Here is a 72,005-nt window from a genome sequence, read left to right as displayed (position 1 = left end):
CAATATTCCTTCTACCATCTCTCTCTGAGGAAGGTTGAATGAGCTCTACTCCAATTTCCTGCTTCTCCTCCTGGTAGGAATCAAAGCCTCCTTTAGAGAAGGGTTGGGGGGAGAAGAGGCCAGGGATGTATATCCTGCTTTCCTTTCAGTCCCACAAGGACAAGCCCTTGCCGTATGTGGGCCACCCACTACATGTGGGGGCCTTTAACTTTCCCTACAAAGATAAGATAAAGTCTTTAAAAATATTTAAACATGAACCAACCCCTCCCCCAAGAAATCCTGAAACAAGGAGCTCCTTTATGCACTTTCTATACAGAAATGTCATTTAACAGATCGAGAAATTGAGGATGAAAAATATTAACCTTATTCAGACAGCTCCAGTCAGAGCCAGGATTTGAAGCCACTTCTCGAGTCTGAATTCTTTTTTTCTACTCTCCTCTCTCCGTTATCTCTGCTTCTGCCCAGGGGTTCTCACAGTCATAATTGGGGTTCATCATACTAGTACCTCAAAATTGTACTTCGAGGCAATGAGCACTTCCCTCAGGCTTACATAAGCCAAGTCCTAAGTCCCTCCAGGACTTGGCCAGCACCTAAAACAAGCCTAAAATTCAACAGATCCTTAGTGGCTGCTGCCTGCCCTTAAGGAACTTTGAGCAATCTGGTGCTTTGTCCTAGTTCAGGCTCCGGAGGAATACATTAAAATGGGCCCCCAAGTCCTAGAACTGGTAGAGATGCCTCCCCTCCCCCTGCTTCCAGGCCCCAAAAAACATTCATGCAAAGATATAGTCACTGGTGTTTGCTGGAGCCAGCTCAAACTCAAGAGGGAAATCCAAGACCATGGCCAAATACCAAGTCAACACAACCCTAAAGGAAGGCCATTGTCATATGTGTTCTAGAGATAAAACAGTTAAAGGATCTTGATTATGTCATCCTTTGGTTGTTTTTTCAGTCATGATCCCGTTTAGGGTTTTCTTGGGAAGATATCGAAGGGGTTTGCCATTTCCTTCTCCAGCTCATTGGACAGACGAGGAAACTGAGGCACACAGGGTGAAGTGACTTGCCCAAGGTCACACAGCTGGGAAACATCTGAAGCCAAAATGGAATTTAGGAAGAGGAATCTTCCTGACTACGTGCCCAGCAGTCTACCCACTGGATTGACTGGAACTAACCTGTGGAAAGGCACTCGATTTAAAATGAGATTGCCCCTTGCTATCTGTGTACCCTCAGTCAAGTCACTACTATCTGGTTCTTGTGGTCTCCAATTGTCCTGAGCATCCCTCGTGTAGTGTAGAGAGATGAGGGCCCACTAGAGGGCACTCTTCCATCATGTTATCATTGCCCCAGCAAGGCAGGAGCAAGTTCAGGATTCAGGGTCAGACTGCTAGAGTTGAAGGTTAGAGCTGAATCAACATGAATTTAGCAGACAACCTTCCAAAGGAATCCTTTCATTTTTCAGGGAAGAGAGCTGGGACCCAGAAAGTGATTTTGCCAAGTTCCTTGGATAAAACTGACTTCCGTGGATCCGGGGAAGGACGTTTACTTTTTTTCTTTTTTAATGCAATCTGTCTGCATTTTACAGGCTATGCATAAAGAGCTTTCACGTGATTTTCTGCTGACAAAAAATCCTGGGAAGTAAGCACTGTTGCTCCTGTTTTAGAGATGAACCACACTAAGGCTCAAAGATATTTTGCTGACATTCAAATTTACCCAACAAGGAAGCAACAGGCTTAGGTTTGGTACCATGGAAAAAACATTAACTCTAGAATGAGAAGATCTAGATTCAAATCCTGCTTCTGAACCTTACCATCCGTGTGACTGACCAAATGACTTAACCATCTTGGGCCCCAGGCTCTTTTTCTGTAAAATGAGGGGACTGGACAAGATAGCTGTTTTTCTCTAGCTTTTCCTGACAATTCAATTCACCTGCTATTTACTGAACACCTACTAGGTACAGAGCACAGTGCTAGGCAACTTGGGAGAATTAAAGATAATAAGACAAGGTCCCTGTCCTTTAGGAGCTGATAGTCCAGCAAGGGAAAGCAAGACTTGAGTTCAAAAACCTGGAATACAAAGTAGAATGTTAAAGTATGCAACCATTAGGAAAGCCTTCTGGAAAGAGGGAACAGTCTTATTTGTAGAGTCTCTGGTATAGACCTCCTCCCCCCACATCTCCCTGCCCTAGCCACTCCCCCTTACCCTGTCAATGCAGAACTTTTAAAGGACTGATGGAAGAATATAGACAAGAATCACATAAGATTAAAAAGTATGAATAAGTCATAAAATTGTCTATTAGTGTTTTTGCTGTAGGGAATATACTGAATTTGTAATCAGAAGATCTGGTTTTAAATTTGGGCTCTTCTACTTATTGTATGATCTTGGGCAAGTTAATTTACTTGTCTGGGCCTCAGTTTCCTCATCTGAAAATGAAGGAGTTAGATTTTTTTTTTTAAACCCTTACCTTCCGTCTTGGAGTCAATACTTTGTATTGGCTCCAAGGCAGAAGAGTGGTAAGGGCTAGGCAATGGGGGTCAAGTGACTTGCCCAGGGTCACACAGCTGGAAAGTGTCTGAGGCTAGATTTGAATCTAGGACCTCCCATCTCTAGGCCTAGCTCTCAATCCACTGAGCTACCCAGCTGCCCCCAGGAGTTAGATTTAATGGCTTCTAAATCCCTTTCAGGGCTAGATTTATAATCCCATACCCATGATCCTACAATTTCTAGTCCAGAGCACAAAATCACCCCATACTTCCACACTCAACTATGAATTTACAAAACATGTTGCTTAATTTTGCAGAACTTCTTTTTCTTTCTTCCACTTAAAAAATCCTTTATTATAAGAGACGTGTATCTGGGAAGAGGAAGAGGAAGGACAGTGGAAAATATGAGTAATGCAAAACCAAAAAAAATATATTAAAGATGGTATTTTTAAAATTAATGCTGTGCTTTGAAGTCTGCAGAATTTTTAGGGCTGGCTAGAACCCATGTTGGTTCCTAGCCTAAAGTAGGTGGGTATATTTTCTGAGAAGATAAAGTACAGAGCTTTGAAATCAACAGGGATTTCCCCTAGGAGGAAAGATGTAAACCCCAAGCTGGTATTTGTATTGCCCAATGACACCTTGAAGAGAGATGCAAACCAGGAAGTCTTACAGTACAATCTGCATTAAGAAAATATTTCAGAAAATTGTCACCCACTTACCAACCAAAATGTTTGCAAACATCATCCCAAATTTCCAATAAGAAACATTTAGGCTGAGGGAATATAATAAATATTTACGCTATTCTTGGACCACAAATACTGTAGGTTAGAGAATCATCTTAGCCAGGCTGGACTCTCCTTTGGGCTCTGGAATGCTATGGAAGAGCAATGATCTGGCAGATCCAGCCAAGTTGGAAAGGTTCACAAAGCTGGATAGCCTTCACTATGTACTGCATATTTGTTGTCTCAAAGGAAATCTAGATAAGAATGGGAAGGTTCTTCACCAGAAGGCTGGCGGTTAGGCTAATGGGTTTATGGCCATAGTGACCAAGGAAGTGAACAAGAATACCAAATGGCCCTCAGCCATTAGCTGGGGAAACACCACGTTCTTACACCTTCCAAAGACAATCCATCAACTTGTACTTATTAAGCTCTTACGTATCAGGCACTGTGTTAGGTTCTGGGGATACAAAGTCCAAATCAAAGCAATATATAAGTAAATAACTTTATACAGAATATGTGCAGAATAAACACAAGGTAGTTTTGGAAGGAGTGATGACACTCAGAGCTGTGGAGGTAGAAGGTGAGGTTTGAAATTTGTCTTAAAAAGCAAGAGATCTGGAGCTCAGTGGATGGAGAGCCAGGCCCAGAGATGGGAGGGCCTGGGTTCATCTCTGACCTCAGACACTTCCTAGCTGTGTGACCCTGGGCAAGTCACTTAACCCCCATTACCTAGCCCTTACCACTCTTCTGTCTTGGAACTGGTAATTAGTATTGACTCTAAGAGAGAAGGTAAAGATTTTTTAAAAAGCAAAGAATTCTAAGAAGCCAAGGTGAAGAGGAAGCACATTCCAGGGAAAGGGAGATAGCCAGAAACTGAGTTGGAAAGGCTGTTCTGTTTAAGGTTGGTGTGGCTCAGCTCTACAGGCAGGAAGAGGAGTAATGCAATACGTTATACATAATTGATTAAACATGAATTTAGGGGTTGCCAGTAAACATTTTTGAGTATCTGCTAGGTAGGTAGGCAGGCACTGTGCTAATCTCTAGGGATACAAAGGAAGGTAAAAGTCCCTTCTCTCAAGGAACTCACAATCTAAGAAGGGAATCAACATGCATGTAATTATATATGAACGAATAAGCTATATACAGGAAAAATTGGGAATAATCAAGGTAGTAGAATTAAGGAGGGTCCGAAAAGGGTTCCTAGAGAAGGTAGCATTTTAGCTGGGACTTGAAGGAAGTCAGGAGGCAGAGATGAGGGGGGAATAGCATTACAGGCATGAGGGACAGCCAGTGAAAATGCCTAGAATCTGGAGGTGGAGTTTCCTGTTCCAGGAACTGTAATCATACTGGGGTGTCAGTGTAAGCAAGCTGGAAAGGGGGAGGACAAGTCACAAGTATGAAGTCTTTGTCAAATGGCCACAATCATTGACATGCTACCCCACTGAACTTCTAGTGTTACATTCACTACATAAATGAAGATGGAGCTAAAAGTCATTCATGGAGCACATGTGGGATGGGAAAAGGGCAGTTAGACAGTCCAAGTGATGTACTGCCACTTTTGTGATGGGAGAAGAACCACAGGAAAGCCTACAGGAAGGGGCTTCTTAACCTATTTTGTTATGTCCTAGACATGACCTGTAATGGATCCTTTGGGCAATCTGGAGAAACCTATTGCTTCCTTCTTAAGATAAGGACTTTAAATGTATAAGATAAAATACATAGGATTCAGTTAGGTGGCTCAAGGGCCTGAGAGCCAGCCCCAGAGTTGGGGAGGTCCTGGGTTCAAATATGACCTCAGACACTTCTTAGCTGTGTGGCCCTAGCAAATCACTTTGCCTAGTCCTTACTGGTCTTCTGCCAAGGAACCAATACACAATATTGATTCTAAGATGGAAGATAGGGGTTTAAAAATACATAGGATTAAAAAGGAAAATAAACATTTGGGGGGGGGTTAAAGAATAATTTCACAGACCCCCAGATTAAAAACTTCTGATCTAAGTAAAGAAGAAGAGAATAAGTAAGGGAAGGAAGCTTTGGAGAATAGCAATTTGAAGGCCTTTTAAGTAGGAATTTAACTTTCTGGTGAGGAATGGGGAGCCACTGGATGTGAGACTTTTAGCATGTGTTGAGACCCTGCCATGCTTGGCTGAAGATGCAACTAAAAGCCCTGTCTACGTGAGCTACTGAGGCAGAAAGTTGCAAAGGAAATAGAAAGGAACTGAGAGGAAACAAGCTTGATAAAACCCAGGGGGGTAGTAGGTGGACTTGCTTCCTGACTTCATTTAAGTGCTGCTCTTTGTCATCTTCACCCATCTTTTCTTCTTTGCAAAGAGCAAGTGGGATTAAGCTTCTTAACGCTCAGTATTTCAGGGCCTTGTGCACAAAGCCTGGAAGTACGGTGGAGAGATAGCCTTAACTCGGGAAAAAATCTCCTAAAGCGATGATAAATGCCAAAGGGCGCTTCCGGAGCCAGTGACCAAAGAGGGACGCCAAGTTACAGCTGAAAGGAATCTTAAAGGCCACCTTGTCCAAACCTCTTCATTTGAGCCTGGCATAAACCGAGAATCCGAGACTGAAAAGTGATGCGTTGCTCGGTAGCACCCAGGACCAGTAGCCAGGGGCCGGAATACATCCCTTCGGAGCTCTCCACTGGCTCCCTTCACCGCTTCCATTCTCCTCTTCTTTCATTTCCCCGCACGCCAGATTTACTTTCTAGGGCCCGAGACCCCACTCAGGGGAATTTGTCCTCAGCCTTTTGATTCAAATTCCCAGCCTTTGAATGCTAATTTCTGGGTACTAATTGCTAATGAGAAGCTAACCTGCCGCCAGGAAGTGGGGGGGAGGGGAGTTGGGGGAGGTTGGAAATGGGAATTTCACAAGTGTAGGAGGCCTCCTTTGATGTAGCCACCTAGCCCTTTGAAGTTTCCTCCTCCACAAAGAAGCACATTCCTGTCTTGCAGTTGTTAAACAAATCACGCTGGGATCGTAGCTCCTCGGGTGCTTTTCCCGCTTGGCTAAAGGGGGTGGCCGGACCAAAGGAGGGGATGGGAGCCGAGTGGTGTAAATAGAGCCTTTTCCCCTCTCTTTCCCCCGTCTTCTTCCCATTGTGCTATAGGGGGGAGAGGGCTGGGGAGGATCCCTGCGGGTGGGTCTAGTGTGTCCTTGGACGGAAGTCACTCAGTCTCTTATTTCTCAGTTCCTTATCTGTGACATCAGGCCAATAATACCCGATTTCTTCTAGGAGTAAACTTAGAGGTCATCCAACCACCTCGTTTTATTTTACTGAAGAGGAAATGGACGCAGATAGGAGAAAGTGACTTCTTGGAGATCCCTCAGGTTTCTGGGTTTTATTTCCCTCCGGTAAAAATATAAGCTTCTTGAGGGCAGGCAGCCTGGGCTGTTTCATTTTGTCTATGGGTTTTTAATATCTTCATCAGTCAGCGCAATCAATACCTGACAGTCAATAAGCATGTACAAATGTGTAAAAGCACTACTCTGGCCATTTTTTAAAAAGTCTTCTGTTCTAATGGGGAAAGGCCATTCAAATCATTGAGCATATAAAAGAGATGTGTGGTGTAAATGATAGCTAATCCCAGAGGTTTACAGCACTAGCAGTTCTGGGATGGATGAGGAAGGGGGGAGGATGCAAGGGAAAGGGAAGAAGGAGGTGCCAGTGACTAGCAGAAGGTGACAATTGATTTGAGTCTGGAAGAAAGGGAGGGAAGCCCGAGGTTGAGATGAGGAGGGAGACACATAATGGGTTCTTAATAATGGGTGAAGTCGAATTGAACTAGAATTCAAACCCACATCTTTGATTCCACACAATACTCTTCCCATTATCAAGGGGCATTTTCCTTACCCAGTTATAATGGAAAAGGTATTTATTAAGGTTGTTGTATTATAGAGCATACAAGAGTTGTTATGATTATTTCTACTCTTACTTATATTTAATTCATATCCTGGGAAAGGGCACTTCAGACTCTACACTCATGTGGGTAAACTGAGGCCCAGAGAAATGTTAGCTATAAAATAATCAAACTAAGCTGCTGCTAAGCCAGTTCTAGAACCCACGGTTTCTGACCCCCACGTACACACTGGAAACAAAAGGAGTCTGGCTCAGTAGTGAGTGACTTGGAGAACAGCTTATTCTATGAAGTGGATCTGTTAATAAATACATCTTTTCCAGGCAGGTTGTCCATAAGGCCAAGCCACTTTGCTGTTTCTTAATAATCATTACCTGCCAGGAAAAGCTCCACCAGCAAGAGCAGCAGATGGTCAGTGTGGGATGGAACAGACTGGCTTATTTGGTATTAAAAACAGTGCAGTCTTTCCCAGCTTTGATTAAAGAAGATTTATTCCCTAGACAGCTGGCTAGCACTATCCTCTCAAATTCCCACCCCCTCCTTTTCCTCCGTTTACCCTCAGGGCTTTGGGGCCAAAATTCTGTACTTCTGTGCAGATGGAGACCAGTGTGGTATCCTGAAAGCATTTCTCTCTTCTGGGAATCAAAAATGTTGATTATGAACATTGGCCCTTACTAAATGTTTGATCCTGGACACCTCATTTGATGTATCTGAACCTCAGTTTCCCCATCAATAAAACAACAATAAGAATACTTGCCCTAAATATCTCATTGGGTTGTGATGGAGATAATATTTTGCAGACCTTAGAATGTCCTTATATAGAAAATAATCAAGTTTATTTATTAATTTAATATTGATAATCACATTATTATGTGCCTACTAATCCATAATATTGAGTCACCTATAGAGTGGCAGGCCTCTATAAGTCAGGGAGATCAGAGTTCAAACCCAGGCTCAGACATTTACTACCTATATGACCCTAGGCAAGTCACTTCACCTCTTTGCCTCAGTTTCCTCATCTTTAAAATGAAGATAAGGAATGACACATGTAAAACCCAGTGGAATTGCTCCTTGGCTATAGGAAGGGGGTGGGAAGAGGGGAGGGAAAGAACGTGAATCATGTAACCATGGGAAAATATTCTAAATTAATTAATTAAACAAATAAACTTAAAATGAAGATAAGGGGGAGTTAGGTAGCAGAGTGTTTTGAGAGTCAGGTTCAGTGCCAGGAGGTCCTGGGTTCAAATTTGACCTCAGACACTTCCTAGCTGTGTGACTCTGGGCAAGTCTTAACCCCCATTGCTAAATCCGGTATTGATTCTAAGAAGGAAAGTAAGGGTTTAAAAAATAATAATAAGATAAAATGAAATGAAGGTAATAGTAGTACCTACCTCCCAGGGTTGTTGTAAGGATCAATTTTGAAAATAGTTATAAAGCACTTAGTATAGTGCCTGGCAAAGTGCCTGGTAAGTGGTATTTAAATGTTAGCTGTTATGATTATTATATAAACAAGATAGATTCAAATGTGATAGCTCCTTTAATTTCCCAACCCTCACAAAAAGGGCCCCAAGGAATTTGTTGTCATTTCTTAAATGGACAAGAATAGGAAAAAGTGAAATAGCAGAAAAATGTTGGATTAGGGGCAAAAGACTTGGGTTTAAATCATAGCTCTGCCACTTAAATGACAGTGTGACCTCAAACAAGTTACTTTACCCCCTTTAGACCTCAGTTTCCTCATCTGTAATGTGAGGAAGTCGAATGAACTAGAGGACCTCTGATTTTTCTCAGCCTTGAAATTCTCTGTGAGACCAGACTACCTTGTGACTGGCAGCATGGGACAGTGGGACAATATTTCTCTGGAATTTATTCAAAGATTGAAATATAGAACCTTTATTGTGTCTTGCAGGATAGTGGAATTTAGAGATGGAAGGGATATTTAAATGTAATTTAAGTAATTCCCCTCTTTTACAAATGAGGATAGAGAGTGAAATGACTTTTCCAAGATCACATGAGTTCCATTACAGAGATTGAACCCCAGTCTTCTGACTCTAAAACAGTAATGTTTCCACCTTTCATCAGTTTATCCCCTTAAAAATAAAAAAAAAATTAAAAGCTTTACAATTTTGGGGGTATCTGTTTTAATTCAAACTTCACCTACAAAGTATACATTTTGGTCTAGGTGAACATTTTGAACAGTCCCTCATATTTTAAGAACTTTTTGTAGTGTCTCACCAAATACTTTTGAATGGCAATACTATTATGTTATGTGTTATTTTTCCTCAGAAAATGATTCACTCTATCTTACACAGATGTATGGACTACATTTTACTGTTTCTAAGCAAAGTTATTAGCTAGGCAGTTGCCAAAGAACATATATACAGATAACTTGCCTTGCCAAGCATGAGCACAGAGCAAACCATACAATCACCTATAAACTACATTTGCACATGCAGGTATACACACACACACACATACACACACATGCACAAGTATATGTCTAGACATATCCATATGGGCAGATGGGTGGCACAGTAGATAGAACAACAGACCTGGAGTCAAGATGACTCAAATTCCTGAGTTCAAATTTGACTTAGATACTTATTAGCTGTATGACCTTGGACAACTCACTAAATTCCATTTGCCTCAGTTTCCTCATCTATAAAAATGAGCTGGAAAAGGTAATGGTAAACTGCTCAGTGTCTTTACCAAGAAACCTCTAAATAGGGTCGCAGAGAATTAGCCACAACTGAAAAGTCTATATTGAAAAATATCAATCAATCAAACAATCTATCTACCTGTCTGTCTGTCTGTCTGTCTATCTATCCATCCAAGGATTCATCTATTTTTCTATCACCAGTTAAGGTTCCCTGTGAATCAACAACCAGCAGACTTTAGGGTAATCTACTTTATCTGATTAAATCATTTGCTCTATTGACCTATTTTATCTCTGTATGTCTCTCCAGGTCCAAACTTCCCAGTTTGGGGGTTTATATTAGAGCACCACAAAGCTCAGAGAGTCAGAGACTGGACTGTAAATCCTCCTTTGTGTTTCTTATGCTGGAATCTGGCTGTTCAAACTGGGAGTGGTAGAAAACCAACCCAAAGACTACCTGAGCTCAGTTTTTTCCTGATAACATAGATGCATCAAGGTCCTGAAAGACTTTCCCAAAGAATTCCAAAATGGCAGCCTCTGGGTTTTCTTACTCCCAGGCCCATCAATCATACCCAAGCTGGAAGATGAACTCCTTTTGCTGCCATCACACTGTGATTTTTTCCCCTCTGCTTGTTAGGTAACCATGTGAACTTACAGTACAATAGGGAAGAAAAATGCTGAACATGCATATGTGTGTACAGACACAGGTGCAAACACGTATTGCATTTATTATTCAGCACAAGGTTACAGGAAGGCAGACCCAATGCCTTGTTCAGCTGGGGCTGGGGGGGGGGGGGGTTGGAGGGGGGAAGAAGAGGTCCAGAAACACACCTACACTCTGGAGATGTGGAGACAGGGAATCTGAAGGCCCTTTTCTCTTGAGTTTGCTAATTTGGGGGGAGTGGAAGGTCATTCATTTTTTATTTTTGGTCCAGTAAGAATAATTTAGGAAGTGATACACTGAGTGGAAGCCCAGAGAGAGGAAGAAAATTTCTGCCAGGTGCTCTCAAGTTTTATTTTCCTAGAGCTGGGCTGACTAGATATTTGTATGTGCCAAGGGTTAGGATTGGAAATTGGGGGGGGGGGTGTCCCTTTCGTCTTACCCTCCACTGAGGGCTTTCCTATAAATATCACATTTGACTTATCACAAATTAAGGACTTACAGAAAATGGGAATGAATGGCATTTTTACCTTTATAAATAGGTAGATCGATGATATATGAAATTGTGAAAAAAATCCGCATTTAAAGTATCCTGTCTTTTGCTCTCTACATCCCTTATTGAGATCTAGAGGGTATGGCTCACTTGCCTACTTCTAGATAAATTTATGAGTCCTCCCTTCATTTTGACCAAATGGTCTTTCCTTCTCATTTATGATAAGATATAGTTTTTAAAAATTTAAACCTGAGATTAAGAACTCCTTATTTAGAGGAGTTCTTACACTAATTGGAAACTCAAATTTTAGATACTGAGATGTTAGGGTTCAACAAAAATAGCCATTGAAGATTTTCTCTGGCAGAAGTATTCATTTGGGAATGAATGAGTTAATAGGAGCTAGACGCCTGAGCCATGCAGAAAGGAGAAATCAGAAGAAAAGAAGAAAAATTGGGGGAAGAATCTCTTCTTGGGCTATGGAGCCATGTGGTGAAGGGGGCGGGGGGAGCCCAGTTAGTCGCCCCTGCAGTGCGCAGCCTCTCACTGCTGCCGCTGGAAGGGCCGAGCGCAAAGAGGTTATTTGTGGTTAGCTTTGATCCCAAGGGGGAACCTGAAACTCTCACATTCCTGGCATAGCAGCCGCCTCTTGCACAGTCCATCCAACCTCTGTGGCTCGCGGTACAGCTGGAGCAGCGCAGTCTCTCTTCCAGCAGTCACAGAGGCAGGATCTCTGTGCCGGAGAGCTCTGAGCTGCGTGCGGACTTTTCCTACTTGCGCTCCTGTGATTTTTCTAGTTCTTCTAAAAACATTCTTATTAAAGTTTTGTTTTGGCACTTCGGCTGTGGGGGTAGGAAGGGGACGCCGCCGATAAGCCAGGATACGCACGCATTCTGCATTTTCTCCTTCCCAAAGAGCTCTCTGTACGGCTAGCTCCCCGGCGACTTCTGTGTGGCTGGGTCAGAAGTTCCAAGGACTGAGGCTCTCAGGCTATGGGTTGGTAAGTTTCACCAGGGAAATGAACGCGTTCCATTTGGAAGCTCGGAGCTCTTAGCTCTTAAAGCACAGCCGGGTGAGAGAGGGAGCGAGCACCCCGGCAATGCAGAGAGATCCTAGGGGAGCTGAGAGCTGAGAAAAGGCTCCATTCTGTCGGTTCTCCCTAGCGATCTCAGTGCTTCGGCAAGACTGGCTTTCTCTGTTGAGGTATTCTTTGGTGGCTTTTTTTCCGGGCTAGATTGGGGGAATCTTCCCGCAGGCTGGATCCTTCCAGCCTGGAGATCTTTGGGGGTTGGGGGGAGCGCTTAGCTCTTGACCCTGGCTCTCGCTGTGCCCTTGAAGCCTGCGAATTTCCACGTCTTCTGGTATTTGGAAACGGGAGGAGAGGGAAGGGGACAGAGAGGGCTGGAATTGATTTAAAAAAAGGGGGCAATCAAGAATTATTTGCTTTAGTTGTGAGTTACAGGTGCTTTTGCCCCCCAACTAGTTAAAGAAATCCTCTTTGTCTTGTTTGGAAAAATGCTTTCCGGAGCCATAAGCCTGGCTCTCACTTAGAAAGAATGTTAATTGCAATCCAAACCCTGATGATGTCAGGGCAGAAATATTTGGAAAACAAAGAGGGACCAGAGGAGCAAAGGAAATATAAATACTTTTCAGATGGCAATCGCACACTTTAGAGGTGAATTAATGCTAGATTGGTTCTAAAACTAAGGAATTTGGGGGGGATTGACTCAGAAGTTCTTTGTATGGGGGATCCGGTTACAATTTTGGAACTCTTGCAGTTGTTAGAAAGCCTGATTCAACTAAGTCACCTAGGAATCTCAGTATTCTGGAGAGAATTTTTCCGGCCGTTCCCTATCCTGATTCCCTCCTTATTTAGTGGAACACTGTGTTACTAGAAGCCAGAAAATACATACTTTTGAAGAAAAGAAAGGTTTATTTTTACGATAATTTTTTAGCTCCAGGAGCCTCCTTAACTTAAAAAAAGGACCTCGAGTTTGTATGGTCTTGTGATTTAGTAACTTGATTATTTGAGATGAGTGTTTTTTCGTCAGATCCAGCATTACACATAAATCATTAGCTAGCCCTCCAGATGGGACAATTTGCATAGTTCACCTTGGTAGCTCAATTGATGAGGTGGGTTCTGGATTATCCTAAAATTCTCTCCTGCTCTCTTCATTAGTGAACCCATTCTTTATTAGACTGATGCTTTAGGAAACGTTCTCATAATTACCAAACCTAAGGGTAGTTTGACTCCTAAGGGTTTCTCTTGGTTCTGGTAAACTGTGGATTTCAGATTCTCTCCATTCGTGATTTAGGAATGAGAAACTGGTATGATGAAGAGACTGGAAGGAAAGGTATACTACTTATGAAAATTTTCTCCTAAGTCAAAGATCCTTCCAGTGTAATAATTGACTGGTAGAGTTTGGCATGGAATGAGCCTAAGGAGAGGGAGGGTGATAGCCTCCACCAGCAGCTGGGTAACACAGTGGATACAGCATAGTTTAGAGTCAGGAAAATCTGAATTCAAATCCTGTCTCTGACATTTACTAATTTACTAGCTATGTGACCCTGGGCAAGTCATTCAACCTCTCTCTGCCTCAGTATCTTCATCTGTAAATGGGGATCCTAATAGCATCTCCTGAGATTTTTGTGAAGATGAGAAAATATTTCTCATGGGCTTTGCAAGCCTTCAAGCTCTATGTAAATCATTATTAAATTATTTTCATGATCAAACCAAACTGGTAATTTCAAGACATGGCATGGGCTTAGAGATTGGTGTGGGTATTCAGGAATACTACAAATTCATCCAGTTGTGAGATGGTCATTTCATCGTGACTTGGGCAATGTGCTTTCCATTTGGAATCACTATCATGGACACTTTAAAAAATGAGTTTAGGGGGCAGCTGGGTAGCTCAGTGGATTGAGAGCCAGTAGAGATGGGAGGTCCTAGGTTCAAATCTGGCCTCAGACAGTTCCCAGCTGTGTGACCCTGGGCAAGTCACTTGACCCCCATTGCCTAGCCTTTACCACTATTCTGCCTTGGAGCCAATACACTGTATCGATTCCAAGACGGAAGGTAAGGGTTTTTATTTTTTTTAAAGAGTTTCATGTTCAGATTGATGTGGTTTTTGATGGCCAAAGCGCTGGGGAATGTTGTGAGGATGATGTTGCTTTAGGAGTTAGTAGCTTTCTAGCTGTCACATTTGCTAACTTGGAAAGTTTCCCTAGAACACCTTCTAGTTGTGATTAGGCCATTGAGTCCCCACTAGACTCGGTTCTCTGCTCTGTTGAAACCTTGGCATTCCTTCACCTATAGGGTTGCCACTCTAGGGAATGTGCTGTTACTGTTAATTATGACAACTGCTAGTAAGAATTAATGTTGACTACCCATCAGCCCAGCGAGGATGAGAGCCAGTTAGACTGTCCAAATAGTGTGGAAAAATTATCCCAGGAAATTAGCTCTTTGTCATCTTGGACTCCCTCACGCAGGGAGTTGCTGTAAGTTGGGCCAGGTGAAAGGGTGTATGGTTTGCAGCTTACAGGAACCATGTGACTTGGCTAGTGCTTGTTGGCAGAACATTCTTGCTCCGGAGGCTTGTTAAAGCCTCAGTTCACAATACCATAATTCATATCCAGTCCTTTCCTCCCCCGTTATCTGCCACTGCATATTCATTTCCTCCTTCCTTGTTTCTGATATTCACTGTCTCCGAATGATCCTCAAGGTCATCCCATGACATCGATCCAGACGGGGAAAGGTTTCTAGCTTGTGCCAGTTCTCTTTGGGGGCACCACTGCCTGGGCAGACCTCCCTACCCCACTCAGAGGGGTGTGAATGGGTCCCCTTCATCAGGGAGTAGTAATGGGCATTTTCTATCACAGTCGCTTAACTCCCTGAACTGCAGAGGTGGCAGGTCCTACAGGACAGTCCTGGGCTTTTAGCTGGGGGCCAGGGCCAAAGAACCCCCTTTTCTGGCCAGACTAGAAGGATGGGGTTCCCCGAAAATGAAAGCCCATTCACGAGTGTCTTATGGAAAGTGCTCGCCATTGTCCCCACCCTTCATGACTCTCTGCTCCTCTTTGCAGGTGCTGTTAACTGTCCAGGTGATCCCTCCGTGAGAGCTTGGGCTGTTTGCAGAAGAGCAGAAGCATGAGAACTGTGGAAGATTCTTCCGGGACAGTCCTGCACCGGCTCATCCAGGAGCAGCTGCGCTATGGCAACCTGACCGAGAACCGAACCCTGCTGGCCATCCAACAGCAGGCTCTTCGAGGAGGAGGCGGGGGCAACGGGAACAGCCCGCGCTCCTCCCTGGAGAGCCTGACCCAAGAAGAGAGTCAGATGGTGCAGCAGTCCACCCGGCAGGAGCCCCAGGGCCAGGAGCACCACGGCGACCATGCCTACTTGGAGAATGCCCTCTACCGCTTCTACCAGCCGCAGAGCAAGGGCGAAGAGCTGCCCACTTACGAAGAAGCCAAAGTCCACTCTCAGTATTATGCCTCGCAGAGGGGACAGCAGGCAGGCCTGCCTTGCCCAGGGGCCCCCGTGGACAAGGAACCCCGCCGGGGCACCGGAGCAAGCAGCAAGCGGCAGGATGATTCTCTGAAGGAGCTGAAGCACGGGCACGTGAGGTCGCTGAGCGAGCGCCTCCTCCAGCTATCCCTGGAGAGGAATGGTGCCAAGGCATACAACCACATGAGCTCCTCCCACAGCTTTCCTCAGCTTTCTCGTCATTACCAGCTGTCCACTCCTAGGGGGCATCATACTGAGGGCCTGGAGCCCCGGGGTCCCCCCCCAGAGTACCCCTATATCATCCCCCCGCAGGAGCCCTTTCCAGGCGGTGACCCCAGGCACTATTCCAGGGGCAACCCTGATTTCCAGCATCCTGAAGTCAGGTAATTCACAGCAGCTCACCTATCTTGATTCTGGGAATGATGGGGTGTGGGGGGGTGTCTTTCTTTCTCTCCCTCTATCCCCATGTTTTAGTTTTCTCAGCTTTTCTTAAGGTCACAGGCTAGAGCTGGAAGGGACCTTAAGAGTCTCTAGACCAACCCCATTGACTTTACAGATGAAAGCACTCATCAAGTGACTTGCTCAAGGTCATATAGGTATTATGGGTCCGAGGCAGGATTTGAACATGTGTCCTTTGACTCCAGAGCCCTCTAACTCCCATTCAGAGAAGCAGTAGTAACAGTGACTGCCATTTATATGTTCTCTTTATACATACGCATCTTCGTAACGACCTACATGGCATCTCATCATCATCATCATTATTAATAATAATGATGTTTTGTATTGGCTTGTTCAGATCACCCAGAGAGGAGGTAACCAAGCCAAATCTCAAACCTAGGACTCCAAAGCTAATGCTTCAAGAAAATCACATTATAAGTAGGAAGGACAGAATTAGTTTAGATATTAGGAAAAAGCTTCTAGCAAGCTTTTAGGGGCTATTGCCTGTGTGGGATGTGTTTCATTTGATAAAACTGATACCTTTTCTTTTTTGACTACATTTCTTGCTGAATATCACCTCTGATAACTGAGATTGGGGTGCGGGGGGTCACCAAAATCAACTACTCCCCAGACACCTAGTTGAAATCAAGAAATTTGATGTTCTTGAGTCTTGAGTCTTAATTTTAAGCAAAGATAATAATAATAATAGCATTTATATTGCACTTATTATGTGCCAGACACTGGGAAGTAGGTGCTATTATCATTTTACTATTGGGGAAACTGAGGCAGAGACTAAGTGACTTTCCCACATTCACCCAGCCAGTGTCTTAAGATCTCCTTGACTCTAGGCTTAGTCCTCTTGTCTCCTGCACCACCTGGCTGCCTTTAGATGAGTCTATGCACAGTCAGCTTGAGTTGGGAGTGCTCCTGTCTGGAGTCACAGTTTCTTTAGGATTGGGGCCTTTCCCTTTCTGCTTTGGCTGCTTCCTTCTTTATTAAGGAAGCAGTGAGAGCCTTTGGGGGTGGGGGTGGGGGATGGGACCAGTGTGTGTCATCTCCATTTCATGCTTGCCTTCTTTGAGGTTGCATTTCATTTTTATTTGAAATATGTGACTTTGTCAATGTCTTTGCAGGCCCTTTCTGCCTATTGTGGAAGGGAGAGCCCTCGTTTTAATGAACTAAAGATAATGATAAAAATAGACTTACAGAATATAAGAGATAATAGTTAGGGGTTTGCAGTGTTGGGGAGCCACTTGTATCATCAGGAACAGGGATCTGTACTCAAGAAATGGGAAAGGTGAAGACCGGAGAGCTTTCGCCTTCTCCTAGCCAGCCCTCTAAGTTGGGCTTTGTGGACTCTTAATTCCAAATCATTGGCACGTTTTCCCAGAAGGGCTGGTAGCCCAGAGCATCTATGTAGTCATCGGAGCAGAGGAGAACCTTAGAGCTCATCCAGCCCGGGCTTCTTAACCTTTTTGGGGTCTTGGACCCCTTTGGCAGTCAGGTGAAACCTGCAAACCTCTTCCCATAATAATGTTTTTGAATGTGTCAAATAAAATACCCAGAATTCCAAAAAGGAAACCAAGTATATTGACATAGTCATCAGATTTAAAAACAAAAACAATTCAGTTCATTGACCTCGGCTTAAGAACCTATGACTAGTCATTCTCTCGTTTGATACTTAAGGAGAGACTGAGGACCCAAGAGTGACTTCACTAGGGGCACCAGCCAATAAGCATTGGATCTAGGACTAACCCCGAATCTCCCGATTCCTAGGCTGCTTTCTTAAATGATGCATTTTTTTCCCTGTTATTATGCTATTCTTAACTCATTCCTGCCATTTTGCATGGCATTAGGAAGACAGGTGTAGCAGGGGTAAGTCAGCCTGGTTTTAATTTGGAGACTACAGGACAAAGTCTAAATAAGTCAAGGAGGAGGGATTTTTTGATGATGAGAATTTTTGGCCAAGTCCCCTTGGGTTTAAAGCCAGGTGCCTTAGGTCAGAACAGAGGACAGGCCAACGTGCTGAAATAATGGATCGGTCTCATATTTATGTATGTGGGACTGTTTTCTACTTATGGGGCATGGAGCAACCTAAAGAAATTGGTATTTCCAGATGGACTCCAAAGGCAAAATCATCTTCTTTCAGATTAGCCATTGCAGAATGAAGGAAAAGAGAGAGGGTGTTGAGAGTGGGAGAGTAAACCAGTTAGGCTACTAACGGATATGGAAAAAAGAGCAACTGAGGAAAAAAAGATGTTTCCCCACATACACATTTACCTGTCCAGTGACTCCCAGCCTTCTCAGTCCCTGAGGTGTCCCTGGTTGTCATCTTTCCATCTCTAGACCTCCAAGATGGTTGGCTTTCCCTTCAGAGAAAATCCATCTGGAATCCCTACTCTGGGTGACTCCAACTCACATTATAGCCAACTAAAAATAAGGTTTTTTCCATTTGCTTTGTTTCTAACTTCCGTCTTTCTGATTCTGCTCTTGAGAGAAAATAAAGACTTTGGAATGTACTTGGTCCCAAGAAGCTCTTTGAACACAGAGATGTATTTATTTTGTTTCTCCTCAGCACTTAGCATCATGCTAAGGGTGGACTTGTCCAATGAATTGTTGTTGTGTTGAAAGTGAAATGGAAGGGCAGGTTGCTCCATGGATAGAGTGCCAGACCTGGAGTCGGGTCCTGGGTTCAAATGTGACCTCGGGTCCTAGCTGAGTGACTCTGGGCAAATCACTTCACCCCATTTTGTCTTAGAGTTGTTATTGGGATTGAAAGTTGGGGTTAAAAAACAAAACAAAAACAGAAAAGAAAGTGATATGGAGGCTAGGAGCCCAGATCACAAAGAGTATCTGGCCAATCCACCTAAACCACCCTTTTGAATTTGGCATCTTTAGTTCCTTTCCTCCCCTTTCACTAAATCTGATCATAAATGACAATTAATATTCACATTATCTAAGTGGTTCATGTCTATTATCTCATTTGAGTCTCAGGACAGCCTTTTGAGGTAAGTGATGCTCAACAGTCACTCTTTGTAAGCAGGGAAATGGCCAGCACAAAGATGGGGGGAGAAAAGGAGGCCATACTGGCCTTGAAAACCCCCTGACCTGAGCAGGATGTTCCAAAGGGGGCCCTTAGTGATAGATAATCGCATCCAAACTTTTATTTGATGGAGGAGGAAAGAGACCCAGAAAGCTCAGGGTAGACTTGTGCAGGCTTCCCCAGATCTTGAGACTGTTGCACTGGCAGGGACTGGCTTTTGCTTCTGTTTGCATTCTCAGTGCTTAGCAGAATTCCTGGAATACAGTAGGTGTTTAATAAATGTTCTGTTATTGATTGATTACTTTCTGACTTCTTCTCCAAGGGAAAGTGTTACATCCTCCTCTCAAGCAGGGGACAGTAAGGAGGGCTTTGCTTTGGAGTTAGGGAACCCCTGGGTTTCCCTGGCACCTCTAGAGTGCCCTTTCAACATCTATCACCTCAGTTTTCCCTTCTATAGACTGAGGGTGCTGCACTAGATACCCTCTGAGGTTTCATTCAGTTCTAGATTTGTGATTCTAGGAATCTGCTTTCCAGGCTTCATTCCAGGGCCAGCCAGGGCCCAGGGTCAAGGGAGAAGGAATTTTTTTTTTTTTTGCCATTTCAGCAGAGATATTTCCTCAGGATAGGAACCCCTTGCTGAGTACAACAGTCTGTGTTACTTATTATAGGATCCCATTGTTCTGTTCCAGCAACCTTGGCCTCGGCTGTTCTTAGACTCAAAGATTTTAGAGTTGGAAAAGCCACGTAGTCCAGTTTTCTCATTTTACAGATGGGGAAACAGAGGTAAATGACTTGTCTAAGGTCACACTAGTAGTGTCAGAACTAGTATTTAAACATAGGTTTGAGTGACTTGAAAATCCGAGTTGGAAAAGCCACGTAGTCCAGTTTTCTCATTTTACAGATGGGGAAACAGAGGTTAAATGACTTGTCTAAGGTCACACTAGTAGTGTCAGAACTAGTATTTAAACATAGGTTTGAGTGACTTGAAAATCCGAGTTGGAAAAGCCTCGTAGTCCAGTTTTCTCATTTTACAAATGGGGAAACAGGTTAAATGACTTGTCTAAGGTCACACTAGTAGTGTCAGAACTAGTATTTAAACATAGGTTTGAGTGACTTGAAAATCAGGTTTTGAGAGGCATTCAGGTAAGCACAATGGATAGAGTTCCAGACCTGAAATCAGGAGAAACATGGGTTCAAATCTGGCCTCAGATACTTCCTATCGATGTGTCTCTGGGCAACTCATTTAACCCCAGTTGCTTTGCCCTTCCTGCTTTTCTGTCTTAGAATTGATTCTAAGCTAGAAGGTAAGGACTTAAAAACCATAATAAAGGTTTGTACCTGTTCTGAAAAGTTTTTTCCAGAAATGATCTGCCCCCCCCCCCAGAGGCATTAACCCCCTCCCTATTTTCCTGTCCTTCAATCACTCTGATCCCACCTCCTTCCTGCTCCTTTTATCACCCAGATAGACAGAAGGCACATTTTTCTCCCTAGTAAAGTCGGGGAATTGGAAGAGGTGGCTTTCCGAGGTCCCTTCCAGACCCAGACACTGAGGTCTCCCATCCCAGGGATTTCCCTGAATACTCAACAAAGAGTTAAATAGGAAGGTGGGCCAGGCTCACTTTAGTTCTCCCAGGTTTCCATTCTGCTTGCTTGCTGCGCGTCTAAATTGTACAGGTTCTTGGTTTCTTAGGATAAATGACTTCACATCGATGGAATGAAATGGGGAAGAAAACCCAGTTAGCCCTCTTGCTGGTCCCTTCTCATCCCTCCCACTCGTCTCCTCCCCCTCCCCCCAAGTGCCCACATTATCTCTGGCTTCTCAGGGAACTGTCTGGGAAGGATATTGGAAACTGAAGTCGTGGTTTCTCCTTTTGGACTAGCCTTATTGAACTCTGACAGGAAAAGATAATATCCGAGAAAGGAAGTGGACTGTTTTCTGGAGAACAAAAAGTAGGGGAAGGGGGAGGAGAAGAAAAGAGAAGGGAAGGGAGGTAGGGGCAAAAGGGAGACTTCTTTATTCTTTCTTGGAGCCAGGTCATCCCAGAGGAATGCGGGCTATGTTTAACTAATCGTCTTAGAGCCAGACCAGGGCCAAATGGAGGTGTGAGTCTCTAAGGAAGTGTCTGTTAGCCAAGTTCCCGGGGAGGAGCCATGTTGAATTCATTGGGGTGTGCCCATCCATTTAACAGGAAAGGGAGAATTTTTTGACTGCAATTAGTTCTATTGACTTTTGGTCCCACATTCCAGCCCTTCTTCACTATCCCAGGTGTGAGCATAATAATCATTGGCTCATAGGCTCCAGGAACATGGATTGTCTTTCTTTTCCTGGATTTTCTTAGTCTTTTTTTTTAACCCTTACTTTCCATCTTGGCAGAAGAGTGGTAAGGGCGAGGCAATGGGGGTGAAGAGACTTGCCCAGGGTCACACAGCTGGGAAGTGTCTGAGCCCAGATTTGAACCTACGACCTCCCGTCTCTAGGCCTGACTCTATCCATTGAGCTACCCAGCTGTCCCCTTTTCTTAGATTTTAATAGCTATCTGGGGGAAGGGAAAAGGTAGCATGGATAAAATTTCCCGCAGGCAGATGTCTTAGACTAAGGATTTGGAGAATAACAGAAATAGGCAGTGGAGTTCAATGAAAAAAGCTTTGACTGCAGAGAGAAGATCTAGGTTCAAATCCTGGGCTATTCATTTAGCATCCTTTGCCTCAGTTGCTCCATCTGTAAAGTGATGTTGGTCTGTGACAGTCCCTTACAGCTCTGAGGCTTGGAAATTGTTTGAGGTTAGACCTTGGTAAGGGCAGTGAAGCTAGAAGCCAAACAGCATCGTTGAAAACTAATCATCTGATTGTTTGGCCTTCGATTCAGTCTCTTCTCTCTGCCCTTCCGGAGCATGTGTTCTAGGAGGATGGCCTCCGCAGGGTCTGGAAAGACCCCTCTGGTAGGGATGATGCTGGACTGCCCGTCCTCTTATCCTTTACTCTCGGGCCATTCTGTCTCCCTGAGCGTTCCGTGTCCTTAGTGACATTCTCCTAGCTTTGTGAAATGCGGTCTGCTTTTCAAAGCCTTTTCTTTTTTTACATAAACCCAAGAGCTGCCCCCTGAAGTGACCTGAAGATGGCAAACAAAAGAGCAGGGTGGCACAGTGCTGCCAAGTAACAACATAGAGATGTGGCTCCTTGAACAAGAAGAGGATTAGAGCATATGTGCCATTGCCTGCCAGCTCACTGCTAAACCCAGGCACAGTAGCATGGCAGAGAGTGCCAAGCTCCCCAAAGAAGCATTCATGTGTGTGTTATTCTTTAAAACTTAAGAATATCAGGGGCAGCTGGGTGGCTCAGTGGATGGAGAGCCAGGCCTAGAGGCGGGAGGTCCTGGGTTCAAATTTGGCTTCAGACACTTCCCAGCTGTGTGACCCTGGGCAAGTCACTTGACCCGCATTGCCCAGCCCTTACCACTCTTCTGCCTTGGAGCCAATACATGATCCTAAGATGGAAGGTAAGGGTTTAAAACAACAACAACTTAAGAATATCTATTCCCCCACCCCCAATCAACTCCATTTGGAACAGTAGTGCAAATAGCCCTGCTTTGTAGACAAGCAAGCTTTAGAGAAGGGAAATGACTTTCCTAAGATCACACAACCAGTAAATGTCAGAGATGGTATTTAGACCCAGGCCTCCTGCCCCCAGCCATCACTCTGTCCTTTATGTTGATGATCTCAGAATGATTGCTTCATTTCCAACGGAAGTTCCCCAAAAGAAGAATAGCAGGTGAAAGTTGAAACCCACCTGAGAGTTCCCCAGCCCTTCAGAAGAGCAGGTATGGCTGCTAGTGAGGCAGTGACTAATGGCTTCTCCAATGGTTTCTGAATCTCTTTAGGATCTTGCAGGCTCAGATGGCCCAGCCTTTCGCGCAGCAGCAGCAGCAGCAGCAGCAGCTCCCACCTCCACAGCCTGCCCTGTGTCACAGCCCCGTGGGGTCCCTCACCCCAGCTGGGGTGGAGGCCCTGATGTCAGCACAGGCTGCCTCCACCACCAGCCACCTGGCCCAGATGGAGGCCATCCTGAGAGACAACGAGAAGCTCCAGAGAGAGAATGAGAAGTTGCTGAGGGAGTTCGAGACGTATAGCGAGAAGGCAAGCCGGATTCAGAAGGTAGGAAGGCTGGGGAGCCGGGATCGAGTCCCGCTGGGGCAGGGTCTGAGCCCTTGACAGGCTCTAAGGGACCAGTACAGGGCAGGCAGACCCAACCCAGAGAGACCAGGGAGCCATGAGGAGTGTCCAAAGCTGAGATTAGTGGGAAGGCTGAAGGGAGCGGGATTGGATGCATAAGAAAAAGGAGCTGAAAAGGATGGATTCCACAGCCTTTCAGTAGCCCATCTCTCAGGTGGAGTCCCCAGGGCCTTCCTGAATTCATCCAGGGTCCCCTCCAGGAACAGGCCGCCCCCCTCAGTCATCACACACACACACACACAGCTGTGAAGGAGCAACCCACAACCTGAGAAGTCTGGAGCAGAGCAGTTGTTGGGCTGATTAGAAAGAGGCCATTCACCATCTCCCTTTGCATTTGCAACTTCTCCTTGTCCCTCCCTGCGCAGGGCCTCCCACAGAGAGCCCTTTGTGTGAAGGCACACAACGGGAAGTCTGTTTCAGGCCAGCTTCAGCCCTCCTCTCCCCCCTCCTCACCAGAACAAATGGGGGACTTGTAGGCCTGCTGGAGGCTTGGGGGAGCACGTGCAGAACCCGTAGTAACCCGAATAAAAATGGAAAATGGAATGGGATTTCTCCAGACTGGGGGTTCTTAACCTCTTTTGTCTCACCAACCCCTTTGGCAATCTGGGGAAGCCTGTGGATCTCTTCTCAGAATAATGTTTTTAAATGCATAAAATAAAATCCTATTTCAAAGAAAACCAATTAGACTGAAGTATAGTCATCAAAAAAAAATTTTTTTTTACGTGCCCAGACCCTAAGTTCAGAATCCTTGATCTAATCCTAATCTGTAGTTTCCCCATGGTGGCTAGATATGGCCAGGGAAGAGAGGAGACTATAGAGGGAGGTAGAAACGGACTTGCTTGGTTTGATCCTTAAGTAAGTCTTACTCAGTTGTGTTTTTTCCCCCATGACTTAAATTCTGAAATTGGCAATTCTGAAATCCAAGACACAGATGGGGAAAGCCCAGAGAAGGTGACTTTAGGTCTGCTGCTATTAAAGGCTCAGAAGACTTTTTCCCAGGAGGCCCGACATAAAACAAGAGTAGGAGACCAGAGCCTCACCCAGACTCTAACACCTCCCATTCCCTGTGCTTCACAGGATAGGCTGGCCTGAAAACCAGCGCTTCTCCCTGGATAGTTTTCCTTATTAAAGGCAGAAAGAAGGTCATGGTGATTCATGTCCAAAGGAGCCATAGAGTGCTTAGAAATAAAGCACCCCACCACCACATGAGACTTCAGAATTGCTGGATGGCATTTTTTTCTTTGTAGAGATTCCAAGAGAAAAGGACAGTTTCAAATAGGGGTCTTTCTAGAACTCACTCCATGAGATCTTGGTGCCATTTTGAATAGGGATAGAGGGAAGATAAGAGATAACCTCATTCATTCAGGTCTTATAGATCAATGATCTCTCCATCCCATCAAGCTGGTTTTTATTCTAAATGTTGGGCTTGATGGGAATTGATAGGATGACGAAGACCATCAAAGCCAATTTTCCTTTTGACTCCTTAAACAAAATGTGTTTTTCCTGCTCTGGGAAATAGTTGATTCTGCTGATTTATGCCTTCAATTTGTATGCTTGTATCAAACAGTCATTCTGTGGTAGACAGGAATGAGAATGCCATGAGTTTATGCAGCTACCTCTTTCTATCCTCTCTGGCTCCTTCCTTAAAGGGCCGAATAGACCTCAAAAGAATTAACTCATGAATTCAGTTAGACATAGAAGGCTGCGGTGGTGTTAGAAAAGGAAGAAAAAAGGCAAATGCTATTCATGATAACCGTGGTTATTGCTTTCCTAAGGAAAGACTCTGATCCCTCATGTCCCACTTTGCTCCCCCCAGCTGGAAACAGAAATCCAGCGCATCTCTGAGGCCTATGAAAACCTAATGAAAGCTTCTACCAAGAGAGAGACCTTGGAGAAGACCATGAGGAACAAGATGAGTGGAGAGATGAGACGGCTCCAAGATTTCAACCGTGATCTAAGAGGTGAGAAAAAGTCAAAATGGTAGAAGGAAAGCAGCATGCAGATACTAGCTTTCTGTGATCCCATGTACCCATGTTCAGTTTTTCCAAAGAGGTCTTCTGCCTCCTTTGCCATGGGAAGTCTCACAATCTCCATGGTCATGGTAAGCCAAGTCAAGCATCTGTCATGTGCTAGGCTTCTGGAGATACAAAGAACAGCAAAAAAAATCCCAGTCCTTGCCCCCAGAGAGCTCACATTTGAATGGATAGAGACAACAGAAAAGCACCTCCTCAAACTCATACATTGTACTCAAGAAGACAAGAGAGACTGAAACTAACTTTATAGGAGAGCCTATGGCATGGATGGATGGATGGATGGATGGATGGATGGATGGGTGGATGGATAGATAGTTATTAGCAGACATTTTTTGGCATTCTAGGTTGTAGAACTTCCTAGTATTCCCTTCTGTCTGCCTAGATTCCAGTAAGCCAAAGGCAATTCTCCTCTTGGAGGTGGGACTCATTTAGACTTTAATGCAGGGGGCAGATGGGAAGCTCAGTGGATAAGAGAACCTAGAGATGGGAGGTCTTAGGTTGAAATCTGGCCTCAGGCACTCCCAGCTGTGTGACCCTGGGCAAGACCCTCATTGCCTAGCCCTTACCACTCTTCTGCCTTGGAACCAATACAGAGAAGTGATTCTAAGATGGAAGGTAGGAGTTTAAAAAAAAAAAAAGCTTTAATGCCTTTTCCTTGAAGTTATCACTAGTCACTACCTTGGGTAGACACAAAGCTTTCAGTCCTTTGATAGTTGATGTGAACTCTTCTCTTTATTTGAATAAAAAAGCATTACTTTAGGAATGAAAAAAAAATCCTAATTCTAGTCCTGGCTTGCCTTTAAGTCACTGGGTAGCCTTGGGAAAGTAATTTCCTCTATTTGAAACTAATTTTCTCATCTGTAAAATGGGAGGATTAGATTAGGTTATCTTTGATCAACATTCTAGCTCTAACTTTATATGTTTCTGAATTCCCATTTCAGCCAGACTTAGTTCAATAGGAATTGTTTGCTTTTCCAGTTTAACTAGATTCTGAAGGAAAACTCATTTTTTCCTCTTTCTCTTTAATATTTGAAACAGAGAGATTAGAATCTGCAAACAGACAACTAGCCAGCAAGACGCAGGAGGCCCAGGAGGGAAACCAAGGCATGGTGGCCAAGCTTCTTGCTCAGAGTAAGTACCAGATACCCTTGTCTGCCCAGTTCAAGGATGTCTTGGTGGGAATTTGAGGCGGATGTTACACTTACTATGAGAAATACGAAAACAAAAAAACCCACTCATGTCTTCAAAGGAGAGAGGTGTTCTAGTAATCCAGGAGAGAATTATATCATGAGGGTTAGCACCAGGATAATAATGTGGTGGTAAGGCTAGACAGTAAAGAATGAAATCGAGAAGGACTTTGAAGGAAGAAACAATAGATTTAATAGCATGTTAGACCTCGAGGATGAGGGAAAGGAAAAAGACAACTGAGATTCCTAGGTGACTGGAATAATCATTTTACTGCTTAGAGAAATGGGAAAGTTGAGAAGGAGTCTGCTTTTGAGGGTTAGTTTAGGCTGGTTGGGAAAGGAAAGAGTTATTGGTTTTTAAGATAGGAAGGAAAGAAGAGCTAGTAAAGGAGGCATCAGAAGACCTGGGTTCAAATTCTACCTTTGTTGATTAGTATCTGATTTGGGGCTAGGTGACACCTGAGGCTCCTTCCAGCTCTAATTCTGAAACAATAAAATCTGAAACAATAAAAACAATGACATAAAGCGGACTTGAGGGGGAGGGACCAGTAAAGTTCTGTATCCAAGAAACCAGGTCAGAAAAGAGTTTTAAGAAATAGTTGTCATTGGTTCAGCTAGGTAGCTCAGTCAATTGAGAGCCAGGGCTAGAGAAGGGAAGTCCCTGGGTTCAAATCTAGCCTCAGATACTTCCTAGATGTGTGAGCTGGGTAAAACACTTAATTCCCATTGCCTAGCCCTTACTACTCTTCTGCCTTGGAACCAAGACAGAACTTCCTTGTAACTAAGATGGAAAATAAAGGTTTAAAAAAAATAAAAGACATAGTTGTTGGTTAGAGGCATCAGCTATTCAAAAGAAGTCAGGGAGGCTAAGTACAGAGAATAGATATTGAGAGAATGGATATTGATCTATTAGTTTCAGGAGAATGGTGGGGATATAAAAGCACCTAAATGAGAAATAGAGGCAGCAGCTATAAACCTCACATTCAAAAAGTTTGGAAATAGGAAATAAATTTGTCTATGAAAGAAAAAAATTAGATGGTGGCTATAGAATGGGTTAGGGACAAGTAAAACATCTGAGTTTTTGCTTTGTTTTTAAAGAAGACTCAGCAAATATTTATTAAATACCTAATGTGCAATTGGAACATGTTGTAAGGTAGAAGAGAGGAAGCCTAGAGAACTGAAGTGGTAGAATTATTAATTTATTAGAACTAGAGTTAATAACAGAGGAGTTAGTGTGATAGAACTGGAGAAAAACCACCTTCTGAGGCTGAACAGAAGAAAGAAATGGAGGCTAGATTTACAAACAGATATATCGAGGTAAAGGCAGGAAAACACAAGGGAAGCTGGGAAGTCGTTGTTTGGGGAGTAGGAAATTAGGGTTTTAAGGAAAAGAAAGAGGGTCCAAGAAGAATCCTTCTGAGAGTATGTGGTTGGGGGAAAATGAGAAAAATCAAAGAATTGTAGGAGCCTCTTATAGGTCATGTTTTCAGGGTTCACCTAATATTACCTGTGACCTAAGGGATGATCCAGAATTGGGCATATTTAACCTATCCTGACCTAAGAGTGGTGAGGTGAGAATTCAAAGAGCTAGGCGGAATCTTGAGGAGGGAAGCAGAGGAGGAGACTAATGGACCGGACCCAATGGAAAGGTCCTAGGGAGAGAGAGAAGCACAGACGTGGGAAGTAGGAGTCATAGAAGGAAGGTAAAAGAGGGAGAGAAGAGAAATAGAAAGCCTAGCTGTGGAGCAGCCTCCTGGTGTTCAGGCTTGGGGTGCGACTCAAGGGTCGACTGAGTATGAATTCGGTGAAGTTTGAATGGAGACACAGGATGGCATATTGGGGCAATAGGCTTCTGGAATTTTGCTAGAAAGAAAGGAAAATGAAAAAAAGGAGGGAGGCAGAGTAAGGTTTCTTTAAGGCAGCAGAAGAGGCCAAGCTGCTCTTGGAAGTTTTTTGAGTTCCCCAGGGAGAACTAAGCTGTTCTTGGCACTTCAGCCAGAGTTATTAATCACCACAGCCATCAGCGTGACCTGGATTCTTCACATTCCAGAGGCTGTTCCTGCTGTTCCACTCTTTAGTCTCTCCTCCCCTCAGCTCTCAGTCCCAAGTCTGTTAGCTTCCTTCTTTTCCTTACTCTATTGTCTTATTTTCCCTCTCTCTCTGTCTCTCTTTCCCTCCTCCCTCTGTCTCTGTCTCTCTCTCCCTCCTCCCTCTGTCTCTGTCTCTTTCTCTCCCCCTCTGTTCTCTCTCTCTCTCTCTCTCTCTCTCTCTCTCTCTCTCTCTCTCTCTCTCTCTCTCTCTCTCTCTCTCTCTCTCTCTTCCTTCTTCCCTCCAAGGGGCTTCAAGTTAGACTTTAGGTTGCTTCATTCATGGCCTTAAAATAAAACCATTTAAAAGCATTTTCTCTTTAAAAAAGTCACTCCATTCCACCACTTTCTCCAGTCACTACCCCACTTATTACAGTTGTGCTCCTTCCTCACCCTCTGTTTCACACTCACCAACAGACACATATGACTTACTTTGATGAACTTTCTTTCTCTAAAATAAAAATTGGGTTACTTTATTCCATCTGACTTTGGGGTCAGTTGAGAGAGAAGATAAAGTCTGACCTTGATTTCCCTCTTCCACTGAAGTGCACATGAAAGGGGTTCACATCCTAAAAGAAAACTCCTTTTAAGAAATACTCTGTAGAACATAGAACTGGGTGATTTGGGAAAGGGACATTTTGATAAAACTCCTCCTGCAAAGTTTTAGTATCCTACAAACAAGGCAGCATTTCTTTACCTCGTTCTTAAGCCCTTCATAGCCCACAGGATGGAAACATTTGAATTTTCACATCAAAAGTCTCCAGTGTTTGCCACATGATTTTTTTTTTAAATTTAGGTTATTCTTTAATTCTTTAAGGGATGATCTGTAATTCGATCTTTACAAATCTTTTGGGTGCTTTGGGGGTTGATCCAAAAATATTTTATGCATTTTGTAGTTATTTGGGATACAATTTCTCATTATGTTATTTATTTTACACTATTTTTTTTTTAAACCAAGAGGCAGGAAGCTGCTTTTAGAAAGGCAGCCATTGTGCCAGGCTTATTCTTATAAAACTTAGATTTAATACATGTGTACACACACACACACAAATGCATATGGCACCATTAATCCTGAGTGAGTGACACTCCATATGGCTACTCTTCTCCTAACATCAATTGAATGGGCCTGGATCAGGCTGACAACATTCTAAGATAGAAGAATCCCATTGGTCCCTGAAGCGTTTCCTTCCCAAAACCCTTTTGTCTACTTCCCTGCATAGATCAAACTGCGATGGGGGTGTGGAGAGGCTGGGGGGATATAAGAAGACATTTAGGCCACATAAAAACAGAGATCAAAATACCTTTTTAGTGCTTGCTTGGACAGCACGTACACAAAATATTTTTAAAAAATATATATTTAAATCCTTTTTTTCTCCTGATCTCTCCTCCCCTAAACCTGTTCTTTTGGATTTCAACCTTCTAATTCTCCCAACAATTAGAATGGACAACTCCATTTAAACCTATTTGGGTATTTCCCCCCAGCCCCCAAACAAACATGTTCCCAAAGAACACCCTTTGTCCCAGGATGGTTTCCTCTGCCTGTATATACATCTGACAATTTCAGTGAATTTCATAACAGAAGGAAACAAAGGGCTGGAATGGGATAGGCCTGCATTCCCCTTCCCCGCCCTTCCAACCTTAAGTAAACTAATCACTTAGGGCATGAGGATATTATTGTGCTTCCCAAGGCTCTCTTCTTTCCTAAAATTCTTTTGACATCAGAGAAAATGCCTTCTGTTGCAACCAGGCTTGTCTTTCAGGAGAAAACCTGTTTTCTAAGCAGTCCCGGGGCCAACAGCTCTGCCCGGAGCCTTTGCTGTATATTTGTCCCCCTGGTCTCTTGCTCCCCTGCAGTTTCAGCTCTCTGGCAGACTTGGCAAAGGAGGGGGACAGGCCATAGTGGAAATAGTCCTGGGTTAGAGTCCAGACCAAGTTTTGCTTAAGCTGTACAACTTTGACCAAGTTTTCCCCTTGCAAAGAGACTCTAAATGAAGAGATTGGACTGCATGAACTCTTCAAGTTGTGCCGGCTTAGAAAATGTCAAACTGGGACTCTTATGGAAAACTAATGCTGATTGAGGGTTTGTCTCTATTTGCGGTGCCTTGGGGTGTCATTTCCTATCTTTTCCTCATTCTTCAGTTCTTAGATTTTAGGGGGAATTCTGCGTGTCTCTTACCATCAGTCTGGGCCTTGGGTATTTATTCTGTCAGCTTCAGCATCTCCACATGGCTAGGAGGGTCACCAACTTTAGGCACTTAACAGGATGCTGATTAAAAAGCAAACGGGCAAAGAATAGGGAAGTAGAGCCTCCCCCTTGTGCAAATATGTGTTTTGAGCTTTGATATGTTCACTCAAAGTTGCATTACCCGGTCTTAGCATAAGCATTCCGCCCTTTAAATTTCCAAACCCATACTTCGTTTACTTGCAGAGTCGCTCCAAGGTGGCATGGAAGGGAGCATTTTCACCCTTCTTAGCAGACTGCCAATGCAACAGAAAGCACTGGCTTTGGAAATGGAAGGCTCAGCTCGTATGTTGTATTCGCTGAGTGACTCTGGGACCACTCCGGGCCCAATTTTCTCCATCTTTAAAATGAAGGAATTAGTTTAGACCAGAAGTGTCAAAACCCAAATAGAAACAGAGGTTACTCTACATAAGGGTTCCTTGTAGGCCATGTACTAACTTAATTTTAAAATGTAATATTAATCTAGATTGTATTTATTTGTTTTGTTCGATATTTTCCAGCTTACATTTACATTATAATCTGGTGTGGGCTGCTCTCTAGAGTATTCTGGGTCCCATGTTTGATGCCTAGGGTCTAGAAATAGCCCAAGGCTATTTTGAACTCTAAATCTTATTCTTTTTGGAACGAGTCGACTAATTCTTTTCTATTTCTTTTTTAAACCTCCGTTTCTGCCTTAGAATTGATACTAAGTATTGATTCCAAGGCAAAAGGGCAGTAAGGGCTAGGCAATTGGGGTTAAGTGACTTGCCCAGGGTCACACAGCTAGGAAGTATCTCAAGGCCGGATTTGAACCCAGGACCTGGCTCTCTATCCACTGAACCACTTAGCTGCCCCTGAATTGACCCGTTCTAATAATTTTCTACATATAACAGACAGGTTAGCAGAATGGAACATACCTGGTTGAAAAAAACCCTAAATAGCTACGTCCCGGAGATCCTCCTAGTAGGAGTGTATCTTCTTGTTTTATTTTTATTTTTTTATTATTGACATAATGGTTTGTACATCAAATATTTGAACAAGGGAGTGAACGGACCTCTTTTTCTTCCTGTCCCTTTCAGACTATGAGTCTCAGCAAGAACAAGAAAAGATGGAACGAGAGATCTCGCTGCTGCGCAGCTCCAACGAGGACCAGCGGCGACGGGCGGAGCTGCTAGAGCAGGCCCTGGGCAATGCCCAGGCCCGGGCGGCAAAAGCAGAAGATGAGCTTCGCAAGAAGAAGGCCTATGTGGAGAAGGTGGAGAGGCTTCAGCAGGCCCTGGGGCAGCTGCAGGCAGCCTGTGAAAAGAGGGAGCAGCTAGAGCTTCGCCTTCGCACCCGCCTGGAGCAGGAGCTGAAGACTCTGCGGACGCAGCAGGTGAGTGAGTGGCCGAGAGTTCTGCTAGGGTTCGGGCCGGGCAAGTCGCCTGATTCCTGCGTCCCTCTGAGGTCTTGCTCTGATCTCTGGTCCCAAGCACCTGGCTGATGTTTCCCTGCAGCCTGGAGCTCCCGTGGACACTCCCCTGAGTGCGCAGCCTCTCTGGCGACCTGACGGTGACACGCGCTCTGCCCATTGGGGTTTGGTTAACGATGAGCAAATCACGACCCCGAAATCCTCTGTTCCTATCATCAGACTTTTCCATTCCCCTAAAGTGTACTTTAGGAGAGGCGTAAGAGTCAGAGAGTGCTGGACCCAGTGTCCAGAAGGCTGCACGGGAGCCCAGCCTCAGATGCTTCATTCTGAACCTCTGTTTGCCTCAGTTTCCTCATCTGTAAAATGAAACTAATAAGATTACTGCAAGGATACAATGAGATAACATAAAGTGGTTTGCCACAACTGCGTGATCACATGGGCCGATGGGGATATGATGGAGGATATAGATTTAAATGATCACTCTGGTGCAAATATCAATAATATGGAAATAGGTCTTGATCAAGGACACGTGTAAAACCCAGTGAAACTGTGCAATGGGGTGGGGAGAGGGGAGGGAAAGAACATGAGTCTTGTAAGCCCGGAAAAATATTCTAAATTACTTAAATAAATCAAATTCCCCCCCCAAGAAAAACCATAAAGTGGTTTGCAAACATTAATATGATATCTAAATGCTAGTTCTTATTATTAATAATTAATTAATAATTAGTAATTATTATTAATAATTATTGCACATTTATATAGTACTTTATAGCTACAGAGAGGATGATGGGCTTTATGGCCTTTATGGCCATCTTGGCCAAGTGCCATCATCACATTGATCCTTTCACAGAGATTATTGTCTTCATTTTACAGATGAGAAAAACTGAGGTTGAGAGAAGTCAGGGACTTACTTGGGTTCACTCATCTACTTCATGTGACTTTTGTAATCTCACTTAGCCTCAGTTTCCTCATGTGTGAAGTAGGGATAATCATGGCCCCTGTCTCCTAGAATTGTTATAAGGTTTGAAATGCTTTTTGCCCACTTTAAGGTGCTATAGCAATTCAAAGTATTATTGTCCTGGGTTCAAATCGGGCCTCAGACACTTCCTAGCTGGGTGACCCTGGGCAAGTCACTTCATCCCCATTGTCCAGCCTTTACCACTTTTCTGCCTTGCCACGGTACTAGTGGGATTTGGTAGGGGGATGAATGTCCTCTCCCTATCCCAGAACCAATGCACAGTATTGATTCTAAGACAGAAGGTAAGGGTTTAAAAATATTCGTTATTTTAAAATACAATTAATTAATTATTATTATTATGATATATTATATATAATAATGTAATTATAATTTTAATTAATTAATAAAATATCAAAAATAAAAAAGTATTATTATTATTATTACTGTCCCTTATAGAAACATTCCTGACCTTTCCTATGATTTGTCCTAAGCTCATTCGTGAGTCTGTAGAGAATTAAACTTGCAAAAGAATCCAGACCTAATCCCTAATTCAAGTCCCACCTTAAAACATGAACTTGTGGGTCAGAGAAGCCCCGAGTGTGAGTCCCCTTTGGGACCCGCCAGCCACCAGTCGGTGACCCCAGCCTCTTCTTGTGCCCACCCAGAGACAGATGGCGGCGCCGAGCAGCGGATCCCCTGAACTCAGTGTGCCCAGGCTGTCGGAGCAGCTGAGGGAGAAGGAGGAGAAGATCTTGGCCCTCGAGGCAGACATGACCAAGTGGGAACAGAAGTACCTGGAAGAATGTACCATGAAGCAGTTCGCCATGGATGCTGCTGCCACAGCGGCCGCTCAGCGGGATACAACCATCATCAACCACTCGCCTCAGCACTCCCCCAACAGCAGCTTCAATGAAGATCTCCTGCTAGCCAACCACAAGCACCAGGAGATGGAGAACAGGTGAGAACTGGTCCAGATCTTCTTTCGCCCTCCCTCATCCGGTGACGCGCCAGACAGAATCTCTTTAGCTTTCGGTGAAACACGAGTTTGGGGCCGTTTTCCCGATCACTCAACCCCCAGGGAGGCTTCTTTGATGTAAGAACTGAAATGTGGCCCAATGGGCTGGCAGGGGGGCCCCCACTTTCTTGTCTGTGCCTTGCCACTAAGACCTTGGGCGAGTCACTGGTCTTCCAGTGATTTGTTTATTTCACTTATAATTATAATATAATTATATATTATATATATATATCATGTTATACATATATAATATATATTATATAATTATATCTTATTTATTCTCACAGAGAATAAATAACAATAATCAATAATAGCTGGCCTTTACATAAAGCTTTCGTGTTTTTCAAAGCATTTTACAAACATTATCTCATTTGATCCTCACAATAACCCTGGGAGGCGGGTATCGTCACTCTTTGATTTTTATAGATGGGGAAACTGAGATAGACCGAGGTTAAGGGACTCAACAAGGGACACAGCTAGTGTCCGAGGTGAGACTTGGAAAGGAAACATAATGATAATAACAGCTTTCATTTATGTAGCCCTTTAAGACTTATAAAGTCTTTTATAGACGTTCTCTTCTGTATGATGGAGATAATCACATACTTGTATTCCCAGCCTCATAGGCTTTGTAAATCATCAAATGCTCTAGAAATAGGAGCTATTATATAGTATTCTTATAGTATAGTGTGTTATTATGCTTTGAAACCTGTAGTCAGTCACAAGTAAAACCCTAAGGGCAGTCAGCAAACACAGCTTTTCAGAGAAGACAGTGATAATGATGGGTCTTTAAAGATAAAGGTTCCCAGCATTATTCACTATTTTTTGTCTCTATAAAATTTATAGTGCACTTGGACAGGCCAGTTTTGCCACCAGGTAAAAACAAGAGCAGCAGATTATCTTTATATAGTGCTTTAAACTTCTCCAAATGTCTCAGATTGGTTTTCTCTTTTGATCCTAACAATGATCCGGTGAAGCAAGGATTTAAAATCCTCCCTTTTGGGCAGCTGGGTAGCTCAGTGACTTGAGAGCCAGGGCTAGAGATGGGAGGTCCTGGGTTCAAATTTGGCCTCATATACTTCCCAGCGGTGTGACCCCGGGCAAGTCACTTCACCCCCATTATCTAGCCCTGACCACTCTTCTGCCTTGGAACCAAGACACAGATTTGATTCCAATACGGAAGGGAAAGGTTTTAATTTTTTAAAAAATCCTCCCTTTTATATGTGAGGAAACTGAGGTAGCCTTGCCCTAAGGTTATAGAGCTCATGAGTGGCATGAGCCCCCACTGTCTTTGAACATTTTAGGCAAAAATCTGATTATGGTTCTAAAAGTGGGCGAATGTTTCATTTCTAAGCAGATATCAAATGATTTGATGTTTCCAATTGATTGACATTTGATCTTGACTCTTTGGTCAGTGTATGGCTTGGCTTCACTTTTTTTTTTAAACCCTTCTGTCTTAAAATCAATACTGTATATTGGCTCCAAGGCAGAAGAGTGGTAAGGGCTAGGCATTGGAGGTTAAGTGACTTGCCCAGGGTCACACAGCTGGGAAGTGTCTGAGGCCAGATTTGAACCTAGGACCTCCCATCCCTGGACCTGACTCTCAATCCACTGAGCCACCCAGTTTCCCCCTGGCTTCACTTTTCCTTCATCTTTGTACAGCCTGTGCAAACCAATATCCCTGCTTGAAGGAAGGGCTGTGTGGATACCACCATTGAAAAAGATTTCCAGCAGTTTTATTTAACAACTTATACAGGTCCTATTTTCAGAGCCTGGATTTTAAATTGTATTTGGAAGTCAGAATGTGATCCTGTATCTAGAGAACCTATAGTGAACCATGGTCAAGAGAAAGCCGCTCCAGCCATTTTCATTCCACTGCAGCAGTCACTGGTTGCCTACTCTAGGCTAAGCTCCGTGCTAGGCACTGGGGAAAACAAAGACAAGGTGGACAAATGACCGTATTCTTTTGACTCTTCTGTGCAGCCATCAGGCAAGAGGGAGGCTGAGAGAAATATCTTCAAGAAATATTGGTTTTGCCATTAAAAGGATGCTTTCTTTGCTCTCCGACCCCAGGTTAAAAGTACTCCATGCCCAGATCCTGGAGAAGGATGCTGTCATAAAAGTACTTCAGCAGCGTTCGAGGAAGGACCCGGGCAAGACCTCGCAATGTTCTCTGAGACCTGCAAAGTCTGTGCCATCCATCTTTGCAGCTTCAGGGACCCAAGGCTGGCAGACCGTGTCAGCCGTCAGTGAAGGACAAGCCGATGGCCTCTCCTGGGGAGTAGCAGGTAGGAGGATCATGGGAATATGGACAGATGCAGGGAGGATTTTGCCACGAGGTCTTGCTCCACAGTTTTTATTTTTTTGACCTTTCTACTTCATTTGGTTCATCTCATCTAAAAATAGAGGGACCTAGAAAGCAAGTAGCTGAGGTCTTGAGAGTCCCCAAAGAAGTCGGAGCTGCTCTATTAAGATTAAAGGGGGAATGTGGATAAAGCTCCTGATCAGGAAGACATGAGTTCAAACGTGGCCCAAGACACGGTCTAGCTATGTGACTGAGCAAGTCACTTCATCCTGGTTTCCTCAGTTTCCTCATCTGCCAAATGAGTTAGAGAAGGAAAGGGCAAACCGCTCCAGTATCTTTGTCAAGAAAATCACAAATAGGGTCACGAAGAGTCAGACACGGCTGAAAATGACGGAACAATAAACAGCATTAGGATTAAGTATGAGGTAGTAGATCCAGACTGGATTTGGTTGGAAAGTTAGGCACTGAGTTCAAATCCCAAATGAGAAAATATCTGTAAAATTGGTATAGATTTGGCATGTAATATAGCAATTCTGTGATTGCTTATTCCCTTCCCTTTCTCCCCAAGAAGAACCATTTTATAGGGGATGCTGATGCCAACCTAAAAATACCTTGTGTTCTTCCGGCAGGTCGGGTCCCAGCAGAGGAGATTCCAGCTGCCCCCCATCCCTCCCATGCCAAACATGGGAGCAAGGATGGAAGTACTCAGACTGATGGCCTTCCTGACAGTGTCATCACCTCCCAGGGACATGCACCCGAGGGCCCCATGGGTGGCAGCAGTGGCGGTGGCAGCAACCATGGCGGAACCTTAACTGGTAAGCACTTCTGCCTTGTTGGCCTACCCTGATCATCTGTCAAGAGATACAGAGAAGAATGAAGGGTGCGAGGCAGAGACAGGAAAGGAGAGAGGGAGGGAAGAAATGGAATGAAACCATCTACCAGCTGTCCAATCCATTGGCACTTGATTGATCTTGAATAGCTGATATGACTTGGCCTTGGTGCCTGTCTTATCTTCCATTGTCAAGAACTCATGATGTGAGGGAGGGAAATAATGTGATTATTGTAACCAAGGAATAATGCTCTAAATTGACTAAATAAACTTATTCAAATGGGGGGTGGAGAAAAGAAAAAAGAACTCATGATGTGTTTGTGTGCTGCCAAAGGTGAGATCAAAGAGCCAGAGAGGTGGAAAAGAGAGAATGATGAGATGAAAGTCAGGAAGGAAAGGGAAAAGGTGGAGAGCAGGGAAGAACCTGGATAAGAATCTGTCTGAGATTTTTGCACAATGCATTATAGCGATGGAATTCATTAGTTTGTTAATTCATTTATTAAACATTTATTAAACACCTTTTGTATACCAAACCCTGTGCTAGATGCCAGAGACAACATACAGTCCCCATCCTCAAGGAACTTACATTCTCCTAAGGGATGTGGGGGAGACAACATGTCCATGTCCGTATATAAGTAAATGTAAAATTATGTTCAGAGTAAATCAAAAGAAATTGTGGAGTGGCTGCTGGAAGGAAGGAAGAGGTGGAGGTGAGAAGGGAATGTATTCCAGGCATGGAAAAACTATACTGACCAGTTCGGCTAATGGCCTTCTCTAATCAGAGGAATTTGTTGTATAAAGGGCCATGAAAGGGAGGAGTCGGGAGCAGATTCCATTTGTCCTCTCCTCACACGCCCCTTCACACCCCTTCTGTAGTAGAATCTGCATAGTTCTGTCTGTGCCTCATCAGTGAAGAGAACCACAAATATGACAGGAATCTCCAGGCTCCCCTCCCTCACATACTGCTTGCACCCTTCCCCCCTTCAGCCAAAGGAGTGGAGATAAGCCCCTCTGCACTTTGGGGGATGCTGATGTGCCCAGGGAAAACAGGCTCAAGTCTAGGAGGGAGGAGGAGCAAATCCCTGTATGTTCTTTGGACGCCAGAAATGTCTGGCCAGGCTTCCGTGCAGAATAGGGATGGCTTATCTTAAAATGTTTGTGTTTTAGAAGAGGGAGCTGTAGTGACCTTGGGAGACTCATTCCTAGGTGTCTTTCTCTCTCTCAGAGTCTTCAGCTACAAACAAGACTCAGGACATGTCTGAGATGGTGGAGATCCTCATTTAAAGAAGAAGCCGACGATGTGGCCCCCAAAAGAGCTTCGTGCCCGCCTCTGCCTCAATAGATCCCAGCAGATTTCTCTCAGACTACTGGCTCCTGTCTGTCCTCTGACCTAGACCTGGGGAACCCTTTACCCTGCGACCTGGCTGGGCACTCACTCTCTTTGGTCAGATTTAGGCCATGGAGTTTGGAAGGAAACTTAATGATGCGGGAGCAGGGCTGCTCCCTCAACAAGCCATGGAAGTCAAGGACTCAGCCTGGACTTGCTGGGCCACATACGATTCCACAGGCAGATAAGGAGAGTTCAGAGAGGGGCTGAGCCCCCCTCTTGATCCTAACATGCCTTGAACCATGAGAGGGAGACCGAAAGACTGGGAAAGTTTGTGGGGAGGGCAGTGTGTGGAGAAGACACCCTCATCTGGGTCCTGGAAGAACTGGTTGCTCAGTTTCCAAGGAGAGCCATCTTGTTGGTACCAAAACCTCAGATGCCAGTTGCCAGAAGTTAGCCTGTGCTTGTGTTTTGCTGGCTCTGCGAGATTCTTACTCCCCCTCTGTTCCACTTCTGCTTTCATCTTACAAGGACTGGAATTTGGTGGGGTGGATATGGTTTTTATTGATTTATCAACTGCCCCAGCCAGCTTGCTAAGAGGAAAGTCCCTTAACTCTCTTAGATTGGACTGTGTACCCTTGGGCTGCACTAGGAGACTTTGTGCTATTATTTGTATATAATTCCTTCTTGTGGGGAACAGAATGGATATTTTTCATTTCAGGTTCTTTCCCACATGCTTTGTTTTCCCTGTCCCTGTCAGCTGCTGTCTTTGTCCCTTCCTTGTCCTGTTCCTTAATATTTGACTTCTTCGTTTTTTTTAATCCTTTTGATTGTGGACACCCTGATCTTTCGAATGTTTGCCATCTTATCCTTTTCCTCCATTTTACATCCTGTTTCTTTCGAACTTTAAATATCCATCTGAAGAGCCCTTCAGATGCCATTGCCTGCCTTTTGGACAGTCTCCACAATTCCTGTCAATGGAATTTCCCTTCTGTTTGTCTGGTTATAAACCATGAGCCAAATGGAATGTATCCGTGTGTATATCTGAGTGTGCCCCCTGTGTGTGGTGGATGTATCCCAGTGTTCCCTTCTTTCTGTTTCCATTCAGGGAACAAATGGCAGCAGCCATCTTAAGTTCAGCTGAGTTTTTTCTGAGGTCAAAGAACCCTGAGCTAGAAATGGGATCATAATTTGGAAAAAGAAAAAGAAAGAAAAGAAAAGAAAAAAGAAAACCACCCATCGCAGAATTACGAGATTTAATTTAAATCAATGACCAACAAAACAAAAAAAGGACTTCTGAGATGGAGCCATTTATACAGGCAGAGGATTAATTGGATTTTTTTGGCTGCACATTTTGGCCCTCACACTCTGAAGTAATACTAAATGTACTGATATTGTGAAAATTCTCTTACATGCCCTTGGCTACTGACAGCTGGCTTCTGGCAGTAGTGGATTTTGACTTGTGTATAAGTCGTTCAGCTCAGACCCCAGGAAAAATGATATTTCCCTGGTTTGTCCTTCTGGTTTTCAGCTCTATCTCTATATCTATATTCTTCTCTTTGTTTTTAGATTTTATATATATATATATATTTTTTTTTTCTGATTCCTTCAGTTTCCTTTTTAAAACATCCATGCATTTGCTGGACAACTGCATTTTTTATTATCTACCCTTCCCCACACGCTTTAAAATGGATTTGGTTCCTGTGCATTGTTTACAAAGCAAAAAACAAAAAGCAAAACAAAGCGGAAAAATATTGTGAAAGAGGAAGACAACTTAATATATTTTGGATTAATATTGGTATTTCTTTTAAAAGTATTTTTTCGTGCTGTGAACTTTTTTCTGCCAAAGACAATGATGTTTGTTTGTATGTTTTAAGTTATCTTAAGTATTTAAAAATGTAAACTTGGCTGTGTTGCTGTGCCACCCTGTACCAGGACTGCTGTAGCATTCCACTTGGTATAACAGTATTTTAATTAAAAAAAAAGGTAAAAATGTTGCCATGGACTGTTCTCTGTTTTGTCCCTTCCTAGAGAGAGACCCTAGGGCAAAGAGACCTGAACTCCAGATCTTAACCTTCATTCCAGTCATATTTTAAACAATGGCCAGGATATTTTCCTGAACAACTGATACAAAATGATTGCTAACTATTTTCCAAAAGGGAAGTGGGCCGCCACGGTAGGCTTTTGGGGGGTAGCTGCTGGCTAATGCAGCCCCTGAGATCATTTCCAACTAGGAGTGTCTCTACGTCATGTTGACTAAAGAGCAATACTGTACTGGGCTGGAAAGGGACCCATCAGATTCCTTAAAGACTACTCATCCAGTAGATTGGGGAGTTAATCAAATTGATAAGAGAACTCCTCCTAAATAACTTCTCTGTGCATATCTATTTGAGTCTCTAGGAAGTCTGCCGGGGAAATGGGCATGCATCTTTGGTGATAGGCATCTATTTGCAATGCATAGATAAAATATGGTTTAATCACCTGGGAAACAAAAGACAAGTTAAGCATTTAGTGATGTAGCTTACAGGGAAGGAGTTCTCTTTTAATTTTAGTCCTAGGAGGGGTGAGAATATGGGTACAGGAATGTGTGTTTATCTACTATATTGTTCCTCCTTGCCGTCCTCTCCCTGCCCCACCCTTTCAAAGATTAGCTCAAATTCCTTCTCTTAAATGAGGCCTTTAGGAATTCCCACAGTTGCTACTGCTTCCCCTCTGCCTCCAATGGAAAAAAAAAACCCAACAACTTGCCTTCAAAGAGCCTGCATTCTACTGGGGAAGAAATAAGTGCACAAGTGAAGAAATCTAGCTCAATAAATTTTAATGGGGGAAAGAGGGAATCAACTGGGTGGTGAGGGAACACAAAGTCTTGTAGGAAGTAAGCACTTATGCTGAGCTTTGAATGAATTCAAGTCATCCAGCATTTACTAAACACTTAATATTCCAGGCACTGTGGTAAGTGCCAAAGATACAAAAAAAAAGGCCAGCAGTCCCTGTTCTCAAGAAGCACACAGTTGGATGGGGGAGTCAGTGCACAAATGATTATGTACAAACAGAATTTATATAGATGAATTGAGGGTAGTCTCAGAGGGAAGACATTAAGATTAAGGAAGACTAGGGGCAACTAGGTAGCTTAGTGGATTGAGAGCCAGACCTGGAGATGGGAAGTCCTGGGTTCTAACCTCACCTTAAAATACTTTCTAGCTGTGTGACCCTGGGCAAGTCACTTAACCTCCCTTGCCTAACCCTCTCTGCTCTTCTGCCTTGGAACCAATACAGAGTATTGATTCTTTTTCTTTTTTTTTAAACCCTTACCTTCCACATTAGAATCAAATGGTTCAACCATCAGGCTATTATAATAGTTCATTTGTGAGTTGCTGAAGACCTACTCCTAGGGGATGATGGTGTTAGAAGAGAGGAGGAATATACTAATATATTACAGGTAGAAACAAGCCTTGGAAGCTGAAACCTAGGTTTCTAGCCTATATGACTGAGAGGCTAGTGGTACCCTCAACAGAAACAGGGCAGTTTAGGAGGAGAGAAAGGATTGGATCAAAAATTGAGTTCCATTTTGAATATATTGAGTTTGCAATGGGACGTCCAATTAGAGGTGGATACTAAGCATTTGGAGAAGCAAGGCTAGAGATTGGGAGAGGCATTAGGGCTGGATAAGTAGACTGGAAAGTCTTTGGCATAGAGTTGATAATTGAAACCATAGTAACCAATGAGATAACTAAGTGAACTTGTATAAAGGAAGAAGAGAAAAGGATCCAGGACAATGGTTAACTCAATGGTTAGCGGTATACACTGGATAAAGTTCCAGCAGTAGAGACATAGAAAGACTTGTAGTCAGAGAGATAGGTAGGAAGAAAACCAGGAAAGAAGTATCAGGAAAAACTAGAGAGGAAAGAATATCAATGTCAAAAGACTATAGAATGGGGGCAGCTGGGTAGCTCAGTGGATTGAGAGCCAAGACTAGAGATGGAAGGTCCTTGGTTCAAATCTAGCCTGAGACACTTCCTAGCTGTGTGACCCTGGGCAAGTCACTTGACCCCCATTGCCTAGCCCTTACCACTCTTCTGTCTTGAAGCCAATACACAGTATTGATTCTAAGACAGAAGGTAAGGGTTTAAAAAAATACTATAGGCAGGTCAATAAGGATGGAGATTGAGAAAAAGGTAATTAAGTTTGACTATTAAAAGATCATTGAGAACTTTGGAGAAAGTAGGTTCAGCTGACTGATGACAATCGGGAATCAGTTTACAGAGTTAGAAAGAGAGTGAGAAGAAAGTGAAGGTACCTGTTCTAAATGACTTTCTCAAGGAGTTCAGCTGCAGAAAGAAAGAGGGGGGGATGGGGGGGATAATAGTGGAGATGGAGGCATCCAGGGAGGTTTTCTGAGGTTGGGAGAGACATGGATATATTTGTAGACAGCAGAGAAGCAACCAGTTGACCTAGTGATTAAAAATTGGGGGAAAAGCAGGAAAATGAGGGAGTTCGACTATTGAATGTCTGGCTCCTTGTTAGCCCTGAATCCAATCTTTAGAAATTGTCTTGACTAAAATCTCTTTCCAACTCTAAATTCTATGATAATCTACTCATTGCCTATTACTGCCCAAGCCCAGCACAGATTGCTGGAAGCAGGAAGAAGTGGTATCATGGCTAGTTGATGGACTTTCGTTTCTGTCCATGATTTAGTCTTAATGTAATGTCGATGAGGTGGAAGTTTTTCCTTGATCTTGCTAGATAGGTGCCCAGAAGTTTTTTACACAAACAGGGCTAGACATATCTTTGGCAATGTCTGAAGAGGACCCAGAAGTTGCAGGCCATTTCCTCTCTCTTGTACTGCCAACCAAGGCTGGGTCTACATAAATCTGTTTCTCACTCAAAATGCTGGTGTCGAAATAAAAAGGGAAGACCATCAGTTGGGAAATGGCTAAACAAGCTGTGGCATAGGATTGTGATGGAACACTATTGCACCATAAGAAATGATGAACAGGCTAATTTTAATTTATTTTTTTTTTATTTTATTTTTCTAAAACCTTTACCTTCTGTCTTGGAATTACTGTGTATTGGCTCTAAGGCAGAAGAGTGGTAAGGGCTAGGCAATGGGGGTCAAGTGACTTGTCCAGGGTCACACAGCTGGGAAGTGTCTGAGGTCAGATTTGAACCGAGGACCTCCAGTCTCTAGGCCTGGCTCTCTATCCACTGAGTCACCCAGCTGCCCTCCAGGCTAATTAAAAAAAAAAAAACATGGAAAGACTTACATGAAATTATGAAGAGTGGAACGAGAACAAAGAACTATTTTCTGAAGAATGACTTGTGTATGTCCACCTCTAAAGAAATAACTGATAAATAGAAACAAGCAAGGCATATCTTTTTCAAATGATATCTTCTCTAGTGCAGGGAGAGGAGGAGAGGAAGTGAGATAACTGGGAACTTTAATGTAACAAACAAATAAATAAATTTAAAAGAAAAAAAAAGACAGATGTCACCTTTAAACCTCATCACAGCCAACTCCCCTCCTTTTGTGAACTTCTGATCCTTATAGGACTATGAAGACAATGGAAACCCTCTGTGGTCAGTAAAAGCCAATGAAACATCCAACTTCTCTGCTTCCCAATACTGACCTCAAAACTCATAGAAGTTTCCGTATAGATTCATTGGGAATATTGATGGTATTTTTCTTTTTATCAAGCGTCATTTCAGGTTTTCTTTAGGACAAACTGGGAAAATCAGCACATTCCAAATTTCCAAAGCATCTGATTCTTCAGGGTGTATATATGAAAGCTTATTTATATGTTCATCTCACTCCAATAGCTCTTTCTTGGCAGGAATCAGACAATGAAGTTTCATGGGAATAATAACAATCGTAACTTGCATTTTTGTGGCATCATAACATCTACAAAGTCCTTTCTTCACAAGTTACAGGGAAGCACATTTTGGCTCAGTAAAAGGTTATTTTGAAAGAACTATGGATTTAGGAGCTGGAAGGGATTTTAGAGATCATCTAAATCTCTTATTTTACAGATGAGAAACCGAGGCTCTAAAAAGCCCAGAGTCCCACAAGTCTGTTGGCTACCAGTAGTTAAGTCGCGGAAGTGAGATTTGAACCGGAGTCCTCTGAAATCAAATTTAGTGCTCCTTTCACATGTTACCTCCCTGACTGCTCTTCAATGACCAAGGAGATAAACAGCTTTATGTGGTTGTGAGGCCTCAGTCACTGAAAGTAGGTAATGCAGTGGTGCACTGAACACCTCTTCTTTGATCTCCAAAAGGCTCTCAGCAAGTTTTCCTCATCATTTCCCACTTAGATACTTTCCTGGACTTTGTGCTCTCCAGAAACTCACCATTCTGCAAGATGGAATCAACTCAGAAACTCTCATCTCCTCAGATCCATCACCATGCTCTTGAGTTTGAATAACTTCCCTTCCCTTGCTCCTTTTTAGCTCTTTTTATGAGTCATCTCCCATTAGAATGTGAGCTCCCTGAGGGCAAGGACTATCTTTTGTTTTCCTTTGTATCTCTAGGCTTAGCATGTAGTAGGTGTTTATTAAATATTGACTCCTTTGAGGTTCATGCTCTTCATATCTACCACCTAATCAAGATCCTGGTAGCTGTTGTCCACAGACCTCCCGGCCACTTCCTTTCTTGATGAGTTTGAAAACTGGCATACAAATTTCCTCTCCTCCTCAACTCCTGCCCTCATACCAGGGGACTTCAGCAAACATATTGTCTCTCCTTCAAATATTATAACCATTCAGTTCCTCAACCTACTCTCCTTTCATGACTTCCACTTCCACCCCATCTCAGCCACACTTTAGGATGATCATACCTTTGATTTTGCCACTATCCACAAACATATCACCTCCATGTTCAAGAATCCCCAAATTCCCTTATCTGACTACAAATTAGTGACTTTCTACCTCTTCTTCTGTCCTCCCTTACAAACCCTACTCTTCTTCCATTCAGTTACTTGATCTGTCATTTATCTCTCAGACCATCTCCCTTTTGCTGGTCATTCTCTCTTCTCCCAGTCTTGACCCCTTGATGAAACATTTAAACTCTATATGGTTGCTTCATATTTTAGAGAAAAAATTGAGACAATTCACCATGTGCTCCCTCTTCTCCCCACCACTTTCTCCTCTTGCACTCCTGTTTTACATGATAATGTGATCCAACTCTTAACCAAGACTAATCCTTCTACTAGATCAAGTGAACTCATTCCATCTCATGTCTTCCAGCAGATTTTCTACCCCCTCTCTCATCCTCACTCTTACATGTATTTTTTATCCTTCCCTTTCTACTGGACACATTTCCTATTGACTACAAACATGCTCATATTCTGTACTCTCCCCCATCCTAAACAAACACTGAATTGATTTTTTCAACCCTAAGAACTCTCATTCTATGCCTCTTCTACCCTTTATAGTTTTAACTCCTTGAAAAGGCCATTTAAAGTCTAAATTGGTGCCTCTACTTTTTTCCCTCTCATGCTATCCTTAACTCCTTACAATCTGACTTTGGACCTTATTATTCTACTGAAACTGTTCCCTCCAAAATCACTAAATAAACTCCTATGGCTTTTTCTCTGTCTTTTCTCTTTGATCTCTCTGAAGTCTTTGACATTATTGGTCACTTTCTCCTCCTTGATACTTTTTTTCTCTCTAGGTTTTTGGGACACCACCCACTCCAGGTTCTTCTACCTATCTTTAACATACTTCTCTGTATCCCTTGCTGGACCCTCCTTCAGATCACACCCACTGACCACAGACATCTCTCAAGGTTTTGTCCTATCTAGATCTTCTTCTCATTTCCCTCTGTTCTACTTTACTCAGCAGTTGCTATAAATTTAATTATCATTTCTGTGCTGACTAATCTCAAATCTACCTTTCCTTCCCCAGTCTCTTTACTGATCTCTAATCTTGCATTTCCAGCTTCCTTTCCAGATATTTTGAATGAGATGTCCAATAGACATTTCAGTATGTCCAAAACAGAACTCATTATTTTTTTTCCTAAACCCTCCCCCACTCTACCTTCCTAATTACTGTAGAGAGCAACATCCTCCTCCCAGTTTTTCAGGCTTTTAAAAAAATTATTTTTATTGTCATGCAAAACACACTTCCATATTGGTCATTGTCATCAGTTCAAACTCATACACAACCAAAACCCCAAAGTACAACCATAAATACACTGATATGAAAGATGACTCCAATGGTTCTTTCTCTGGAGGTGGACAGCATTCCTGATCCTAAGTCTTTCAGGATTGTCCTAGATCATTGTATTGCTGAGAGTAGCCCAGGTTCACAGATAATCATTGTCCAATATTGCTATTATTATGTACAATGTTCTCCTGGTTCTGCTTATTTTGCTCTGCATCAGTTCCTGCAGATCTTTCCAGCTTTTTCTGAAACTGTTTTGCTTATCATTTCTTAGAGTACAATAGTTATTCCATCATCAAAATGTACTACAATTTGTTTAGTAATCTCCCAATTGATGGACATCCCCTCAATTTCCAGCTCTTTGCCACTACAGATAGAGCTGCTACAAATATTTTTGTACAAAGTAGGTCCTTTCTCCTTTTTTATTATCTCTTTTGGATACAGACTCAGTAGTGGTAATGCTGGATCAAAGTGTATGCACAATTTTATAGCCCTTTGGGCATATTCCAAATTGCCCTCCAGAATGATTGGATCCTTTCACAACTCCACCGACAATGCATTAGTGTCCCAATTTTGCCAAATCCCCTCCAACATTTACCACTATCCTTTAATGGCATATTTGCTAATTTGATAGCTATGAGGTGATACCTCAATTTTGTTCTAATGTGCATTTCTCTAATAAAGAGTAATTTAGAACATTTTTTCATAGGACTATTGATGGCTTTGATTTCTTCATCTCAAAATTGCTTGTTTATATCCTTTGACAATTTTTCAGGTTTTCAATAACACCTTAACTCCTTATCATTGTGAATCTTTAAACTACTCAGACTCTACTTTAGAAGATTTGATTAAGCTAGTCCCCATTTTTAACAATGAAGATACTTAATCAGGAATGTATTGGGAAACTTTTAAATTTACTCCACCCTACTCAGACAGTGCCTTAGGGGAAGATAAAGTTGAAAACTCCTGATTGAACAATGAAAAGTCCCTAACTCATACTTATAGTAAAGCTAGACCCTTAAGCTAGGTCTATTTTTAGATTTAATACAAAAGGGTGCTAAGTACCTATAAAGGTTAAATTAGTATCTAAAAGGTCAAGCAACTCATAAAAGGTGAGCTTAACAAAGAGGTGTGAAGTACTCAGAGGATTTAATCTAACTAGAGAAGGTGAGAACAAAAGAAGATGAGAATGAAGAATGGGCAGTCCTGGAAAAAAGCGTCTACTGTGATTGGTAGATGTGAAGATTTAGGGGAGGTGACATAAAAGAAAATTTCTTTAAAAGGAAGGGGTAAGAGGAATTCAGGGAGGGTTATTGAATTTGAGTTGAATTGAGTTGGAGTTCAGAATTGAAGTGAGCACATTTTGAATGGAGTTTGCAACTGAATTCAGTGTGGAGTTAGACTCTGAACTCAGTTCAGGAGATTCAGTGGAGAACTGGAGCTTGCTTGGAGATGATCTTGTGGTGAGTGATAGGACATTTTGGCCTATGCCTTTTTTCTACTGCCTGACTATTCTCTCTCTCTCTCTCCCTCTCTCTCCCCCCCTCTCCTTCCCTTAATTCCTTCATTTATATTAATTAAAAATCTCCATAAATCCCCAGCTGACTTGGGTATTTTTCATATTTGGGAATTTTCCATGGTGGTTTTAAGTCAAAACACTAAAAACAATCCTTTACAGTTTGGCATTTACAGTTTTTAACATTTACACCATTTCTCACTACTCTATATCCAAGTTGTTGCCAAAGTCTCTCCATTTCACCTTTGGTGTATGTCTTGAATATAATCCTTTTTTTCCTCTAACACTGCCACTAGTCTAGTGCAGACCCTCATCACTTCATGCCTTATTATTGTAATAGCCTGCTGGTGGGTTTTCCTCCCTCATATATCTCCCCATTACAATCCATCCTCCATTTAACCACTAAAATGATTTTCGTAAATCCCAGGTCTAATCATGTTACCCCAGTGGCTCCTTATCACCTCCTGGATCAAATACAAAATGTTTGGTGTTCTAAGCCCTTCATAATCTAGTCTTGGCCTACCTTCTAGTCTTCTTCTACCTTACTCCCTGGTACTCTTTGATCCTGTGACACTGACCTCTTGGCTGTCCCATGAACAAGACTCTTCATCTCTTGACTCCAGCTATTTTCAATGGCTACAGATGACTATATATGGTTCCCTTCTCTGCTCCTGTTTACTAGCCTCTCTGGCTTTATTTAAATACCAGCTAAACTCCCACCTTCTACAAGAAGCCTTTCCTGATCCCTCTTAATTCTAGTGACATCCTTCTATTAATTATTTCCTATTTATCCTTCATATACCTGGATTTATATGTATTTATCTTACTTGTTGTTTTCCTCCATTAGAATGTAAGCTCTTGAGGGCAGGGACTCAGCCCAAATTCCACCTGAAACAGATCTTTTTGGTTTCCTACAGGTGCTAGTGCCTTCTCCTCTGCCATTATCTTCCATCTACTCAGTACAGAATTAATCCTGGGTAATGGTGGTGTTCTTAGAAAATGGCAAGAAAATTAAAAATGTAAATGTTGATACATTGAATTTACAAGAAAATTTCACTAAAGAGTACAGAAAACATACTTTTCTGCACAAATCCTTTACAACAAAGCATTAATTCTGGTACAATGTATTTTTTCTAATACAATAACCACAAAATAACCTATAAAATGCAATATGCAAAATAAAATTGATAATATGAGAAACCTTTTTTCTTACTAGTAATTCCCTAGAATTCTGTGACTTTTTGTGCTAATATCTCAGTAAAAACCCCATTGATTTCAGACAATATTCACTTTTCATAATATAAGAACTCTATAGGACCATAAATACTTTCCTCTTTTTTTGCATATATAACAGATCATCAGTTAGTTAACTCCAAACTCATAGCTCACAGAGGCTTTGGACATCTGGCATGAAGTTTTATTTAATACTTATGTTTTCTCTCCAAGCCACATGACTGACTTTGCATGCTTAGGCCTAGAGCCCAAAGAACTTGCACTATACTTTGGGGGCATGATTACAACACAAAACTTGAGTTTTAAAGACAAATAAAAACATGCCTCGAATGTATTAAGAGCTAACTTCCCAGTAAACATGGTAGCAGTCTAGACACAGGACTCTTCCTTTCCTCAGTACCTACCAATATAAACTACCTCAAAAGGCCAAAAAAATGAAATTCATATGAACAAAGGGACTCTACAGTAGGGCACAGCATTGAAGGTACGTGGGATTTGGGCATTTCCACAGTATAAGGGGGTTAAAAAGCTTCCACCCTCCCCCACCCCACCTATGGAGCCAGAGTCAGAGTCAGGGCACTAGAATCAGTGAATGAGCGAGGGGCACCTCTAGGTCCTTGGCAGATAACTAAGACCACCAAAGACCTACCCCTGATAGCAGCTAAACCTGAAACCCCAGCAGGCTGAAGAGCACAGACTGTGGGCGCTCATAGGGAGATAGCACAGAGAAGGGCAGCAAACAGCAGAAGCTGCAGAGACTTGAGAGGCAGGCAAAATCCTTGCTCCTTAGCTCCATATACAGAGAGCTTGCCCTCCTCACTTAGATTTTTGACTGGAAAGGGAAGGAAAAATCACCATAGTGATGGCAAACAGTGCCCAGGAATAACAAGAAAAACAAGAAGAAGGGGTTGACCTTGAATAATTTTTATGGAGGAAAAACCCAGGCTACAGAGGAAATAGCAGAAGAGGAAATACAAATAAATGTGCCAAAACCTTCCCCCCAAAATGGAAATTGGCCACAAGCTCTTGAAGAATTTAAATTGGAGCTTACAAAAAAAAAATGGAAGCCTTCTGGCAAGAAAAGTGGGAAATAGTTCAAAAAGAAAATAACAGTTTAAAAGACAAGAACTCCCAAATGGAGAAACAGCTGGAAGCCACGAAAAGCAGGATAGACCAAACCGAAAAGGAAAACCAGTTCTTAAAGACCAGAATTAGGCAATTAGAAGCTGATGGTCTTGCAAAACAGCAAGAATTAATAAAGCAAAGTCAAAAGAATATATTAGGAGCTCTTTAGAACAGGTCAGATGAACTCAAGAGCAGGTGAAGTACTTAGTAGGATACCATTGGCTTCCCAAACCTGTATTCATGGAAATCATAAATGTGCATACTTGCTAAGGGAAACGTGAAATAAATTTTCTAATAAAATCCTGTAAATTCTTGACATCCCAAAGGCAAAATTCTGGAATGTTGATTATTTACCTGCTGTCTTCCTCATTAGAAGGGGAACTCCTTTAGGGCAAAGACTGCTTTTGCCTTTCTCTGTGTCTTCACAGCATTTGGCATAGCATCTGGCACATGATTATTCATTTAATAAATTCCTGTTGACTGACTGACTGGTGTCTTCATTCTTTAGGCTAAGTATTCCCAAATTTTTTAACTCATGCTTCTCTGATACAGTTTTGAATTTTTTCTCTAACCTGATTGGCCTTCATTAGATGGTTTATTATTGTCTTTGCTAAAATGTGATTCTCAAAACTCTTCACAATATAGTGTAAACCTCAAAATTTCTTAGACTTATAAATGTTGGAAATTTCACCATTGGGAAATTTCATACTTGAAAAATTTCCTATTGATAGTGGGTCTTGACTATTGGAATGTGAACCCCATTGGCATGGGAGGTTCCTTCTCCTCCCTTCTTAAGATTACTTTAGGACAATAGGGACAGTTAGGTGGTTCAATGGAGAGAGAGCTAGCACTGGAGAAGAGAGGTCTTGAGTTCAAATTTGACTTCTGATATTTTCTAGCTGTGTGACCCTGGGCAAGTCACTTGATCCCTGTTGCCTAACCCTTACCACTCTTCTGCCTTTGAACTTACAGAACTTATAGGAGGCAAACAAAACAAAATTCAACACAATATTTCAGATGAAGTCTGACAAGAACCAAGGATGGAAAAATTATAACCTCAATTATTCTGGTCATCAATTCTAGTAGAATTAAATTTTTTGACTGCTATGTTTTACTGTTGGTTCATATTGAACTTCAAGTGCAATAAAATACTTGAGTATTTTCACACCCAAAAAAGTCACTACTCTCCTATCCCATATTTGTCTAGTTGGTTTAAAAAAAACAAACCCAAGTGTTAAACATTTATCACTACTAAATTTCATCTTATTAAACTCAGCCCATAGCCTAAACATGCCATAATCTTAGGACACCTTCTCTGGTGTTATAATTATTCATGTATATGTTCTTTATAGAGTCAATTGGTATCTGCCTCAATTTCTTCAGCAATAAAGTGGAAATAATAATAATATCTACCTCACAGGGTTGATGTGAGGATCAGAATAGAGCAGACATCTCTCCTGATCTCTTCACCCCACATGGTGTCTTAGTAAAACTCCTGTTTGGGGTGCCTTGGCATTTTTTTAAACCCTTACCTTTCATCTTAGACTCAATACTGTGTATTGGCTCCAAGGCAGAAGCATGGTAAGGGTTAGGCAATGGGGGTTAAGTGACTTGCCCAGGGTCACACAGCTGGGAAGTGTCTCGGGCCAATTTTAGCATTTTTCACAAGACTATTTAACTGGAGAAGTTTTCCCCCACTCTGCCTGCTTGGCACCCCTGCCCCATCTTTTTTCTGAAACTTTCCACTTCCAGGATCTTTCATGAGCAAATGTTCTGTACTAAATGACATTATATTTGTAAAAAGCACTTAACACTGTGCCAGGCACATAGTAAGTTCTACATAAATTCTTATTCTCTTCCCTCTTCTTCTCTGCCTCCCTCCATCCCCCAAGCCCACCACGGCACTTGTTGTATGTTCTTGAGAGCAAGACCCATTTCGTAGTTACCTTTGCGTCCCCAGAGCCTGGAAAAATAGCTTATACACAGTAGGAACTTACGAAATGCTGGAATTCCATTAAATCCCGATCCTTCCTCCAGTTTTTGGCTCCATTCACAGACAAAGTGCACCTGTGTTTCCAAGAAAAACCACTTCTATTTCACCTCCAGATAATTTCTAAGACTGCCCTATCCAGGCTATTTTTTTTTTTTTGGACAGAGAGAGCCAATCTGGGATCCAGAAGTCAGCAGCCAGAATGATCAAGAGAACTTGAGAATTTGGTACCCCAGGAACAGTTGAAGGGACTGAGGAAAAGAAAGAGTTCTTAGAAGGGACAGGGCCAATCTTTTTGAATATCTAAAGGGTGGCTGGAAGAAGAGAGACAATTATCTAGACAGTATGAACTACGAATGCATGGTTAGAAGACCTGACAAACCTCATCTGTTCTCCCTTCCTCCTTCTAATAAGACTTTCAAATCACTGGCAGACTAATCTCTATTATGCATAGATGTCTATCCTGTCCGTCCCCCACCCCCCCCCCACCCCCCCCCCCCCCCCCCCCCGTTCAAAAACTTTCATTCATTTCCTATTGCCTGTCAGTTAACATTTGAGTTCCTTTACCTGGACCCTGCACAATCAGCCAACTTTTCCAACTTTGCTAGATGGCACAGTGGATAGATCCCTGGACCCGAGGTCAAGAAGACCTGTGTTCATATCCAGGTCCAGGCACTTACCAGTTTTGTAACTTTTGGAAAGCCATTTAACCTTAGTTTCCTCCTCTGTAAAATGGGGATAAAGGGAGCAGCTGGGTGGCTCAGTGGATTGAGAACCAGGCCCAGAGACAGGAGGCCCTGGGTTCAAACTTTGCCTCAGACACTTCCTAGCTGTGTGACCCTGGGCAAGTCACTTGACCCCCATTGCCTAGCCCTTACTGATCTTCTGCCTTAGAACCACTACACAGTATTTATTCCAAGACGGAAGGCAAGTGTTTTAAAATCAAATAAATAAATAAAATGCAGATAAATTGGAAAATCATTTAACCTTAGTTTCCTCCTCTGTAAAATGGGGATAAATGACCTATCTCTCAAGATATTCAGAAGTAATAAATATTTGTATTTGAAAGAATATTTTGAAATAAAGCAAAACATGTTTTCAAAAATTCATAGGATTGGGGACAGCTGGGTAGCTCAGTGGATTGAGAGCCAGGCCTAGAGACAAAAGGTCCTGGGTTCAAATGTGGCCTCAGACACTTCCTAGCTATGTGACCCTGGACAAGTCACTTAACTCCCATTGCCCAGCCCTTATCACTCTTCTGCCTTGGAATCAATACCCAGTATTGATCCTAAGATGGAAGGTGAGTGTTTAAAAAAATTCACAAGATTACAAAAGAAGAAAAAACAGTTATAGTGAAGTACAGAGATCAAAGTGTTAGAAAACAAAAACAAGTCTGTAGGCTTCAGGTTAAGAATCCTTGCCTAGAGTCAGAAAGACTAGGCATGGAATCTGCCTCTGACAGTAACTCTATGACTTTGGGCGACCTACTGGACTTCTCCGGGATTAGGGTTTCTCTTTTGTTAAGGTGTTGGGACATGGTGGCTTGTGAAATCTATTCTAGAAAAATCATCCCATCTCCCCATCGTCTCCTTGCCTCATTCTATTTACCTACAGAAAATGGGGGAATGCCCACCTATCAATGATTAACTTCCTAGTTAGTCCTTCTGCCCTCCTGTCGTTGGCACTGAGAGCACCTAAGGGTGATTCAGCCAGAAGCAGGGCAGTCCCCCACCCCCACCTCGCTCCCTGGGTGCCACCCTTCCCCCATCTACCCTCTCCAGCCAGATTCTTTTTCACTTTTATTCACTAACCAGGCATTTGAAAGCTCATTAACATTTTCTGCTTCCTGAGAATTATTAGTGTCCTAGAACAACGTGCTTTCTGATTAATGTTTAACTTTGTCTTCTTCTCTGGTATGTACCAGGATTCCACAAGTCAGTCAGTCAACAAGTACTTAGTGGACAAACAGCACAATAAATGGCAAGTTGGCTGTGCTATACAGGACCTGGCACTACACAGCAATATCAGATTACAGCTTTGCCAATTTCTCAGGCCACCAAAGCCCCGCCCCGAAGGTAATTTCACCCAATCCGTATTTCTAAATTGGACTAGTTGGACAGAACTCTCTCCTGCAATTCTTACCTCTTTAGTCCCCTGGGACACTTTGGGAAAAGCTCTCTTTGGGGTATCTCAGCATTTCTGGCTAATGCGGTCTCTGAACCAGATGTCCCCCTTTTCCATCTGCTTGTTGCCTGTGCCCTTTCTCATCTCTAAAACTTTTCATGTTTGGAATCTTTTGAGCACAAATAGTTTATATAGAACCTTCTATAATAAACCTCATAGCCAGTATCCCTAATAAAGTCCTACTGCTTTTAGCATCACTAGCCAATGGGCTTCTTCTGTCCCCAAGAACCTCTTAAGTTCCAAAGAGTAGCTGCCATGGATCCCGTGGGCCATCATTTTCCCCCAATGAGAGTGAATATTGGATAGTTGCTACAGTACCCACAAAATATTCATTCTTTTATGTGATTCCCTTCGAGCTTTGTCCCAGGAATGTAACCTCCAAATTGCCTCTTCTGCTTATTTACTGTTACTAGATTTAAAACATGTGATAGTACCACAAAGAGACTTGGCTACATGGAGTTTGCAACATGAAAGCCCAGCTCATCCGGTTTGCATCCTGTTTAAAATAAGAACCGTCAGTTGAACATCTGATACCCTTAGAAAATATGATCTGGTCTGAGAATATTTCTAACTGTCTGGCACATTCTTTAATGCCGAGACGAAATTGTAAGTATGCAGACATTCTCATTTAATCTGTGACATACCTTGTTGCTAGGAAACATCAGTTCTACCTAGGTCTTGAACAGCATCTGCTCTGAATTAAAGCATGCCTACATTTTCATCATTAATTCATAGGCTCTTAGGATGATAGATCTAGAGCTGGAGGACTTCAGAGGCCCACTAGTTTAACCCCCTCATTTTACAGATGAGGAATGAAGGCTCAGAGGCAGATATTAAGTGACTTGCTCAAGGTCACACAAGTTAAGTAAGAAGCAGGGCCAGTTTTTCCGTCCAATACATTATAATACAATTCACTAAGGATTTTCTATGTATTAGGATAGAGTAGTGCTTGGTGCTGGGGGAAAAAAGAAGATAAAAAAATTCCTATCTTCAAGTAACTTACATTCTACATGGGCAAGCCAACATTTAAGAAGATAAAAAAATATAATAATCAACATGTCCAAAGCTGAACTCATTATTTTCGCCAAGAAACCTTTTCTCTTCATAACTTTTCTGACATTTGAAGATGGCACCAAATTCCAAGTCACTCAGATCCTCAGTCTAGGTGCATTTCTTCAGGCATCACTCTCTCTCTCATGATGTCATATTCACTCAGTTGCCAGCTTGGTGGGGGGAGATGGAGAGAGGGAGAGAGAGAGAGAGAGAGAGAGAGAGAGAGAGAGAGAGAGGAAAGGAAGAGAGGGAGAGAAGGAGGAAAGAAGAAATATCCTTCTAACAAATATGCAGACAAAATGCCCCAAAATATGTCTCATTCTGCACCTTGAGTCCATCACCCTCTGTAGGGACATAGATTGTTTGCTTTACCATCAATCCTCTAAAATCAATTGTCCAACTAAAGTAGTTATTTTTTGTCTCAATGACTTATATTTTTATGGAATTGCCAACTGACGCAAACTGAGGCCCAGAGAGGCATTCAGATAGGTGATTGGAGTGTCAGCCTTTAAGGTCCCTTCCAATGCTGATTCTAAAACCATATGGTATAGCAGCAAAAGCATTGGCTCTGGAGTAAAAGGGTTTATATTTAATTTACTGCAGATTAATAATTTTATCTACAAGAATTTTCATTTATTAATGCCTCTCTTCCTTCTTTCTTTCCTCTCTTTCCTCACTCAGGATGTATTTATTATATTCCTACAGTGTGTCATTAATGAATGCACTGGTAGGCAGTAGGGGAGATAAAAATGGTAATAAGGGGTAGAAAGATAACAAAGTAAAGCTGTTTTTTATTTTAACAATTTGGTAGTTTTCTTTATACAGTAGCCATTCCACTGAAAATAATGGCTATATTTACAATAGGTACATATATGAACATATGTATATAGAGGTGTGTGTATATGTAGATACACACTTACATTATATATTCCTCTCTATTTATGTATACATTCTCTCTGGCTTTCATTCCTGAAGTTTGTAAAGATTAAAATTTAGGGGAGATGGGGAGACTGAGGCAGGTAGAAATTAGTTTCTCTCTGCAAGGAGTATTATATTTTTTAGAGGTTTATTAAAGGTTAAAGATTAAAGAATATACAAGTAAGAAACATGTGCCTAGGCCAGAGGCCTAGACAAAATAACCTCACATCACGCAAGAGACCGCCTGCTCCAAAACGGAAGTCCAAAAAGAGCCGAGAGAGAGAGAAAGAGAGCCTCAAAAGCCTTTGAATCAGCTTAAATACCTTCTCGATCTCGGCCCAGGTGAGATTACAAGGCATTCTGGGGAAGTGGAGCAAAGGCTCGTGGGGATTGTAGTCCTGTATTCGAGTCTATTTTTTACAAGTTCATATGCTAGCACATATCCAACAATGTATTCAACATAAAGTTCCTCCAGAGACTGGTTAATCAATCAACCTGAATTATTAATCACTTGTAGACTAGCCGTTACACTAAGAATTTGAAGAATCAAAGCCAAAAAGGAAGCATTTCCTGCCTTCAAGGACTTACATTCTAATGGGGTAGGATTATTTTAATCTATGATCCTTTGGACAGATATTGAGATATATATGCATATGTGTGTGTATATATATGTATATATGTACAAGATGAACGCAAGTTAGTCTGGGGTGGGTGTACACCAATAGCTGGGGTGGAAGGACAAGAAAGGCACGACCCTAACCCTAACCCTTACCTTCTATCTTAGAATAGATACCAAGTATTGGTTCCAAGGTAGAAGAACTATAAAGGTTAGGCAGTTGAGGTTAAGTGACTTGCCCAGGTTCACACAGCTAGGAAGTATCTGATATCTGAGGACAGATTTGAACCCTGGGCTTCTCATCTCTAGATCTGGCTTTCAGGCCACTGAGCCACTTAGCTCCCCCTTTGAACTGAGTCTTGAAGCAAGCCACAAATTCCAGAGGTGTAGAGGAGGAAGTACATCCCAAGCAGGGAAGACAGCCAGATTTCCCATTAAAAGACTAATCTATTATTTACAAAGGTTGTAGAGTGTTCTTTTCATGCAAAGATGAGGCTACTCATCCATGCGCAGTCAGGTATGCAAGTTAATTCAGCAAATGGAATTCAGCAAATATTTATTAAGCTTCCAATATGCTCAAGGCACTGTACTGGGTACTGGGCATACGAAGACAAAATAAAGCAATTTCTGCTTCAAGGAGGATACACAGAGAAGTAAAGGGAAGTGAATTATGGGAGCACTGATGTTTTAGAGGAATCAGAGAAGGCTTCAGAGTGGAGGAAAGACCTGAAACTGAACAAAAGACAAGGATTCTAAGGGACAGAGATAGAGAAGAAGTCCATTCCTGGCATGCATGACATTTCACCATTTCATGGGTAGGAGATGACAGCCAACTTCAAAGAACATCGACTAGCCCCATTTGTCTGGAACAGAGAACAATGTGAGAAGGGACTAGTATAGAATAAGGAATCTATATTTCTTCCTAAAGGCAAAAGAGGCAATGAAGGTATCTGAGCAGTGGAGTGACATGGTTAACCTGTACAATGAGATTACTACTTCAAAGTGGATTTTGCAGTAGTGGAAGGGCTGTTTCAACTGAACCATCTGCCTTCTCATTATAATAAGCATAAATTTGAAAGATGGCTGACTAATAGTAAGGGTAGAGAGTTTAACCAGGGAAAAGAACAATTTTGATTAGTCCATATGGTAATTTAGCCTATTAACTTATCCTCATTGCATCCTTCCCTACCCAAATATGAAAACTCATCACAGTCAGAAACCAAATTCCAGTTAACTGTTGTAAATTTATTAAAAAAAATTTTTATTTTAAAAATATTTTTCCATATTTAGATATTTTTTCCCTCCCCTCTACTCTCCCCCTTCCTGGATCCAATAAGCACTTCCAATGGGTTATATAAATGTTATCACTTACACTTATTTCCATACTATTCATTTTTGCAATAGAGCAATCTTTTACAACTCAAAATCCAAATCATATATTCATATAAACAAATAATAAGTCCTTTGCTTTTCTTCTGTATTTCTTCTCCCACAGTTCTCTTGATGTGGATAGCGTTCTTTCTCATAAGTCCCTTGGGATTGTCTTATAGTATCAAAGTCCATTACATTGTATTGTTCCACAGTGCTTCGCTTTCTGTGCATAATGTTCTCCTGGTTCTGCTCATTTTACTCTGCATCATTTCCTGGAGGTTCTTGAAATTCTCATAGAAATCCTACAATTCATCATTCCTTACACAACAGTAGTATTCCATCCCCATCATAAACCACAATTTGTTCAGCCATTCCACAATCAAGGGACACCCGTTCATTTTCCAATTTTTTACCACCACAAAGAGAGTAACTAAGAATATTTTTGTACAAACATTTTTCCTTATTATCTCATTAGGGTACAAACCTAGTAGTGGTATTACTGGATCAAAGGATAGACATTCTTTTAAGGCCCTTTGGGCATAATTCCAAATTGTCTTCCAGAATGGTTGGATCAATTGCAATTAAAATTGTGACAAGAGACTTATTTGGGGATAACAATGTAAGTTTATTAATTAGGTTTATTGGTTAGGCCAGCATCATAATGGATAAAGTGTGTAGGTCTCCATGGCCCTCTTGGGACCAGGGATGATCTAAGCTAGGCCAGGTTGCTTAATATTTAGATTTTAAGGAGCCCATTATTCAGCCCTTCCCTTGACTATCCCAAGATCTCTTTAATTCATAATGACTAATTAAGAGGTTGTCCATCAACTTCCCCATCCCCACAGTTGGTCGGGTCACATACGTAAGAAAATAACTCTTCTTCCCTTCATTTATTAAATTATTAAATTCTATTAGAGAGGAAGACATTCCTTGGGATTACCAAGAACAAAGATAATGCAACAAGCAGCAACCTGGATGATATCTCTGACTCAGATTCCAGAATCAGGAATGCACAGTAATTCTTCTTAATATGCAGGAATAAATACAGTATATGAAAAATATTCTCACACAAATCAATATAAAGTTCTGAAGCAGTCTAATATAGAGAGGGAGATTGTTGGATTAGGGAGTCTAGAGAACTCAATTCTAGTCCTCTTTCTCCAACTGACTGACTCAGTGACCTTTGAAAAGTCATTCAATAGTAGTAATATCTATATATAAACACACATCTATCTATCTATCTATCTATCTATCTATCTATCTATCTATCTATCTATCTATCTCTTTAGGGTTTGCAAAGCACTTTTGATCCTCTCAAAAATCCAATTAGACTTCCTTCCTTCCTTCCCTCTCTCCTTTCCTCCCTCCTTTTTTCCTCTTCCCTTCTCTCCTTTCCTTCACTCTGTTTCTTTCTTCCTTATTTCTTTCTGTCTTTCCTTCCTTCTTTCCCTATCTACTTCCCTCTCTTCTTCCCTTCACTCTCTCTTTCTCCTCTCTCCTTTTCTACCTTCACTCAATATGCATTTATTGAATTCCTTCAGCGTACCATTAATGAATTCAATGTGTTGGGTAATAGGGGAGGTAGAAGAGCTTTGGGTTTGAAACTGGAGGATCTAGGTTGTAACCCTGACTTTCCTACTTACTACCTGTGTAACTATGAATGAGGCATTCATTTCCTTTCTCTTATATCCATTTCCTCACTTTTAAAATGAAGTGGTTGCATTGTGAGCTCTAAATTCCCCCCCAGCTCTAAATCCTGTGGAATGAGATGGTCTTCAGAGTCCTTTTTACAACTTTAAAATTCTGTGACTCTTGCTAAGCTCAAGGGAGAAATAATATCTGGGACCATAAAATTCCCTTGCTTGGGAATTGGGAATAAGTTCATTATATTCATGAGAGGTCCTTGTTCCTCTATTCTTTTCTGAGAATAGTTGGAGAAACATCTTTGGGTATGATGGTCTCAGCCAAGGTCATCTGACTTAAGGCCCCCTTGTCCCCTCAACCCCTTTATGAGTTATATTATTGTCAATTAAAGATAGCCTCTTGCTTGTTGATTTATTTCAGGAATTCCTTGTGCAACAAATAGTAATATTTTCTGAAATTGTTTTACCTCTTCCTGGATCACCTTGGCCTTTCTTTCTGATTCCCTTGAAGCCTTGCCCAATCATCCCAGAGAAACTTGTTTGTTTGATGTTAAAAAAAAAATGTGATGTAGAAATTTTAATGGTTAATCTTACCAAGGGCAAAGACACCTAACCCTCACAAAGAGAATGACTAATGGCACAAGCTGGAACTAAAACTCATGCTCAGACTTATGGTTCATAATTTAAAAAACAAAATAAAAACTGTCCTAATCCCAAGGTGCCTTCTCAATTTTTTTATGTCCTAACTTTGGTGAGGATGATTTATTTTTTTTTAAAATTCAATTCAACAAGTATTTTTTTTCAGGTACTTTATTTTAAATCAAGAAGAATATTTGTAAAAATACACAACAGTCCTAAATGTACCTTCCAACAGTGTATTTGGGAAGTTCGTTAGCAAGCTTCTTTTGATTTCTAATTGCCTTTTTACTTCAGACTTTTTCCTGTTTGGAGTTGGCCTGCATTCTTGTTTTCTATGGATTTTCTACAGCTAGGTGCCAGGTACCTCGGAGATCAGCATACAATGACAAAAACAAAACTCCCTGCCCTCAAGGAGCTTATAGTCTATTCAATAGACAGAACATATCAGCTAATAAGGAACTACAAACTACAAATTACAGTGATCCCTCACCTATTGGGAGTTAAGTTCTAGAGACCCTGGTGATAGGTGAAAAATCTGTGAAGTACAGTCACTGAGCCAATCAGCACCCAGGATATAGAATATGGAGCTGTGATTGGTCACTTTTCATTCCATCAGCCAATAGTGTGCCCTGTACAATCTCACATTGGCAAACTTGCTCAAGGGGTAGTGGAGTACTACTGCATGTCCTCTGTGTACGATAAAAATCTCACCATATAGCGAAAAATCCCCAATACAGAATTATATATATATATATATTTCTTTTCTTAAACCTGATACAGTGAAGCTGTGGTAAGTGAATCTCCATATAATAAGGGGCAACTGTATATATATATAAAATTACAGGTACATTTCAGGACAGATTGAATGTTAACAACTTTTTAGGAGAATCAGGAAAGATCTCTTTAAAACTGCTATTCGATTGTGTCTGACTCTTCATGGCCTCTTCCCACCCCTACCCTCGAATTTGGGCCCTTTTTGACAAAGATACTGGAGTGGTTGGTGATTTCCTTCTCCAGTTGTTTATTTGCTAGATGAGGAACTGAGGCAAACAGGGTTAAGTGACTTGCACAGGGTCACAAAGCTAGTAAATGTCTGAGACTTGATTTGAATTCAGGAAAAGGAGTCTTCCAGATTGTAAGTTGCCCTATGAGAAACACACACACACACACAAACCTATTTAAAATTGTGCCTGGAAGGAAACTGAGTATTCCAAGAAGTGAGAAAGGAAAGGGTTACAGATAGGAGAGACTCCTGCAAAAGCATGGAGTAGGGAGATAGAACATCTTTAATCCATTGCATTTCTTTTTTTAAAATAGATTTCCCCCCCTTTTTTAAATATTCTTATCATTTCCCAATAAATCCCTTTTCCCTCTCTCTAGAGCACTCCCTGGCAACAAAGAAAAACAAACTAAATAAAACAAACCAAATTATAGATCATATCTCTGAATGTATTTAGCATTTTGTAAATCATAGCAATCTACCACATCTCACCCAAGAAGAGGGAAGCATTTTTTTACATCAGATGTCAGGAATTCAGATTGCTACTTTCATCTGAATTTTGTTCTTTTGGCATTGTTTTCTTTTACATCATTGTTATCATTGGGGGTATCAATTTCACTAGGCAATTAGGCGGCACTGTGGATTTGGAGTCAAGAAGACCTTCAAATCCTGACTCAAATTCTTAGTAGAAGAGTGACCCTGAGCAAGCCACTTAACTTCTCTCAGTCTCAGTTCTCTTATCTGTAAAAAGGGGATAATAACTGCACTAACCTCCCAGGATTGTTGTCAGAATCAAAGGAGACCCCCTAGGTAAAGCATTATATAAATGCTAACTATTATCACTCATTATTATCTTTCCACTGGTTCTACATTGCATTTAACAATGAGAAAAATTCCTTTCTGCAGGACTCTGTCTCTCTCTGTCTCTGTCTCTCTCTCAAAGATAACTCTTCAGGACCAGACAAGAAGAAAAGTGAGCTGCCAAGCAAGAGGGTGCTAGGTGGCATAGTGGATAGAGTGCCCTGGCTCAGTCAGGAAGATCTGAGTTCAAATTCAGTCTCAGACACTAGCTGTGTGACCCTGGGCAAATTGCTTAACACTTTTGCCTCAGTTTCTTCATCTGTCAAATGAACTGCAGAAGGAAATAGCAAACCACTCTAGTATATTTCCCAATAAAATCTCCAAAGGTAAGGAAGAGTTGGGCATGACTGAACAACAACATTATATTCGTTATAAAAATCAAGAATGGCTATCCCAGTACCATGAACTGATGAATATTAGATCTGGAAAGAACTGTAGAGCTCATATCCAATAGAGAAGAAGGCCAACCTATCCCACAGAAAGGAAATGACTTACTCAAGACTACATGACTACTCCCTGCTAGAGCTAGAACCAGAGCCAAGGATCCTATCAGGAGTCAATCACTGATTAACTCTGTGCTAGACTCTGTATAAGACAGACAGAAAGAAAAAAGTCACTGAATTCATGGGTTTTGTTTTGAATTCATTTCTTCAATCTAAAAGCATGGGGAGGGGGGGGCAGCTGGGTGGCTCAGTGGACTGAGAGCCAGGCCTAGAGACTAGGAGGTCCTCGGTTCAAATCCCAAATCAAAAAAACCCCAAATCAAATCGGTTCAAAGCCAATATACACAGTATTGACTCCAAGACAGAAGGTAAGGGTTCTCAAAATAAATAAAAAATAAAAGCATGGGTGGGCTAACAAATGGCAGGCTTATTACCAATTCAATTCATCCAGCCAACACTTAGTCAGCGCCTGTTGATTGCAATGCCTCATTTGTGAATTTTGGTCACACATCAGCAAGTCCTATAGGTAGGATTTTGCTTGCAGTCTTGCTGGGATTTGTTTAAGGATAGTGATTGATGATTGCCTGCTTGGGGTCCTCAAACCAAGAATTTCAAGCCAGAAAGGCTTAGTCCATTGAGCACCCTTATTTAATGAGGAGGAAACCAAAGCCAAAGAAGTGAAGGGTCTCAAGGCCAGTTTTCCATTCATTCTAGCATAATCTTTCTTTTCTGCTGTCATAGCCCTGCCAGATAAGATGAAAACTGTTCAAGTCTTCTGACCCTGAAGGGTTTTCTGCTGCTCCACCTCATTTCCCTGTATTCCCTTTACCTTGGCACTGGGGCCACATGAGAGTTGTGTGTATATGTGTGTGTGTTGGGGGGGTACATCAATAAGGTGGCCCAAATCTACTGAAATTAAGTGACCGCGAAGGCCAGAAAGACACTAAATGGAGAGAAGCCCACTTGGATCCTTTGAGGGAGAGTCAGAGGCTCATGGGCTTTGGGTTGTGGGAAAGAGGCTTCTTGGCAAATGTCTGTATGTTCATTGAGAACTGGTAAGGCAGGGTGACTGTGTTTGTGAGTCAAGGTCTGGGAAGCTTCAGGGTAGCCTCTGGCTGATATATGTCTGGGGCCAGCCCCACCTGTGGGAACCAGCGAGAGAAATCCAAGTCTCCTCCCTTCTCCTCCTTCTCCTCCAAGGCCTTTCATGTCACCGGTCCTTCCACGGTTCCTTCTGCTCCAGAGGGTGGGGTGGGGGCTAAGGGAGGTGGTTTATTGGAGCACCTGTTGCAGGTTCAGAATACAAGTGTGTCATGCTTCTGTCAGAGCCAGCATGGCAGCCAAGCTGAGGAAATGTGGCTCAAAGGAAGGAACAAGTAAGGAGAAGAGGCTGTGGCTCAAGGTGATTAGAGAGCCTCTGGAATTCTGGGAAAAAGTTACTGCTGCATGAACAGGAATGCGGAAACAGGACTCAGGGAACAGGGCACTTTGCCCAGTTGGACAACTCGAACTGAAGGTTCTATATAACATTACTGCATCAACCACTCCCCCTCTCCTTTTTACTTGCTAGAAGCAAGTTTAGTGGGGAAGAAAGCAGGATATTTGCTCTTGGAAAACAGAGTTAGGATCCATTAGCCCTGATTTTTTACATTGAGTCAACAGGAAAAGTCCTTCTTCAAAGAACAGGAAAATAATTTCTTTTTTCAAAGGATTATGAGATCTTAGAATGTGAAGGACTTGAGATGTCATTCAGTCCAGCCCATTCATTTTAAAGGTGAAGAAACAGAAGCCCAGAGAAGTTAAGTAAATTGCCCAAGTCTACAGAAATAGTTTAATGGAGCCAGAAAGAAAGCCCAAGTTTTCCCATTTTAAATACAGAACTCTTCTTAAAATTAAATTTTATTTTTTCAATAATCACATTCTTTTCTTCTCTCCTTGGCTATTCACCCTTGAAAAAGGAAAAAACAAAAACAAAGACCTTGTAACAAATATTTAACATAGTAAATTAAGTTGCTTTGTTGGTTACATCCAAAATACATAAACATAAATATATGAAAGAATATAATATAGTATGTATATAATATATGTTACATTATCATATATTTCTTGCTAATGGTGAAATTTAAAATATTGAAATTATAACAGTATAAATGTGATTGTAAGGACTGTATCATATCTCTACTAATTCCAGCAGCAGAGGTCCAGGGCTTCCTTTCCGGAAGAATTTCTGGCAACGCTAATAAGATCAGTTGAACAGACAATGCCCAACCAGTCAAAAAAAGACATCTTTCTGAGTTCAAATCTGCCCTCCAACACTTCCTAGCTATCTGATCCTGGACAAGTCATTTTACCCTGTTAATCTCAGTTTTCTCATCTGTCAAATGAACTGGAGAAGGAAATGGCAAACCACTCCAGTATCTTTGCCAAAAGAAAATCCCAAATGGGTTCACAAAGACTCAGACACAACTAAACCAACTGAACAACAAGGGTACACCTGACAGGCATGGCTAGGAGTTAGAGTCAATGGATAGGCTTGGACCTAGCATTAATAGGGAAAGCTCTATTATTGCAAGTCAACAGCTTCTCTGCAATTTAGAGTCTCAGAGGATGGCCCAGAGTGCTAAGAGGTTAAATGAGTTGCCCAGGGTCACATAGTCAGTATAATGATAATTATTAGATCTCATACATAATATCATTATTATTATATCTCCCACATCTCATATTTATATAATCAAAATGATGATAATTATAAAAATAACTAGCTAGCACTTATGTAATACTTCATTTAAAGATTTGCAAAATGCTTTACAAATATTATTTCATTTGTTCCTCACAATAACCCATGAGAGGTAGGTGCTATTAATACCCCTATTTTACAAATGAGGAAATTGTGGCAGACAGATTAAGTGACTTTCCCAGGGTCCCAGAGTTACTAAGTGTCTGAGGCAGGATGAGGCTCAGATATTCCTGACTTTAGCTTCAGAATTCTATCCAATGTACTACTCATGGCTCAGAGGTAGGACTTGAACCCAGATCTTTCTGAGTTGGAGGCCAAGGATCCATCACTATGTCACATTGTTGTTGCCACTGTCCAGTGGTTTCAGTTTTGTCTGACTCTATGTGACTCCATTTAGGTTTCCCTTGGCAGAGATACTAGAGTGGTTTGCCATTTCCTTCTCCAGCTCATTTTACAGTCAAGGAAACTGAGTCAAACAAGGCAAAATGACTTGTCCAGGGTCAAATAGCTAGTAAGTGTCTAAGAAAGAATTTGTACTTGGGAAAATGAGTTCCTGACTTTGGGTCCAGTATTCTATCCACTGTGCCTCCTCACTTGCCCCTACCTGAATCCAAAAACCTCCTTCAAATTCTAGCTCTGCTTCCCTATGTTACTTTGGGCAAGGCATTGCCATCTCTATAAAATGAAGGAATCCTAATAGATCTGGAGCAGATCTTATCTCTCTTCCAATTCTCCCATTCTGTAGATGAGAAAGATGAGGGTAAGTGGCTGGCCCCAGGATACCAGGTAACAAGAAGCAGCTCAGCATTGGAATGAAGGTCTTTTAACTCTAGCCATCATGGCTCTTCTCCCTCCTACCACACTGGGGAAGGGCATCGCAAAGGTTACTTCCAGCTCAAAAGAATCTAGTTCTTAGGAAGTCTGAGACATTAGGAGGTGAGGTGCTAATGAGCAGAACCTGGATTTGGGCACGAGTCCCCTGACTCCCAAATCAGGGCTTTTTCTGCTACTGCCTTGCTTTTTAATCAACTTTAACACTCCCCATGACATAGCACATTGGATATGTATTCACACATTCAAGCATTCAGACCTCTGGCGTGCTCTCGCCGATTCCACGCTGAATTCCATCATTTTTGAGTTAGCACTGGAGTGATTTTTCAATGTTGCAACCATTACAGGTATCCTAAGGCAAAAGAACAAAAGGGAGTCCAAATCTCGGACTAGGTAAATAACTGGAGTTGGCTTTACACACAAGTATTCCTGTGCAGGGACCAAAGTTCACATGTTTATCTTTTATGGCTAGAGTGATGGGAACCCTCCCTTTTCTTTTTAGTTGTTTATGATGCTGGATGAAAGGCCTCACCACCTGCCTGTCTTCACATTAAATGGCACCCCATCACCTTCAAACAGCACAGGAGATTACGGTGGGTTGGGTGTGTGAGCGAGCACTGGGACATGGTTAAGAAGAAGGAACAGGAGAGGATTTTGAACAAGACCCAAAAAACCCAGTCTTCTAGAGGTCATCATTTGTTTCCCAATTTCTAGCCCTATGGGGATGACTTGCAGTTTTAGACCCTGGAGACAAGAAGCGATCAACTTCTCTAAGTATGAGGAATTCAGGGAAACATGGAAAAACTTGTTGGAAATGATGTAGGATTGAATAGACTGATGCAGAAGAAAAGTATATAATGAATATGACCTTGAAAACAAAAAGCCTGAAAATAAAGCTGAATGCAACTGATCTTTAAAAAAAGTAAACTAATTAATTAGTTTGTTATATTAAAATTTCTCAGGTTATCTCTTCCCCTCTCTCCCCTCCTATTAGGCAAAATATATATATATATATATATATATATATATATATATATATATATATATATATATAAAAACTATAAAGTACTTGTTTCTATTTATCAGTTCTTTCTCTGGAGATGGACATACACAAGTCATTCTTCAAACAGTATTCCTGTTGCTGTACATAATGTTCTCTTGGTTCTGTCTATTTCACTCCTCACAATTTCATGTAGGTCTTTCCATGGTTTTAAAAAATTAATCTTCATTTCACTTCTTACCACACCGTAGTATTCCATCATAATCATATGCCTCAACTTGTTTAGCTATTCCTCATTTGCTGGGCAATCTTTCAATCATCAGTTCTTTGCTACCACAAAGAGAGCTGCTAAAATATTTTAGAACATGTTCTATTCCTTTTCCCTTGATCATTTTAGGAAATAAACCTAATAGTGGTATTGCTGAGTCAAAAGGCGTGTACACTGTTTTATAACTCTTTGAGCATAATTCCAGATTGTTCTCCAAAAGGGATTTGATCAGTTCACAGTTCCATACGATTGTATATTAGAGTATATTAGTATCTCCATTTTCCCATCTCCTCCAACATTTGCCATTTTAGCCTGAGATGAGAAAATGTACTTCCCTTCTTTTTTGGAGAAGTGTAGGACTATAGGAAACATTGCATAAAACGTCAGATATTGACATCACAGCATTTATTGGTTCTGTTTAACTGGTATTCTTTTTTAAAAAGAGAAGAAATATTGAGTAAGGGAAGGAAATATAGCTAGACATTACCCTGATGTAAAAATAAAAGATGGAAATAAAGCACACAGAGAAACAAAGAGACAGAAAGAGAAGCACTTGTCTCCATGGCCAGGGCCTTTCAGGGCTGGCATCTAGAAAATCTAGCAGTATTTGTTTTCTCTAGAAATAAGGAAGGACAAAAAGATTATTTTTTAATGTGTTAACTAAACAAAAGGTATCTCTTCTAGTATCTTAGCTTAATGAGACTGTAAACAGCAAAATAGAGGAATGTCTTGAAGAGGAAGAGATAGTCCTGGGAAATATAGGTGGAACTGATGGCCTGTTGAAGGAAGAATTAAAGTACAAGTTCCCAATCCTTTACAAAAGAGTTTGAATTTAGGTATTTTATCCATAAATTCCTCTTCCATGTGCAGTGAGTAAGCATATGTTTGCTTCTGTCACATGTTTCTGTGGGAACTCTATCCCCAGCTGCTGCTGTCTCTTGGGCCAAAAACCCCTCCATTAGGAATTCTCTTCTCAGGCAGTATCAGCAATTACTAATCTACCATTGCCAGGTGTTTCTGCTGCAAATCACAATCAACGAGCTATCTCGGGATGAGAAAATAAGAAATCCTTCCCCTCTCCTCTCCATCTCCTTCTCTTGTTCTCTGTCTCTGTCTCTCTTGTCTCCCTTCTCTCCTCCCCTCTCCATATTTCTTCTTCTTCTCCTTCTCCTTCTCCTTCTCCTTCTCCTTCTCCTTCTCCTTCTCCTTCTCCTTCTCCTTCTCCTTCTCCTTCTCCTTCTCCTTCTCCTTCTCCTTCTCCTTCTCCTTCTCCTTCTCCTTCTCCTTCTCCTTCTCCTTCTCCTTCTCCTTCTCCTTCTCCTTCTCCTCCTCCTCCTCCTCCTCCTCCTCCTCCTCCTCCTCCTCCTCCTCCTCCTCCTCCTCCTCCTCCTCCTCCTCCTCCTCCTCCTCCTCCTCCTCCTCCTCCTCCTCCTCCTCCTCCTCCTCCTCCTCCTCCTCCTCCTCCTTCTCCTTCTCCTTCTCCTTCTCCTTCTCCTCCTCCTCCTCCTCCTCCTCCTCCTCCTCCTCCTCCTCCTTCTCCTTCTCCTTCTCCTTCTCCTTCTCCTCCTCCTCCTCCTCCTCCTCCTCCTCCTCCTCCTCCTCCTCCTCCTCCTTCTTCCCTTCTCTCCCCTCAAGAAAAGTAAATTAAAAAAAAGCAAAATAAATAGATAAATGAACAAATGAACAAATAAAGATAAAAGGCCCCAAAAGTCTAGACCCATGGCAGTGAACCTATAGCATGCATGCCAGAGGGGGTGCACTCAGAGCCTGCTCTGTAGGCATGCACACTGTCACCCCAGCACAAAGTTTGCCAGAGTTTGTTACTAGAAAGCCAGGGGGACACAGGACTTGGCTGCTCCCCTCTCTGTCTCCATGTGTGCCTGAGGACATTTCTCATATCATCTGCCCCTCTAACTGGTCTAGACTGTCTCCTGAGCTCCAATTCCTATGCCACAAACTCTCATACCACATATTTAATCTATTTGTAAATATCATCATTTCTACCTTTACAACATCTCATATTCCCCCTTTTCTCCATTCATCATCAAATGAGATAGTAGCCACTATCTCATTTCAGGTCCACATCATCTCTTACTTAAAGTATTTCAATAGCTTTTATTTTTAATCCTTATCTTCTGTACTTATTATTGATACCCTTACTTAGTATCAATTCTAAGAAAGAAGGTAAGAGTTTAAAAATAATAATAATAATAAGCTAGTAAATTTTCCATTTTAAAAAATATTTAGTGGAGCTTTAATGATCACTTCCTGTAGATGTGGTAGAGAGAAATCATCAGGTCATAGGATTTAGATTGTAGATTTAGGTTCTGTGGGATCTTAGCGGTCATTTTATCCCAAACCCTCATTTCATAGATAAGAAAATCAAAGCTTAGCCAGTTTATCAGTGGATAATATATGTCAAAGTCAAGATTTAAATCCAAGACTTTTGACTCAGAGAAGGCTGAAACTAAATTACCTGAGTCTGCTTCCTACAATTCCATTATCTGAATAGCTTCAGAATTGAGACAACCAAGACTTAGAGAACAGAAGCAAAACAATTCAGAGTATGAATTTCTTTGTCTGGAGGCAGTTGGCTTTTTTCTTACACCTTTACCTCTTAATTTTAAGGATGCCATGCTGAACTTTTTATTATTTTATATCTCATCACCCATCATCTGAAATATCTAGAAATACTTTGATTGGAGTTTTTTTTTTCCTTTTAATCAAAGCTAAGGCCAGCAACTAACTAGCATTTATTTGCTTGGCTAGGCTAACCCAAATTGCCCTATCAAGAATTAGTAGGAACAAAAAAAAAAGAAAAAGAAAAAAAAGAGGCAGTTAGGTAACACACAGAGGATAGGACTGGAGTTGGGAGGACCTGGTTCAAATTTGGCCTGAAATACTTCTTATTTATGTGACCCTGGGATTTATTTAATCCCAATTGTCTAGCCCTTATTGCTCTTCTGTCTTAGAATTAAAAGTAAGACAGAAGGTAAAGTTTTAATGTAAACAAACAAACAAAAAAGAGTTAATAGGAACACAGGATTACAGATTTAGATCTAAAAGGAACCTTAGAGATTTTTTAGTCGGGGTTTAGGTGGTGGATCTAACTCCCTCATTTTACAGATGAAGAATTGAGATCAAGGGAAAATAAATGACTTCTGTAGGTTGAAGATGGTATTTGAACCCAAGTTTTTCTGACTTTGAGTCTACCGCTTTACCCTTTTTGCAAGGCTACCACTCTTGGCAGAGAGGGATGTCCACATAATGGAAGAGAAGAGAAAAACACAAAGCACTCTGGGCATAGGGAAGCAGAGGCTCAATGATCATGGCCCTTCTCATTAGAAGAATCATCTGTACATCTATTCTAAAAACCTAGGTGACCCTTACACTCATTTTTTCAGTAGAGGGAACACTTTTTGTATGTGGTAGGAAGGCTGCCCTGCTACTTTTTGCTCAGACTAGAAGGAGCCTGTTTTATCTCTTTTTATGAGCACTGTCAAATTAGAATGGTAGAACTATGCAGGAGAAATGAGTTCTGGGTGTGTGCCTTCATGTAGCTGTTGCCTTTTCTCTGTCTGTTTAATGATGTTTCCAAACCTCATAAAACAGAGGAAATGCTAGTCTTCCTCTACTCTGTTGGTGAGACATTGGAAGGCCTTAGCCTGTTTGTAGTTAATTGTTTGCATGCTGTCGCTCCATTAGACTGTAGCTCCATTGCCTTTCCTTGGATCCCCATTGCCCAGCACGCTGAATGCCACACAGTAGGTGCTTAATAAGTTTTTACTGACTTATTGACCGACTGACTGACTCCTTGAGAGCTGGGATTGTCTTTTACCTTTGTATTCCCAGTGCTTAGTCCAAGACCTAGCACTGGCATGGTAACTTAATAAATGCTTATTGACTGACTGACCATCATGCTCAGTTCTGGAGAGCACATTTTAAAAGGAATAATAGCAAACTGG

The 72,005-nt window shown here is 42.0% G+C and overlaps 1 protein-coding gene across 1 annotated transcript; it reads left to right on the top strand.

Annotated features, from left to right (window-relative positions):
• Window positions 1–11,339: 11,339 nt before the first annotated feature.
• On the top strand, window positions 11,340–40,450 carry AMOTL2 (angiomotin like 2). Its single transcript, XM_007493898.3, has 10 exons — window positions 11,340–11,866; window positions 14,950–15,756; window positions 22,732–23,005; window positions 24,900–25,044; window positions 26,155–26,247; window positions 31,691–31,986; window positions 33,646–33,938; window positions 36,066–36,280; window positions 36,927–37,112; window positions 38,352–40,450. The coding sequence occupies exons 2-10, from the start codon at window positions 15,014–15,016 to the stop codon at window positions 38,408–38,410; spliced, it is 2,304 nt and encodes a 767-aa protein (XP_007493960.2). The 5' UTR covers window positions 11,340–11,866; window positions 14,950–15,013; the 3' UTR covers window positions 38,411–40,450.
• Window positions 40,451–72,005: the final 31,555 nt, after the last annotated feature.

This window comes from Monodelphis domestica, chromosome 4 (genome assembly GCF_027887165.1).
Source record: "Monodelphis domestica isolate mMonDom1 chromosome 4, mMonDom1.pri, whole genome shotgun sequence".
Taxonomy (NCBI): Eukaryota; Metazoa; Chordata; class Mammalia; order Didelphimorphia; family Didelphidae; genus Monodelphis; species Monodelphis domestica.
The sequence above is the reverse complement of the archived record's forward strand: the minus strand, read 5'-3'. Positions and strand labels throughout refer to the sequence as shown.

What these genes read in the sequence shown, in the direction of transcription:
- AMOTL2 (XM_007493898.3), top strand. Translation starts at nt 15,014, where the DNA reads ATGAGAACTGTGGAAGATTCTTCCGGGACAGTCCTGCACCGGCTCATC. An exon ending in TTCCAGCATCCTGAAGTCAG is followed by an intron (nt 15,757 to 22,731) that starts GTAATTCACAGC and finishes GAATCTCTTTAG; the next exon opens with GATCTTGCAGGCTCAGATGG. An exon ending in CACCAGGAGATGGAGAACAG is followed by an intron (nt 33,939 to 36,065) that starts GTGAGAACTGGT and finishes CTCCGACCCCAG; the next exon opens with GTTAAAAGTACTCCATGCCC.